General features: G+C 41.8%; 3 protein-coding genes across 3 annotated transcripts; 2 read left to right on the top strand and 1 right to left on the bottom strand.

The window, feature by feature from the left end:
• Positions 1 to 1,312: 1,312 nt before the first annotated feature.
• Positions 1,313 to 12,360, top strand: slc39a13 (solute carrier family 39 member 13). Its single transcript, NM_001173795.1, is given in 10 exon segments — positions 1,313 to 1,343; positions 2,448 to 2,792; positions 3,722 to 3,835; positions 5,856 to 5,989; positions 8,955 to 9,077; positions 9,319 to 9,408; positions 10,266 to 10,316; positions 10,548 to 10,680; positions 11,062 to 11,161; positions 11,316 to 12,360. Coding segments are annotated over 9 exon segments (1,143 nt in total). The 5' UTR covers positions 1,313 to 1,343; positions 2,448 to 2,470; the 3' UTR covers positions 11,392 to 12,360.
• Positions 12,361 to 17,710: 5,350 nt separating this feature from the next.
• Positions 17,711 to 24,132, top strand: LOC106587479 (transmembrane protein 178B). The gene is made up of 4 exons (XM_014175896.2): positions 17,711 to 18,401; positions 22,302 to 22,415; positions 23,035 to 23,172; positions 23,504 to 24,132. The coding sequence occupies exons 1-4, from the start codon at positions 17,999 to 18,001 to the stop codon at positions 23,749 to 23,751; spliced, it is 903 nt and encodes a 300-aa protein (XP_014031371.1). The 5' UTR covers positions 17,711 to 17,998; the 3' UTR covers positions 23,752 to 24,132.
• Positions 24,133 to 26,618: 2,486 nt separating this feature from the next.
• Positions 26,619 to 49,375, bottom strand: LOC106587478 (growth arrest-specific protein 2). The gene is made up of 8 exons (XM_014175895.2): positions 49,212 to 49,375; positions 42,611 to 42,839; positions 41,548 to 41,657; positions 37,686 to 37,827; positions 33,749 to 33,812; positions 33,115 to 33,622; positions 32,741 to 32,848; positions 26,619 to 28,372 (listed from the first exon to the last, which is right to left on the bottom strand). The coding sequence occupies exons 2-8, from the start codon at positions 42,819 to 42,821 to the stop codon at positions 28,160 to 28,162; spliced, it is 1,356 nt and encodes a 451-aa protein (XP_014031370.2). The 5' UTR covers positions 42,822 to 42,839; positions 49,212 to 49,375; the 3' UTR covers positions 26,619 to 28,159.
• Between the last annotated feature and the right edge of the window lie 1,098 nt (positions 49,376 to 50,473).

Genomic DNA, 50,473 nt, shown 5'->3' with positions numbered 1-50,473 from the left:
GAGTGCCGGCTGGTGGACGAGATTACTGAGTGCCATACCTTAGAATATCTAGAACTTTCTGTACTGTATCTGTCAAATGCACCATCTGGTGGTCGAACTAGAAAGGCATGATGATACAGTGTAGGCCGCCTGACAAATTCGTCGGGAGTGAATTTGTATTCCATTGATCATGGCGTTAACTGCATCATGAATCATAATGCCTGGGTTCCCAATATTTCTTTCACCATTCATCACCTTCCAGTGAATACAACAAGACAAGCCTTGAACATTTTTTGATGCCTTGATGCCCTGAAGGCACCGTTTCTGTTCCATTTAGGCTGCATTTAAATATGCTCTCCTATTTTGAAAGCACAATATGGATTTATAATCATATTCGCTATGATTTCTTTATCAACATTGTTTCATTGCCCTGGTGGAATTATCTACCCCCACCAAATAATAGAATAAAAGAGTACTGTAGCGGTCGAAGGCACTGCATCTCAGTGCTTGAGGTGTCACTACAGACACCCTGGTTGAATCCAGGCTGTATCACATCCGGCCATGATTGGGAGTCCCATATGGCGGCGCCCAACATCGTCTGAGTTTGGCCCGGGGTAGGCTGTCATTATAAATCATAATTTGTTCTTAACTGACTTGCCTAGTTAAATAAAAAAATAAAATATTTTGAGATGACCATATAGGCTACTACTTAAAGCAGAGGTGTAAAGTAACTAATTACAAATATACTCTCGTTACTGTACTTGTACTTTTTTGAGTATTTTTCAAAGTCATTAATTGTACTTCTACTATAGTGAACTTTCATTTAAGTACTCTTTCCACAAACATTCACATGAAACAGAAGCATTACATTGCAGGCAAATGCCAAATCTGGGGTGTGATCATTACAGCGTGGGGTGGCAGGTAGTCTAGTGGTTAGCGCGTTGTTCCAGTAACTGAAAGGTTGCTGGATCAAATCCCCGAGCTGACAAGGTAAGAATCTGTCGTTCTTCCCCTGACTTGCCTTGCTCAATTACAAAAAAGTAACGTTTCGTCTGTTGCAAACGTCAGTTTCTATTGCGTAGGTCCGTCCCGTTTAAACGGTTTCCGTGATGAACAGACCCCAGAAACCTAAACTACATTTCATCCCTCCCTCGCATCCAAATCCAATCCATGCTGTTAGGAATAAAAATACACTTCCGGTGACGTGGCTGCTCTGGAAAAGTGGAAGCCGTGGCAGGAATGTTGGCTGTAGCTAACAAGTTATCTGCTGCATCAGCTGGAGAGTGGAACAGCAGCGCTAGCCTGCCTCACGGAGCTGGATGGCAGGGACACACTGGTGCAAGAACTTCAGGAATCACAACAGGGTAAAATATATTATCGTTTTTTAAATGTCACATTACTTATGTAGTTTTTCTTCTAATATGACGTGATTTTAGCAATCCAAACTAGCTGACTTCAACTTTTAAGGCTTGAAATGCTAGGCTTGGCTAGTTAAGCGTGCTAGCTGAGTTTGTTTATAGACAGCCATTTGTGCGTCACGACCAGAACTTTCCAAGTAGCAGGGCGAATTAGATATAACTGATTGCCAAAAAACAGTAGCCTAAGTAAAAACAAAATTCACCTAATTAGCTAAATGCATGCGTTGCCTGTCTAACGTAGCAGATTCAGCTGTTGCTACAGTGAGTACGTTGTAACTAACGTTAGCTGGCCTACAAATTGTTCCAATTCATCAAAATGTTAATGTTTGGGCCTTTCCGGAACGTGTGCAACATTCGCTTGTGCTATGTCGTAACTTTTACTGCGCGAGCTGTCTGGCATCATACAACAAGATATCAGCATCCTATTTCTATCGTTGAAGTATACATGCATTTAACTTGTTACTGCAAGCCATGTTTGCGAAGTCTTCACGACAGCTTCCAACTTTTTAGGATTGTCTTTCTCCCTTAAATGTGTGATTTTCGTCGACGGTGAACAGCGCTCTGATGGACACATTCAAAATGCGACGCTGGCGTGTAGACAGGGTATCGCAGGCCAAGGGGCTCGCGAGCATTATCACACACTGCCATATAAAGTTAATATAATAATATTTTTCTGAATTAAACGTCAACCATAGATATTTGGTTTAGTTCAAGTCAAGATGCTGTGGAATAGGGCCCCTTAAACACGTTTTCTTACACATTAGCAGACCTAAGCAGTTCCTCATGGAGCACTTTCTCCATCTGTTTTGGTGGAATGACTACCCTACCAAGGGATTTATTTTGTCCTGTCCATTTTTATCTATCGTCACCCATTACTGGTCACACACTATCACAACCTTAGCCAAAAATGAATATACAAACTGCTTGGCAGTGAATGTGCATACAGTTTGTTTGAGAAAGCATCTATGTTGAGTTAAGACAACATGCATTCTTATCTACATTCTATGATGACCTCTCCTTTCCATGCAACATTGTCCTTGTTGGTTGTAGGTGCTCTCTGGAACGAGGGACGGATGAAATCAGGAGGTGGTAGGCCCAGCTGGGCGTTGGCCGCACTGTTCACTGGTGTCGCCCTGCTGGTCGTCTCCTCCAGAGTGGAGTCCAGTGGTAAGATGTCCCAGGCAGCCATGGCTCATGCCACAGCCACAGCTGCTGGATCAGGCCCAGGGCTTCCAGATGAGCTCCTAGGCTTCCAGGCCATAGCCGACTTCTTTGCAAGTGAACGTGCCGATGTCTGGCTCTGCTCTCTGCTTGGGTCTGTTGCTGTAGGCCTCACTGGAATCTTCCCCCTGCTTGTTATTCCTATTGAGGCAGGAGAGGCCCTCAAGACAGCGGGTAAGTTGTGACCTAAACTGATACGTAAGCCTTGCTGTTAGCCAGACTAATGTAGGCCTTCTCTCTCTTCTGAAAATGAGCCACACTGGATAGGCCTCGATCACCACACACCCGTAATTAGACAGTCACTGTAGGCTACCTCAGGGTGACTTACGATTAGGCAGAAGAGGCAAATGCCTCAGCTGGGCATAAATTTATCATAAAATATATTTAAAATAGTTCTGTACCATTTTTTTTTTCCTAAAGAGCCATTTAAATGTAGAGCAATAGCCCCTCTATTTTTCTCTGGTGAGGAAACTGCTGCTAATGAGATGAACCATGTGGTTTTGAACTCTGCCTGACCACACCCTTTTAAACACCGCCTTCAAGTAGTTTCTTTCTTGTTGCCTTGAGTATTTAACCATGTGAGATACCGGTACTATTTATGTGCATATAGTGTTACAAACTGTTAAATTGGGGTCAAATGTCTCATTTGCACTGTTGGATTATGCTTTTGGCTCATCCAAATCCTGCTGTGTTTGTTTTAGGACAAGTTTGTTTTAAATCAGTATTATTATTTTTTTGTTACCAGAGAAAGTAATTCTAAAGGTATCACTGAAATAAGCCTAAATGGATAAAGGTGTCAATGTAAATGGTGCTGAATTGGGTGTGTCCTCATTGCCATGCTGTATTCTAAACTCTCAAAGAAGAGAAACCAGACCTCTGTATTGCATTTCAACACATCTCAGAAAACACAACACTGAAGGGCACTGGCTTTTGCCTGTCCTGGTCCTTTGTGCTTATTAGTATTGGTAATGAGAGAGAAGTCAAATAACTAATGCCATCTTGTAATATCATAGCAATGGCAATTGCATTCTCTGAGACTGTTCGTTCAGATGATACAGCCTACCTAAACTATCTCTTTCTTGTTACTCTCCGTGTGTCTCCAGCTGGCTGTCGGAAGCTAAAGCAGCTTCTGAGCTTTGCCATTGGTGGTCTCTTGGGTGACGTGTTCCTCCACCTGCTCCCGGAGGCTTGGGCACATTCCCACTCCTGCAGCCCAGGTGGGTCAACCTTCTCTCTCAGGCACCCTCCTGTTCTTTCTATCCTTATCCCTCCTGGAGACATTTTAAATTGCCTGTGCTTATTTCTCCCCACCATTATACCTCTTCTGACCCTTCACACAGACCAGTGGAATTCTCGTGTGTCCATAGGCTTGCATATCACTTTTCTGACATGTCAGCAATATTGTGAAGATAGGCTGTTTGCGAAAACAGTTGATTTCGACACTTTTCAAGCTGACAGCGCCAGACAGGGAATGACAGCTAACATTCCCAGGGTACCACATTTATTTTTTGAATAAGTGAACATTGGAAGTGCAGATATTCTCGTCAGTTTTAAAGGTTGTCAAATATAGCATTTTACAATGACTCTTCAAAGCAGTTTTAGTGCAACCATATACACTAAACAAAAATATAGATGCAACACTTTCAAAGATTTTACTGAGTTACAGTTCATTAAAAATTTTTTTTTATAATAATCTATAGATTTCACATGACTAGGAATACAGATATGCAGTTATTGGTCACAGCTACTTTAAAAAAAATGTTAAGGGAATGAGTCAGAAAACCAGTTAGTATCTAGTGTGAACAACATTTACCTCATGCAGCGCGACACATCTCCTTCGCATAGAGTTGATCAGGCTGTTGATTGTGGCCTATGGAATGTAGTCCTACTCCTCTTCAATGGCTGTGCGAAGTTGCTGGATATTGGCGGGAACTGGAACATGCTGTCGTAAACATTGATCCAGAGCATCCCAAACATGCTCAAAGGGTGACATGTCTGGTGGGTATGCAGGCCATGGAAGAATTGGGACATTTTCAGCTTCCAGGGATTGTGTACAGGTCTTTGCAACATGGGGCTGTGCCTTTTCATGCTGAAACATGAGGTGATGGCACCTGATGAATGGCATGATAATGGGCCTCAGGATCTCATCACGGTATCTCTGTGCATTTAAATTGCCATCGATAAAATGCAATTGGGTTAGTTGTTCGTAGCTTATGCCTGCCCATACCATAACCCCACCGCCACCAGGGGCACTGAAGGTGAGCATTTGCCCATTGAAGTCGGTTACGACGGCAAACTTCACTCGGGTCAAGACCTTTTGTGAGGACAACACGCATGCAGATGAGCTTCCCTGAGATGGATTGTGCAGAAATTCTACAGTTGTGCAAAACCACAGTTTCATCCGGTGGCTGGTCTCAGACGATCTCGCAGATGAAGAAGCCGGATGTGGAGGTCCTGGGCTGCCGTGCTTCCACATATTCTGCAGTTGAGATCATTTGGACATACTGCCAAATTCTCTAAAATGATGTTGGGAGTGTTGGCTTATGGTAGTGAAATTATGAAATTCTCTGGCAACAGCTCTGGTGGACTTTCCTGCTGTCAGCATGTCAATTGCACGCTCCCTGAACTTAAACTGTGGCATTGTTATGACAAACTGATGATTTTAGTGGCCTTTTATTGTCCCAGCACAAGGTGCACCTGTGTAATGATATGTAAACAGACATGCCTCTCTGTCATGTAGAGAAGTGTTTCCAAACTCCAGTACCCCAACAATATTTGTTTTATTGTAACCCTGGAAAACTACACCTGATTTAACTTGTTAACTAATCATCAACCCCTCGATGATATGAATGTGGTGTGCTTGTCTGGGGCTACAACAAAAATGTGTACTGTTGGGGGTACTGGAGTTGAGAAACACTGATGTATAGTAAGAAATCATGTCAGCTCTATTCATGGCATTTCTATCTACAACGTTCAGCAAGTGGATGTGGCCCAGGATTAAGTTTCCCTAACCTGAGGTCCTCTGGTTGTCATGTAGAAATACACTTTAAAATGCTTTGCCGACTTGTGATGTCCTCAGTGGTGATGAGCAACCCTAATCCATGCCTGCATTCCACTGATCCATGTGGAAAGGGGTCACCATGCAATCCTAGAGAAAGTTTTCCAATTAGTTTGTCATCCCTGTTACAGTGTGAGAGAGGCTCCATTTTCTGTCTCTTCCATCCTCCCTGTATTCAGACGAGAGCCAGCTCCACTACAGGACCCAGGGCCTGTGGGTTATCATGGGCATGCTGTCCTTCCTTCTCCTGGAGAATATGTTCCCAGATGAGAACAGCCAGGAGGACTCCATTGGTAGCAGCCAGCATGTCCCTGTGAGTAGTTCAATGCTGTTGTTTTATCCATGTTGTCTACATGAAATGAAGCGCAACAGAGTCAAGTCAACTCTTTAATAGCCCAGAATTATGTAAAGATAGTGGGCATGTCTTTCCAAAGAAGGTGAATGTCAGGCATGTAATTACACACCTCATCCCATATGCTGGAACCCTCATATATTTGTTTAGGTGTGTCCAGTGCACCAATGCTCTTTAATCCCTTCACTGGTACCACAGTGGCACTGCTCTTCCATGCGGTGGGGTGGCTAGTGGATCTAAACTTAAACAAGTCCCAGATTAGATCATCTTGATTGTGCTTTCTTCAGCCACAACATTATCAATCAGTTTTTATTCTACTCTTCAGTGATGAATCATTAGCATTTTAACTTCAACAATCTGAATTTAAGGCTTCTTAAGGTAATGAATAAACAGTGCTGTAATGACACATTCTGGCTTTATGGGAATCTCCCAGAATGGTCTTGTTTAACTTTTTATAAGTGGAGTTGGGAGTCCAAATGGAAAATAAGTCTGAGTCAAACAAATGTCATAAGCTAGGTTTCCATCCAATTTGTGACAGATGTTCATGTGAATATTATAAAATATGCATTTAAAATAGTTTATTTTCCCACCAGAGATTTGTTTCTATCAAATGGGTGTGTTGTAGATAAAACGCTGTGATGCAGTGTACATAGAAACCACTTTGGTGCTAAAGTTGGTCAAGTACCGACTAAAAAAACACAAATTCAATGTGTTTCCATTGGTTTTCCCTGTGGCTCAGTTGGTAGAGCATGGTGTTTGCAACGCCAGCATGGTGTGTGCAACACCAGGGTTGTGGGTTCGATTCCCATGGGGGGCCAGTACAAAAAAATGCATGAAATGTATGAATTCACTACTGTAAGTCGCTCTGGATAAGAGCGTCTGCTAAAATGACAAAAAAAAAAAGTTTTTCACACAAACTGTTGCGATTAAATGGCAAATATGCCCAATCTAGTTTTGGCACATTCTCTCTAGACAAGAGCTTGCTGATGAAGTGAAGTGGACAGGTTAGGTTATCTGATGAGATGGATAAGAGCAAGATACTTTTTATTTGTTAATTTATTTAAAACTATATATATTTAACCTTTAACTAGGAATGTCAGTTAAGAACAAATTCTTATTTACAGTGACGGCCTACCCCGGCCAAACCCGTAGGACGCTGGGCCAATTGTGCGCCGCCCTATGGGACTCCCAATCAATTGGCAGCTAAGCACAGATAATCTCACTATCATACAAAATAAGATCCTCAATATTTATTGGAAAGGAGCATTAAGCTCATGACTGTGCACCATCCTGTGAAGTTCATCATAACTTCTTTCATCTGAAGCCTAATAAACTGGCCAAGTTTTTTCAAGTTGTAGTAGGAGGACCATACAACATAGCATTGCGTGACTTCAAATTTACCTCAACATGATGGTAATTCTATCAACAATTGCGCAAGAAATTGTTTCCACCGCAATTTGTTGCATAATTCATTTTACCGACAAACAACGATCCCACTTTGTTGAACAAGCAATAATGAAATTGTACCGACACTTCCTGTTTCCATCCCAGCTCTCGTGATTTCTTTTTTTGTACAAGGTATAACTTTAATCTGGATGGAAACGTGGTTACTGATGCAGGGACCCATTGTGCCGTAGCCCTTAAGTGTCTATCTGCTAGACACGCTTGGGATCAAAGCTGTATTCTCTCTCCCCTCCATTTCTCTAATACCAGTGAGACCCTTTTTCATATGGGATTTGGAGTGGGTATTAGTGCAGAGTATTAGCTTCAGGATTCTTTTGATGTTTTGGTATGGAGTGGTTTTGGGTGGTGCATTTTCCCTGTCTGACAGTGTGGATTTAGATGAGTTGAGATGTTCTCTGCTCTGTAGATATGGGAGAGCTTCTTGTGGAGTATGTAAAACAGAGGTACACATCTACAGTATTTTTGAAGGCCTTAATGTCTGTAGGCCTCCTTTTTATCAATTTTATTTCACTGACTTAGTCAACTCTAAGTTGCTGATGAAAACCAGCATTTTTAATCATACTGCATTTGTGGTCCCATATGCTAAAATGTTGTTATACAAGAGTTCTTCATTTAATTTCAGGTATTTCTGTTTCTTATCCTTGTGCCCCATACATCTCGCAAAAGGTGTATGTGCACCACTTTCCTCTTCCTTCTCTTTTGCTCAGGAGGAGGAAGATTGGCATCCATGTCTGGGCTCATTCATTGTAGCTATTTATAGAGATGGGGAGGAAGCAGCTGCTACATCTACTTCAGAGAGGCCAGAGGAGAGTGTTCAGGGGTGGATAGTGAGACTCTGGCTAAATCAGGGCTCATTCCACAAATGGAGTCTTATCAAGCATGTTTCGATGTCGGTATCAAGGTGCCGCTACTATTCAGAGACATGGGTCATGAATCACGATCTCACCTGGTGTTAAACTCTCCCCCTCCGATAATTAACCAGCCCACTCACACATTAGGGGACAGATTGATATTTGAGATGATATGTACAGTTTGACTTCTTCCTTGTGGTTCGGTTACAAAAATGGAGAACATTTCCCAGCCACATTTAGAATACAGCAGGCTATTTCCCTCATTTAATTTGACTATTAAATGCCGCTGTACTGTAAATGGCTCTAAACGAGGAAGGAACAGGGAAGTCAGCCCTGCTCTGGAAAGGAGAATGGCCTGAGGTAGAATGAGTTTGTTTTTTGTTCAAAGCACGCAAATTCAGTGGAAGATGTGATGACTGTGACAGGAATTTTAGTCAGTGGTTGGAGGAGAGAAGCTATAGGTGACATAAAAGAAACACACTACTGTAGGTTGATTCAATGGAATTTATATGTGTACTGTACTATGTACACCTTTGAATACTATGGAATTTCCTGCTGATTGGGCTAATACCTGTTTTTTGTTTTGTTTTTTTGTCACCCCTTCTCCTCAGACCTCCCATAGCTCAGACTCCAGTAGTGAGGCGTTGTCCCACATCAATGGGCACCATTCTGATACTTGGAGCTCGTCCTCCAAGACAAAAAGCAGCTTGCAGCAAGTGCCAAAGAAAATAAAGGTAAGTTGGATCAAGTGGGTAAAGTTTGTCTGATGGGATATTGTTCATTTTAACAAGCCATATGTAAATGACAGAAGGGAGAAGAATCTGGAAGTCTCCATTGCTTAAGAGCCACCAAAATGAAATCCTCTGTACTAAGTAACCCCCTTTACCTTTAAGTATATGACTTCAGTGTGAGTCAGCTGTGGGATCCTTTGAATGTTAACCTGTACAGACTTGGTTCTGTGTCTCTATCTGGCAGACGAGTGGGTACCTGAACCTGCTGGCCAACTGCATTGACAACTTCACCCATGGCCTGGCTGTGGCAGGGAGCTTCCTGGTCAGCAGGAAGGTGAGTTAGTCTGCAGAACAGTCTGTCCAGGTGCTCTATATTAAATAGTTACCATGTGTGGATTTTTAATACATGTGAATGAAACCTAATAGCAGTTACTAATTTCAATGCAAACATTTCAACAAAATGCAGCTTGGTCATAAACAATGCATACAATACTTCAACATAGAGCCGACTTAGTACAGACTACATACAGTATGTTATGGAAGGTGGTTGTTTTGGCATTTGAGAGGCTCATGCCCATCTCGTGACCATGATTGGCAGAGGACCCAAACCCCTTGGCAGACTTGTAGATAACTGTATCAGCTCTCACTTAGCCAAAACATTCACTATTCTCAGCTCAGTCCACTATGGGCATGATACTGCACCCCTGCATAAGAGACTAGTTTCAACAACACAATTCTATGATTTTAATTCTAAGTACAGTATTGTTATTATTACAGTACAGAACATTGAGTCAGGACATGGAATTCTACCTTGCTATTTTACGATGTAGAATAATGATTACGTTACCCTCGGTTGTGGGGAGAAAGTCCAGCTGGAGAGGCATAAGGCTAACAGCATGAGCCAAAGGGAGAGTTTGCCAGAGAGGAAGTAAACTAGCTAGATGTCTCTACATCGCTCACACACATGGGCATCCCACTTATTTTGGTTTCCATCTGCACTCATATTTCTATATGCAGGCATGATGGTGTTTATCAAAGTAGAAGCTCAGTTGGATGCATGAAACAAACATTGTCATGTACACACACTGTAATGTAGTACAGGAGAGGAGTTGCGTAGTATAGGATCGGAAACACGTCTTGTACAGTATATATTTTGCAGATCAGAGACATGTTCTATGTATTTCCTGACAGGTTGGGTGTCTCACCACCTTTGCCATCCTGCTCCATGAAATCCCCCATGAGGTAAGTTCAAACTCACTATTTTTATGGAATGTGACCTATTTATTTTAAATATTTTTTTTGTAACATACTTCATGCCATTGAAAGCTAATTATGACTGTTTTTTGAGTCATGAATTGATTCAGTTCTAGTTGATATCCCCGTCTTTTTTTGCTTACATAAATGGGCTCTGTGACGCAATGCTTATATGTGAATCTGTGACACATTGCTTACATGATGTTTGCTCATCTCTAGGTGGGCGACTTTGCCATCCTGCTGCGTGCAGGGTTTGACCGCTGGAGTGCCGCCCGCATGCAGCTATCCACAGCCCTGGGAGGGGTGCTGGGGGCCTGTTTCGCCCTGTGTGCCCAGTCTCCCAGAGGGACAGGTGAGCCACCTAGCATCCTCCATATACAAAACAGCAGCAGAGCACTGAAACTACAGCTCCACACCAGGTGCTTGACTTGGACTGAAATAAGGAACGGTACTTATTTTGGGTGCCGGTACTGTTTTATATCTAGGTGCAAGAGATCCACAATACTTTTGATTTCATTTTCTATAAGAAGTGCAGGAGCTAAAGCAGTAGACCATTAAGTGCTGGTTCTCTGCTCCGGTGAGCTCCTGCCAGTGTCGAACTGTCCACACCCTTGGTATAGGCTATCAAGGAACCATATAGCCTTCAGTGCTTTGGCCTCCAAGCAGCATGACATCTTTTTTTAATTATTAAGCCAAACCAAATGTCTCATTCATTCCACTTTATCCTGTGTAGAAAATGCAACAGCGTGGATCTTACCATTCTCCTCGGGAGGCTTCCTGTACATAGCCCTGGTCAACGTGGTGCCTGACCTTCTGGAGGAGACCAGCCTCGGGTATGTACACTGGTCAGTCTGGACAGCCACTGACCACCATGCAAATACCCACTAAGAGACTAAATATGCAGAGGGGGGAAAAAGTGTTACGCTAATATGAAAATGAATGGGTAGACACTGAAACAAAAAAAAAAACAATATTCTGTTTTTCCAGACACTCCCTGTTACAGATCCTGCTCCTGTGCTGTGGCATTGCCGTCATGGCTGTCTTGTCTGCCGTAGTGGATTGAGCTCAAAAGACAGGCCTGCTTTACCAAAATATAATTGAAAACATCACAGCAACATTCACTGGACTGGGAAACAATCCCCCTTTCTATAAAGTTAAGTCCTCAGATTGCACTCAATCACCCTTTTTTTTTTTTATATGGAACTATTTTTAATACTCCACCTAGTGCCAAAACATCCTATCATCAGCATGGCCATCAACATGGAAGTGATCCGGCAATCAGAACGGCACCTTGAATCATGATACCTGCTTTTTTTTTTCTTCTATCAGGACTCTAGACCAACTGTGTCCACCTTGTTTGCTGATCTCTGACTACTGTCTGTGTGGACACTAATGTGCCAAACCCAGAGACAGACGTTTTGAAATGGCAAGAGAGCTTAAGAAAGCTTAATGAAGCTTTCATGGAAGTAACTGGACTATCTGAGAGCGTCAGACCATAATGGGCAGACACTCAGTCTCATTCTGTTTTATTGCACGTATGCACATACTCAAACAGGTCTTATCAGACACATATGAGCAGCTCATGCATACTGTATAAACTTAATCTCACATGGCTTTACCATACTAAAATGCATACACATTTCCTTACATTCTTCAAATTGTATGCTCATGTGTTGCTTTTTATTTGTCTCCTTCAGGCAATTTTATATTTATTGTATCTTATTGGTTTCTGTATCTGCTTATACTGCCTAGTATTTATTGAAGTATTTCAGAAAGTAACATGGTGCAATGTTTTTGTCAAATTCTGTTACGATTTCCATCACACACACACCATTTGTTTTTTGTGTAGGGTTAATCTGTTACATTGATGTATATTCAAGCAAAAAGATGGTGTATTTTTCAATTGTATAGAATGCTAATTTTGATGATAAGAGAGACACTCAGACAGATTATTTTGGAACTCTTTAATTATGAGAGATTAATTGTTAAGGAAAATATGATTTAGAAATGTAATAAAATATTATGCAAAATATTTTTGTGTGGTCTTGATTTTACTATATACAGTGCTTTCAGAAAGTATTCACACCCCTTTTTTTCACGTTTGTTACAAAGTGGGATTGAAACTATTGAAACCTTTTATTTTTATCAGCGATCTACAATACTCATGTCAAAGTAAAAAAAAAAAAAAGATTGGAAAATTAAATCACTGTCTTGATTATATAAGTATCCAATCCCTTGAGTCTAACACCTTTGGCAGCGATTTACAGCTCTCTCGATAAGTCTAAGAGCTTTGCACACCTAGATTGTACTATATTTGCCCATTTTTATTTTCTTCAATCTCTGTCATGTTGATCATCGCTAGACAGCCATTTCCAAGTCTTGCCATAGATTTTCAATTAGATTTAAGTCAACTGTAACTAGGCCTCTCGGGAATATTCAATGATGTCTTGGTAAGCAACTTGTGTAAACTCAGCAAAAAAAGAAACGTCAACTGCGTTTATTTTCAGCAAACTTAACGTGTAAGTATTTGTATGACCATAAGATTCAACAGCTGAGACAAACTGAACAAGTTCCACAGACATCGCTAACAGAAATGGAATAATGTGTCACCTGAACAAAGGGGGGGTCAAAATAAAGTAACAGTCTGTATCTGGTGTGGCCACCAGCTGCATTAAGTACTGCAGTGCATCTCATGGACTGCACCAGATTTGCCAGTTCTTGCTGTGAGATGTTACCCCACTCTTCCACCAAGGCACCTGCAAGTTCCCGGACATTTCTGTGGTGAATGGCCCTAGCCCTCACCCTCCGATCCAACAGGTCCCAGACGTGCTCAATGGGATTGCGATCCGAGCTATTTGCTGGCCATGGCAGAACACTGACATTCCTGTCTTGCAGGAAATCACGCACAGAACGAGCAGTATGGCTGGTGGCATTGTCATGCTGGAGGGTCATGTCAGGATGAGCCTGCAGGAAGGGTACCACATGAGGGATGAAGATGTCTTCCCTGTAACGCACAGCGTTGAGATTGCCTTCAATGACAAGCTCAGTCCAATGTTGCTGTGACACACCGCCCCAGACCGTGACAGACCCTCCACCTCCAAATCGATCCCGCTCCAGAGTACAGGCCTCGGTGTAACGCTCATTCCTTTGACGATAAACGCAAAATCTGACCATCACCCCTGGTGAGACAAAGCCGCGACTCGTCAGTGAAGAGCACTTTTTGCCAGTCCTGTCTGGTCCAGCGACGGTGGGTTTGTGCCTGTAGGTGACGTTGTTGCCGGTGATGTCTGGTGAGGACCTGCCTTACAACAGGCCCGACAAGCCCTCAGTCCAGCCTCTCTCAGCCTATTGCGGATGGTCTGAGCACTGATGGAGGGATTGTGCATTCCTGGTGTAACTCAGGCAGTTGTTGTTGCCATCCTGTACCTGTCCCGCAGGTGTGATGTTCGGATGTACCGATCCTGTGCAGGTGTTGTTACATGTGGTCTGCCACTGCGAGGATGATCAGCTGTCCATCCTGTCCCCCTGTAGTGCTGTCTTAGGCGTCTCACAGTACGGACATTGCAATTTATTGCCCTGGCCACATCTGCAGTCCGCATGCCTCCTTGCAGCGTGCCTAAGGCACATTCACGCAGATGAGCAGGGACCCTGGGCATCTTTCTTTGGTGTTTTTCAGAGTCAGTAGAAAGGCCTCCTTAGTGTCCTAAGTTTTCATAACTGTGACCTTAATTGCCTGCTGTCTGTAAGCTGTTAGTGTCTTAACGACCGTTCCACAGGTGCATGTTCATTAATTGTTTATGGTTCATTGAACAAGCATGTGAAACAGTGTTTAACCCCTTTACAATGAAGATCTGTGAAGTCATTTGGATTTTTACGAATTATCTTTGAAAGACAGGGTCCTGAAAAAGGGACGTTTCTTTTTTTGCTGAGTTTATATTTGGCCTTGTTTAAGGTAGTTGTCCTGCTGAAATGTGAATTTGTCTCCCAGTGTTTGTTGGAAAGCAGACGGAACCATGTTTTCTGTGCCTGTGCTTAGCTTTATTCGGGTTCTTTTTACCCTAAAAACTCCCTATTCCTTGCCGTTGACAAGCATACAACATGATGCAATCACCAACATGCTTGAGAATATTAAGTGGTACACTGTGTTGTGTTGGATTTGCCCCAAGCGTAATGCTTTGTATTCAGGACAAAAAGTAAATTTCTTTGCCATGTTATTTTTGTCGCAAACAGGATGCATGTTTTGGAATATTTTTATTCTGTGTAGGCTTCCTTTTCACTGTCATTTATGTCAGTATTGTGGAGTAACTAAAGTACAATCTTGTTGATCCATCCTCCATTATCTCCTGTCACAGTCATTCAACTTTTTTTAAATCACCATTAGCCCCATGGTGAAATCCCTGAATGGTTTCCTTCCTCTCCGGCAACTGAGTTGGGAACGGTGCCTGTATCTTTGTAGTGACTGGATGTAATGATACACCATTCCAAGTTAATAACTGCATCATGCTCAAAGGGATATGTAATGTCTGCCCCCCCCCCCCAATTGCACAGAGTCCATGCAGTTTATTTGACTTGTTAAGCACATGTTTACTCCTGAACTTATTTAGGCTTGCCATAAAAGGGTTGAATACTTATTGACCCAAGACATTTCAGCTTTTCATTTTTAAATCATTTGTAAAGATGTTTTTCTTTTTTTTATTCCACTTTCACATTATGGGGTATTGTGTGTACATCAGTGACACAAAACCTCAATTTAATAAGTGTTTAATTCAGTCTGTAACACAACAAAATGTGGAAAAAGTCAAAGGGTGTGAATGCTTTCTAATGGCACTGTATTCACCCTTGGTGTTTGCATGCTCACAAGTTACGGTAAGTGAAAGCTTTGGCGATATGGAGATTATGCATCAATATGTTATGTAATCAAAACAAATTTCCACACTAAACATAAACATTTTCTGTAAGCGCATGTTCTGCAGCAAAGAGTCCGGGCTTAAAATGTAATGGGAGCCAGAGGAGGGGGGTGTTGATTGTTTGTTCACTCTTGATAAGAGCCCGTTGCCATAACGACTCCCCTGCAGATTACCTTCCTTAGTCCTGTGAGAAGTCTACTGTCTGTGGGAGCCTTCCTGTGAGTTAAGACACTGAAGCTCCGTTCATACCTGGTTCGAACATGCACCATTTATCCTGATCTTGTCCACATTCTGATTGTACCCACACCTTCAGACAGGTGTAGACGATTACAAGACGCACTGTGATCTGGTTGTGATCAGATCTTCCTGACCACCTCCGGAGGTAGTCAGGCACACATTGGGAGAATCTCAATAGAGGATGCAATTGAGATTCTCCCATACTATCTGGATATCTTACAAGTGTAGATGGATCTGGACAGTGAAACCATTTTTAAATCATCAGTATCAGACCTTCTAAAATCATTGACTTGTGGCACTATTGACTTACGGCATGTATTTGTGTCTTAAAAGAAACAAACACTATTTTGAAAGAAAGTCTGTCAAATAATTTACATTTGGGGAGGGACCAAGACATCTAGTCACAATGCGGACACAGTGGACAGATATGAGAGACATTTTAATTCCATGTGTAGAATGCAGACAAGACCAGGACAAAGGACGCATGTTAGTGCCAGGTATAAACGAGACCTGATTGACAACCTATACCGCAAAGCGAGAAAATCCATAAACTTAACACCGTTGACCTCGAACATAAATCGCCTCTCTGATCGTCTATCGAAACATTGCACAACATTTCTAACAGGAGATAGATCTTGATCCCACTAAGTCCTAGGAAAGACAAGTCCAGTTCATGATCAGCGGACCTCCAAACTCAAGTCTATCACACTTCAAACAAGGCTTATGTATAATTTGTTCAATGTAAATGTTTGATATCTTGTTGTATTTAAAGGGATCACGTATTGCACATAGTATACCCAGAGAAAATGAATGCATGAGCAATGCATGTCAAGTCTTTCAAGGACATCTATTGTTGCGCTATTGGCACTATTGAACAAAGTGGCGATTTCCATTGCTGTCTTTACCTCCCTTTACCTCAGATAAAAAAATTGAGACCCATATGTACAATTTTGAATAGGAATATGTCCCCAAAACTTAATTGGTGACACTTTACACTAAATTGCTCTTATACTTACATTTACGTCATTTAGCAGACGCTCTTATCCAGAGCGACTTACAGTAGTGAATGCATACATTTCATTTCATGCATTTTTTTTTGTACTGCCCCCCCGTGGGAATCGAACCCACAACCCTGGCGTTGCACACACCAATGAAATGTATGCATTCACTACTGCAAACACCATGCTCTACCAACTGAGCCACAGGGAAGGCCACTTCCCTTGTGTAATAACAATGTAATTACTCTATTAACAATGTCATTATTCAAGTAATAACATTTAATTAATATGTACACCATATTGCTTTGTATTGTAAATGATAAAACCTATCCCTAAGTGGATATAGCATAACAGTGCTAAAGTACTGATTGAATGTCTCTCCAAAGTTGTGTAAAACTTTTATTTGATATACGTTAGCAGTGTTTTTGGATCAGCCGAGCCTGAGTGAAGGAGGAATACAGTTGGATTCATCTTAAATATTGATGTTGTTATCATGTAGCCCAGGGGTCTCCAACCTTGTTCCTGGAGAGCTACCCTGCTGTTGGTTTTCCCTCCAATCCCAGTTGTAACTAACCTGGTTCAGTTTATCAAGCAGCTAATTATTAGAATCAGGTGTGCTAGATTAGGGTTGGAGTGGAAACCTACAGCTCTCCAGGAACAGGGTTGGAGAGCACTAATGTAGGCCTTGGGGATCCCTTGGTCAGTGTGTCTCCATGTTGTTTTATACATTGAAACGTTCACTATATTGAAAGGCTGTGGGCTCAATTCAATCAAACCTGGATTGTGGTAGTTTGTAAACAAAGACACCAACCATTGCTGTGGTGGGTCCAGTTGAATTTCAGCTCACACCTGTCTCAGTGCGTTTGTCAACTGTGCACAGAAAAGGCTTGTAATGAAATATGTTGGGTTACAAATAGGTTTTAATCCAGCATGTGGTCCATGTGCATGTGTGTGTTTCTTCATGATACATAAAACATGGCCCAATATGTATACTTAATATGATAGTAAAACAACTGTCAGGTCCTTACAGTTGTAGCAGATCCCAATGTCCCAAATAATAACAATAATACTACTAATAATACATATGATATAATTCGTATGTTAACACAATGTATTCATATTTAATCAATCATACATGTTTACCCCTAGTATTATTATTATGATTATTATTATTATTGAACAACCTGCTGGAGATCTATTGCCAGTGCTTAGTTTCTTCCCATCCTACTGAAACCCGAGAGGAGAGAGAGTGCATTGCATCACTACCCACTCCTCGCAGCATTGGTCGCCATCCATCCACCTCTCCTCTTTCCAGTACCAAAACAGATGGTGGAAAAATCATCACATCTGCCGGGACGCAGGACAACAATAGACAGCATCTAGCCCAAGAGAACCGGGGCGTCCATCATGTTTGCTGTCAAGAGTTCCATGAGGCTGTGAGCGCCGTCGGGATTTTTGACACGGGGTACCATCACGGCAGCCGAGGATTCTTCTCGCGACTGTCTGGGCTCTCCATCGAGTGGGGAAGATGGCCGCCATGAAAATTTTAACCAGCAGTGGGCTGTTCTTAGCGTTCTGTGCGTTGGGGTTGCTAGCCATGGCAATCTGCACCGACTATTGGTATGAGACAGATGCGCGGAGACACCGAGAAAGGTGTAAAAACTACGCCAACAAGAGAAACGACCCGGGGTACATCTATATCTCAAATAGCAATCTCCCCCTCCAGATGCCCCCAAAGGGCATTGAAAGGAAAGGTAACAGTCCAAGTGCCGGAGCTCAGCCTCTTATTAGGGAAAAACGGCACTTTCTGGCTGCAGCATCAGCTATGGAGTCCCACTGCAGTCGCCAGTTCAATTCAACCATCTCTGGGCTCTGGAGAAAGTGTCATCGAGATGGATTTGACCTGGAGACAGAGGATCTCATATATAAAGGTAAGGATGCTACAGCTAATAGCCTACATCAGGCCCTGGTGTGATGTGGTACTGATGCTGCTCATTGAGTGTAAGCATGATGCTCAGATCCAAGCTTAACATGATCATATTGATACACTGGGCATGGGATTAACTGATGCTCGTAACTGTCACTGTAGGGCCGTTGCCATAATAATATTTTACAAGAGGGGCTTTTGTTCATCATTGTAAACTTCAGTAGCAAATAAATCATCAGTAAATAATCTAGATGGGAATGCCAGTTGTACACGTGACGCCGAAGTCGTGAAAGCTGCGTATTTTTTACGCTTTGTGTGTACAATGCTGTCCATGGTGCTGAATTTCTTTTCAGGCTTTGCGCCCAGTCCGTTCGCCTAGCAGCAGCACGCTATGGCGGAGGAAGGGGGGTCTTCCCTTGTAGAAGCGAAACGGTTTTTGTCTCAGGTGCTATTTGGACTGCTCGATTTTGCTGAGTGCATTTGGCATCTGTTACATTAAAATACTAGATAATGTGTTATGGGTGATGCGTCGACTGCCACGGGGGAGATCGAGAGAAGACCAACGACTGAATTATTGATAAACATCCTGGTTCGTGGGAATTTTGAGCTGCAGGAGAGAAAATCACAGATCATGGAACTCTCGCAGAACTGCCTCGTCCGATACATAACAGCAGGGCTTTCTGTGCAATGCCATGAGGCGTTCATGACTGACTACTCTGAATAATGAGAGAACAACAGCATCAATGTCAGCATAAACACAGTACCTTCGTTCAAGGAAATTCAGGACACTGAATATTTTGGAGAATTTCCCACAAATTATAGCATGTTTGTTTACCAGGATTTTTTCCTTATGTATTCAATCAGATTCAAACTGTCCAGAGTAGGCCTAGAGGACAGTGAAAACATACATGTTCATGGGTTGTTCCAAGAAAATAAAGTTCCTTTTGCATCCCTTTGATATTTTAAGTTGAAATTGTGCCCCAATGTTTAATTTTAAAAGCCTGTTATATTAAATGAAATGGAGAATTCAATAAATCTTTACATTTGTAACAATAATAAAGACTGTGGTGCCAATATTAAGCGTTTTCACATGTCACTCTGTGCACCCTCAGTGACTTCTAGGAAGATTTTAACCCACTTAACCCCAAAACGTATCCAAGTTTTCAGCATCATTGTAAAGCCCTAATTATTTTGTTGCTTTGAAAAAGTCATTTCTGAACACTATTATTTATTTAATGTGAATTGTGTATCATTTACGTCCGTCCCTCTTTTAAGGTCAACCCTGTTACGTGAACTGAGCTCTTGTTTTTATATGGTGAAACGATTCATTTTTCTAAAGAAGCTCTGAACACCTAATAGATGGGTTAGCTGACAACGTCACGAAAACGATGCTCGCGATTCAGTGGGGAAGAAGTCTGTGTTGTTATTCTGGAAGGCCAACTAAGAACAATGACAAGCTGCCTGCCATGTGGGGAATCGTATGTGGCTCGTTTCAGCTAGTTGTATCTTGTTCTTGATACCATGTCTTGTTTTGACTGATGTCATGTCTATGCTATTATGGCTCAAATTTGCTAGCTAGCTAACCAACAACTGTAACGACGTATTTGAGAGACAACAAGTAATTGCTCATTGTGCAAATGTATTTGTTTTCAATAAACATGGGAGAGGAAATACAGTTTACATGTTGTCACCAATCTAAGCCAACCCTGTCTGTTTATGCCCCATAGTTGCGCATGCATCGGTTTTGTTAATCAACCAACACATCTATAGTAAAATCATAGTGTAAAAGCAGGTGAGCTGGTTCTCTTTTTTTGCCTGTTTTGTGGTGGAAAACTGAGCGGGACGAGCATAACACGTCAACCCTAGAAATGTTTTAACAATGTAATTTTTGGGGGTGAAGCTTGCATTTAATTGTTATTCTGTTTCAAACAACAATCTTCCATTCCCCATGTCATAAGTGGATTTATGGCTGACTTCAACCCTGTTAAGGTCAACCCTGTTAAGGTCAACCCTGTTACTTTATTTGGCACTTAATATAGTCATTTTTTTATTTAACTTTAGATTTTTTATTTTTTTTCTACATGTGGTCTTTATGACAGAATGTTACAATTAGGTAAAATCAAAAAAAATATATCATAAATTTACACTTCTCAAAAGGCCCCGAATTGGTGGAATGACCCTCATGCTGAGGTAAACAGTTACTGTTGTCAGAATTGTGGGAAAGTGAGCTGCTTTCTTTGATAGAATAAGGTAATCTGTAGCATATCATAAATCGACAACAAAATCCACTACACCCTCAGGTTGAATTGCATTGAGACACATAGGCCCACTGGACAACATGATATTCTCTCTAGGTGCTCCCTTGTTTATCAGAATGATGAGTTGGTCTGCATCTGCAGACACCTCACAACTCAAACCTCAAAGTGTCTCTATAGTGAAGTTAGTAGGTCTGTATACCACCACCACCACCACCACAGTAATACTGATATAAGTAACCTGGTGGGACCAGGGGGTAGCCACTAGCCAGATATGTTTGTGATTCAAAGCTACATCTATGGCATGAAAACAAACAACAGATGAGTTGGCTTAAGCACAAACAGATCTGGCTACCACCACACTATGAGACCAGAGCACATTGAAAGTGATTCATTTGGCCAATACTATAGATTCTCCTCAGTAACTGGGACATGGAACCCAATCCAGAAATGTCTATTTCCTCTCTCAGGCTGCTATAGTTCCATATGAGGCTGTGAACTGTTGGCTCCATGTTCTAGCCTGCATACAGTACTTTTTACTTCCGTAGCTTCACATAGCTGAATGTTTGCAGCTGAAGTTCAGGTGTTCTAAGAGTGGAGCTTCACACTGTGACTTTTGACAACTCTATCACATTTGGTAGGTCAATAACAATGTGTTGGTGATATCCCTGCCTCAACATTGGGTTCTCACATTTGATTACTTGTTTTTGCTGCCTTTGACCTAAAATGTATCAAATAATATTAGCGAGTAGGTAGTCAGATCTGCTACTGAGCAAGTGCTTAGCAAATTGGTCTCCATCCATTGTTCTTGGTCTTGAGACTCACACAATGTTAGATTTTGCAGAAGTAGTCATGGGACATAAATGTCTCACCGCTCATCTGAATGTATTGTGCTTCCCCAACGAACATGAGAACAATGAATTATGTATTCGGTACTCTGAACTGAGTGAACTCAATGGTAAATCCTTGTAAACCCTTTTTTGAACATTCACACTAGTTCATCTTTTCTTTTTTGATTCTTCCTCTTGTTTATGCCAGAACCATACAGCCTTTTCCATTCATGGTGACTGACTAGGCTTCATGACAGGGGTCTTCTTCCACACTTACAAAGCCACTTCATAAACATATTCCAGCATAAATCTCCCTTCTCCCTGATCTAACAAGTAACTGATGGTAAATCAACCACAATGATTACAGTACACAACATCCAGGAATATGTGAAGATATTTGCAATAATCATATGTCATTTGAGCATACATAGGTGGTCTATCTCATCGCAGTGATATGATGAAACAGTAATGCAAGACTCGTCTCTTCCTGTTGTTATAATTGGTCTGGATACCCACCTCGCACTGAGAGAGCCTAATTAGAGGCTGATCTACATGAATGATGCCGGATGCTGTTTCTGCTCTGAATCACAGCTAGCTGTCTCTCACTTTGAGGCACACTGAGGATATTGCATGATGACATCATTCACAGTGACACAAAGGACAAAAAAAAATATATCTTTTAGAACTACTGTAGTGTCTACGTGCTTAACTGAGTCACTATATTCAGTGTGGTTGAGTTTATTGTCTGCAAAGCAGCCTGTTTTATCAAGATCTTATCAAGACTGTGTTTCTATCATAATCATAAACTCTTTTCTTCAGGATTGATTCAGCGGTGCATCCCAGTCAAGTATCACTACTCTTCCTCCATCCTTCCGCGCAATTTACCCATCAACATCACCAAGACCATCCGTCAGGATGAGTGGCATGCACTCCGTAAGTCTAAGCCTGTCTGTCTGTCTGTCTGTCTGTCTGTCTGTCTGTCTGTCTGTCTGTCTGTCTGTCTGTCTGTCTGTCTGTCTGTCTGTCTGTCTGTCTGTCTGTCTGTCTGTCTGTCTGTCTGTCTGTCTGGCTGGCTGGCTGGCTGGCTGGCTGGCTGGCTGGCTGTCTAATGGCTGTCTAATGGCTGTCTTACTGGCTGTACAGTATGTCTGGACTCTCCCTGGGTTCAATCATTTTCTCTCTGTCTCTCTCTAGTTCTCTTTCTCTCTAACTGTTATCTCAGGATCAAATACATTTAAAGTGTCGGCCATTGAGAGCAATTTCATCTTCTTCTTATCGCTGTTCACCCCTCCCTGTCGCCCTCTCTAGTTCTGATATCCTTCAAAAAGATAAGGAAGATTACATGGTTCCATGAAGGAAGTGACAGGGATTTGTAAGGGTGTATGGCTCTATTTGTGTCAGGAATATTTTGGTGTATCATATGCCGTGAATATGATTGTGCAGACATTGCATTTCTGTGCTGGGCATGCTGTAGATCTCACTGGGCCTCCTGCTCTGATCTCCACTGTTCTTTGTCCACTAAAATGATGGAGGTGTGTGTCTGTTGGTGCAGATCTACGCAGGATGACGGCTGGCTTTGTGGGCATGGCCGTGTCCATCATCCTGTTTGGCTGGATTATCGGAGTGTTGGGCTGCTGTCAGCAGCATGACCTAATGCAGTATGTAGCTGGACTACTCTTTCTCATGGGAGGTAAGAGCTGGCTCCCCTCTCTGTTGTGTGTGTGTGCGTGCGTGCGTGTGTGCGTGCGTGCGTGCGTGTCTTTGTTTGATACATTGTGTAGACTACAGTAGTTGTAGGTATATCCGCTTGTGTGTGAGAGAGAGCTATATGTGTGAACACATATAGGTTTATATAATAAGATGTACAAGAAACTCATGACATGGAGTGTGAAGATGTTACCATTTATTGTCTGGCTGACCCACTAGGCCTACCAACATAGGAATGACACAATACTGTATATAGTTCATTGAAGTTGCTGTGAATCCCATACGTTTCTGTTTGTCTCCTTGTCCTCCCTCAGGAACGTGTTGTATCATTTCCCTGTGTACGTGTGTGGCGGGCATCAACTTTGAGCTGTCGCGTTACCCACGCTACATGTATGGCCTCCCAGAGGATATTAGCCATGGCTACGGCTGGTCCATGTTCTGTGCCTGGGGGGGCTTAGGCCTCACTCTGCTGGCTGGTTTCCTGTGCACCCTGGCCCCATCCCTAAGCACCCCCTCCCGTACAACCGTCCACAAGCCCAGGCAGGAGAACGGAACCGTGTGATGGGACTGTGTGACGGGCCCACGGAGTGCACAAATAAGCAACACCCATCCAACTTCGTCCAACGTTTTTGTCCAACCACCATTTCACCTCATCCCCCTTCCCTGTCCATACCACCCCGGTCATCCATCTGAATCATGAGTGTACCAGAGAAATTGTACATGGGAGAACAGAGCAAAGACAAACCGAACTAAACTGTACTATTTACTGTACATCTAAGACACACAGAGCAATGGCCCCCAGAGTATTTTGGGACATGGCAAGACCTTTTTGTTGTTAAACGTTTGACTACTAACTCTATGGCAGCCTAAAGGCGACTGTTTGTCAGTTTTTTTTTCAAGAGGAATTGTCTTAAAATGGTGCTCTCTTTTAACACACACAACACAGAACACAGTCCAAGAGCTTAAAAAGAAACAACAAGCATCTCTAAATGGAACAAACTAACAAACAAGAAAAGGTGGCAGAGCGTCCTGTCATCGTTCCTCTTTTAGTCGGGTGGTCTGTACTGTGTTTGTTATTGTTCGCAACTAAAAATTATGCTGGCATAAACTGTCCGTTGTTTTGAATCAGCTGACTGATGTCAAGCATTATCCCTAGGAAGGACTTTACAGTTTAAGCCTAAAACCTGCTTCTTGCAGCAGAGGACCAAGAGCACAACATGGAAATAGCAGGGGTGGAACAGCAAGATACAATTTTGAAGAGCAAATCTTTCAGCGCTCCTATGATTCAGTATATACAAATGCATCTCTACGTAGATTCAGGTCATTGTTTGTATACAGTAACTCTTGAATAAGAAAAAATGTTTCTGTTTGTTTCGAGGTAACAATGGAAATTTGGGTCTTCAGAGATGTTGTTTGCTGGAATAAATTGTATGCTTAATGATTAGAAGAATAAGATTGATCGCGAGGCGCATTAAGTATTGTTTGAGAGTAGCAGAGGCAGTTAAAGGTCCAGTGCAGTCAAAAATGTGATTTGTCTGTGTTTTATATATATTTCCACACTATGAGGTTGGAATAATACTGTGAAATGCTGATAATGCCATTTTAGTGTAAGAGCTGTTTGATCAGTTTTCCCCGCCCCACTCAGACCATTCCCAGACAGTCCTAGCAAAATTCTTGCTTGAGAAATTGCTCTTTGCTAAGAAGCTATTTTAATTGAAAACAATCACAGTAAGGTACTTGATTATTACCCAGAAATGATTTGATATTGAAATAAGAACATCTGCATTGGACCTTTAAGGAACAGTAAATATTGTATGTTGAAGGACGGGGTTCAATGAAAAAAATGTAACCTTCTGGTAACACATTCAAACTTAGAATTAATGACAGACGGTAATTTACAGTTATAAGTGAAATACCTGCCGTCTTGGATTTGGCAGGAATTGAACGGCAGACACCAGTGTTGGACTTGCATTTAATGTATTCTGTCACAAAAACCTTCACATAGCACAACACATTGTAGCAAGTATCAATGCATTGAGTGATTTGGTTTGTGTGAATTGCTGCAAAATGCAGGTATTTGCACAGCATAGATTCCCAAAGCTTCTGTTAAAGTTTATCATTGAATCCATGTCTTATTCACCACAACATTTCTGTTAATATTCTTCTGTAAGTGAAAATGGGTAATGTTGAGATTTACATTGAGAGAACAGTAGGGCTGTGAAAAGTCATACTCAATGTCATGTTTACATCAGTAACACCACTGGTATGTTGTTTTTTCCTGTCTACCAATCCTTCTCTCCTCACGTTTGAGGCAGGGGTGTCTGCTCTTGCCCATAGCTGTTCTCTGTATTCTTCCTCAGTAGGGGGAAACTAGGAATCAGCTTCGTTCTCTTGGAGACAAGACCAATAATGTGGCAGCTTGTAAGCAGACAACATGATGTCCTGTTAAAGCATCAACTGCATCATTTCAGTATGAAGGATCCCTATTGAGTCGACCACTTTCCTGCCAGTGGGTTGAATGAATTGAGGGAGCTCACCATTTCTTAATTTCAGTGCCACTTTTGCCCCAGGCAACAGGCAGTCTTACTGGCCCTTTGCAGTTTTCTGAGTCCCCTTCGCAATTCATTGAGATCAGGAGAGGTCAAAAGGCCCTCATTTGGGTAACATTTGATTAATGTACTCTGTAGGTGCACAGTTCTTGCAGGACTTGAGAGGTGTAATAATGATACAAGCACACTTGTGTATTACATAAAGGGTCTGGGATGAAACTCAGGCCATGTTGGGAGTTTGTTTGTGGCAGGTCTGGGTCCAGACAGGCTTTGGAGGCTAGCACTACACATGAATTAAGATGGAATTACAGGTAAGATGGCATTTATGTATTTTGTGAGTACAGAGTACTCAAGGAACACTGTTTTGTTACCTATATTAAAAAAAGCACACTCATTGTGACACTTTTTCAGCAGTGTTATGAGGTAGTGGTGATGAGCTATAACCTTTCCAGTGAATTAGTGTTTGACTGTAGATAAAAACATAGCCTCAAAGGGACTACAAAGTGAAACATCCAAACATTGTTACTACATGTAGCACCACCTCAGACGTGTAAAAGAGTTGTGGATATTGGTGGTGTTCTGCTGCCATTCTGAACTCATCCAAAGTCTTCTCCTGTAGTTTATATCAACACACATGTACAGGTTTTGTCCCTTAGATCTCTAAATTGGCCAATGGTATTGAATGCATGGATAATTGCTACAATAAACAATACATGTATTGCAATTGTGTTGTTTGAATAATGATAAAGATTTTGTTGCTAATCTGGTTGATAGAGAAAAATCTGGGTAGCATAACAAGATTTCTGAAAAAGTTGTAAAATGGCCACGTAAAAAAGAATGAGAAGCACAATATACCACTTGTATGCAAAAGTGACAGCAAAGTACTTCTCTTATTGGGACTTCTAGTGTTTCATGAGGAACTGGAAAGTGTTCAGTGTGAGCAATGTGGGACACTGTGTACAAATGCCACAATTTCAAGTGGCACCTCTTTAAGTAGCACTGCTATGATTTTCTACAAGTCATTTATACTGGTTCAATCCACGAGGATGGAGAAAGACGATTAAAAGACATTATAGTCTCGCATGAGATCATTATGGTTCATTTCTTTTAATGTATTCAAACTTGTGTCCATTTTTTAATCTAATTTATTTTACTGAAATAAAATGTAATTAATATACTATTCTGAAGTCAACTGTGTCTGTATTATTCATGTATTTTAGATGTCTATGTCATCTTATGTCACGACAGAAAAACACTGAGCTTAGGTAAACCTCTTCCTGTGAACTGCCCATCTGGGCTTACAGGTACACTATTTCCCACTCATGTAGAGTTTAGTCACATAGGCGATTATGGTTCTTGCAACCACTGCAGTAAAGTTTTGGTTGGACATGTGGCACATTTTTCAGAGGAGTTACACGAATGCCATGATTTCACAATAAAAGTAACAACCATCATCCATCTCAGTTTGTCTTTCATCAATATGTAGCACATATTCATTCTCCAAACTAATACAGAACTGATGAGGTTTTAAAAACAATCACATGGATGTTGCTGACATCTGTCAGTTAGTGAGCTGACACTGATTTACTCCAAATGCTAGGCTTACTTTTAGTGGACCTCAGTGGATGAATTCCCTGTAATAATATTAGGCTGCATTTAGACAGGCAGCCCAATTATGATATTTTTTTCCACCAATAGGTCTTTTGACCAATCACAGGTCTTTTCACATTAGATCATCTTAGGGCTGATCTGGTTGGTCAAAAAAATATCATAATTGTGCTGCATGTCTAAATTCAGCCATAGAGGCTAAGAAACCCTGGTCTAAGTGTTGCTTGTATCATCTATTGCTTATGACACAGTGCCACCTAGAGGAGAGTTGGGTATTTTCTGTCTGTGTCCTCAGTCATGATAATTCCAGCAAATGAGGAAGAGTCAAGGCTGCAGGGTAGTAGCTAACCATCAAACAACTGACTACAGATAAATTGATAGTTCACATTTTTGCCAGGACAGGACAGTCTTCAGATGAGCCCTCATCCAATGTAGTAAAATACAATTCTAAACGCCATTACCTCTCAGCTATACTAGCCTTTCTGAATCAACTCTTTTAACGACTACAGGATAGATTTTTACTGGTAAGATCACTTTTTCAAACTAATCTTAAATTGTTTTATTTATTTAACCTTTATTTAACTAGGCAAGTCAGTTAAGAACAAATTCTTATTTACAATGACGGCCTTGGAACAGTGGGTTAACTGCCTTTTAGCTTGTCAGATTTTTAGCTTGTCAGCTCGGGGATTCGATCTAGCAACTTTTCGGTTACTGTCCGAATGCTCTAACCACTAGGCTACCTACCGCCCCAAAATAACACCATGCCAGGTATTTTGTTGACAGTTATCTGTTATGGTTGAACAGATTCATGTTTTATTTCTTGGCACGATAGTGTGCCCCCACCACCATGTAGCTGTCTGGTGACAGTGGTAAGAGGTCCTTCATGTTGGGGGACTTTCCTTTGGCCCAACAGGTCCTGAGCGGGGTGACCGGTGGACTCCGGCAGGGGTCATGCTTCAGCAGGTAACATCCCAAGGTCTCCCAGCCTCCCCCGATGCGCACCATCACATGACGCTCATTCAGCATCTGCAGGAGGAACAAGATGGAGGGGATAGTCAGAAACAGCAGGTACAATAAAACCCATAACTGCTATTCCATTTGAGCAACTTAGCCAGTTCAACCATATCACAACAAATGTACTTGTTTGTTGCTCAGTACCTAGCTTGGTTTTGAATCCCCCTTCACCTATGTCTGATTTCAAGTAGGCCAAGGCATAGTAACCTTGGAAAATGTTATGATTCACTCCCCAGACGGAAACTGCTCTTTGTATGACCCCCGAGCCAAGAGAAGATACCCTTCTAATCAAATATTGACCAGTTCCTTCTGCCTGTGTAACAGCTCTCATGAAAGTCAAATGATCTCTGATCCATAGAAAGAGACAGCTTTGTCAAAATCTCATTAAGCCAAATGAAACACTGCCTCATGACGCCAGCTGAGCACATGCAGTGGACTAATCCACAGACATGCACGCACGGGCACGCACGGGCACACACGGGCACACACGGGCACGCAGGCACATACACAGAGGACACAGCATTCATAAATAGTACATTGTTGTGAAGTCACCATGTACATAGTTACACTTAGAACACCTGTGATAGCAGGCAAACACTCTGAGATATTAGCACTCTTTAAATTAAGCCCTCTGACATCTACTGCATAGACACCTTCCTCTACACATCACCCTCTGGTCTGGTGCAAACCTGACGCTACCATGGCAACAGCTCTCAAATAATACAGTCGGATTGTAAGAAAATGAAAGCAGCGAAATAGAGATCGCTGTCTCTTTACAAATCTGTAGCTCCACACAGACATCTAGATTCCCAAGAGGCCTTGCCTGGCCAGCCGTCCTTCTGTCAACACCGGCCCACCCCCTCCTTCCTTATCGCCCATAACCCCTTCATTATGGAACCATTAAGAATGTGATAATACAAGCAGATTTACACGCCTGCTATACACCTCCTGTCCTCCACTATGCATACTAATGGCGAGATGGACGGTGGAGGGGTGTAAGTGAATACACACACGCACATACACAAGCACCCACATGCACACAGGCAATGCCTGGTAGTCCCATTTACCAACCAAAGAAGCCCCTGAGACGTGATCTGCCTCAGCTGTCCACCGGCAGATTAAAATGTTATTGCTGACAGTGGGGTCAAGTTTGACATAACACACGAACACAAGGGTAAGAAGGAGGGAGGTGGAGCAGGAGCAGTGGAGGAAAACACCTATATGTTTTTTCCACTCATCAACCTTAGGTTAGAGCTATCCATACAAATGTGGGCTAAAATACTGTAGGCTATAAGGATTTGTCTGATAGCCTACAGCACTACATTTCAAGAGCTCTATGAGGAAAATATATTTGGGTTACTGTTTTTATTTAATTGCTTATGTAACAGAACACTAGTCAACTCAGAATACGTTATGACTGTTATGGCTCTCAAAACTCAATATTCACATAGTGGAATTATGCAAGTAGACTTTCTCAGGAATTGTGCACAAAACCCCCTGCGGCTGACATCTTCTTCTATATAATCAGATTCATTCTAACAACCCCTGCCCCCCACACGTGTGCCTTTACTCCAGCCCATAAGCTGACTGCTGGATTCCCCTGTGTCCTCCTTCCCTGGCAGCTCTATTGATTCTCTCTCCTCCCGTTTGTTGTTGAAAGATTCATGAGAATGCTAATGGTGGAAGAGGCCTTCAGCCATCATCCACTAGGGGCCATGCTTTAACCATTCCCTTCTGAGGAAAGGTTATTGTGATTGCACTGGTCATTACATGAGAGATGGAGTAATTGTATTGTAGAAATTCACATATATCTCACTCTATGGGAGGATCTTGTCACATGCAAAAAGGGCTTGGACTTTAATATATCCTAACCACCGTCTCCTACTTATTCTTAAATGAAACTGCTTTTTCCTTTTAGGTAATCCCATAGAACTTTAATGATTGCTTAAATAGAGATATGTCTTCTATTATAGCTATCAGACCACTGCTAAAATATAAAGTGAACCAAACAAAGCTCCTATGTGTTCTGATGGAAATAGGAAGTAATGGAAGTGAGATGATATTGTGAAAGGTTTTAATGTCTCCCTTCTTTTCAGTGCCAGACACAGTTACCATCCCTGCTATAAAGCCTGGTGCTTAATTGGGCTTGGAGAAGAAGAGCCTTCCTTTCTTCAACAGCTGAGAATGCTGCATGGAGCCCTCCAGGGCTAGCATGATTGAAAAATCTCCAGTGGAGAGAGGGGGTGTCATACCAGGCCAGGCTTCAATGAGCTGTCTGATTAAATCACACCACTAATGACTTGGTCTTAGTAATCAATAGATTCTGCTCTTTAAAAAGCCAAGCAAACATCACAGGACTCATACAGACAGACAGCCAGCCAGACATACAGGGGTTATCAGGGCCTGGTTAATGAGCATTAATGGGCATCACTTCACACAGGTAAAATCTTTACAGTGGAGTGGAGTGGAGTGGACTGTAGTGCTCTATTCATACAGAGAAGAGAAGTGTGTTTTTTAGTGATTGAGTGAAAGGACTGTGTATCCTGCAGGTAGTGCTGTACAGCAGGGGTCTTCAACCTTTTCTTGCCCAGGAACCTCCTCCTAGGCAACCGACAACCCAGGGACCCCCGTCAACCCAGGGACCCCCGTCAACCCAGGGACCCCCGTCATACCTTAGGCGACATTAGAAAGACAATATACCCTCTTTTCTGGTGTGGATGACAATAATAATATTTTCTGTTATTCACAATGTATTCATTCTGTTGTTGCTAGCAATATTCTTAAAACATTGAAATAATAAAATGAAATCACTTTAAAAAAAATATCCCCCTGCGGTACATGGGCTGCAGACCCACGGTTGAATACCTCAGCTGTACAGTAATAACAGTTAGGATGGAGATGTTGGGCACACAGACAATCTAAAGTAAAAAAGGTAACGTAGCCTGGCACAAGTCCATGTTGCTGGAATTAAATCTGTAAATAGCCGTTATTCTCAGGAAACCACAGAAGACTAAAATATGCCAAAGTGTGTTTAGGGGAGGGCATCTGGAATATCAGGAAAATTACAGAGCTTCAACAGACAAGCGTGCAACCAAACCCCAGTCATATGACCTTGGTTGCCGAGAAACACTGAAGCATGAAAGAAAGGAAAAATACAATACCCTGAGCATGAAACCTTCAGGGTACGCATATTTCTCCATTTTGTAAATGTTCGTCCTAAACATACAGCCTGACTGAACTTGGCCATAAACCAACAACATCCCTTGGCTATCCGTTTTTATGACCTCCATTTTGTTTGATGTGGCGTAAGGGCATGTTTTCCCATGTCAGACATTTGACTATTACTGAGAAACAGGTGTTCCGTGAGTCTAAGGCAGCCATTATATCTAAATGGGCAGTAAAAATAAGGTGCCTGTTTCTCAGGGAAGAAAAATAGGAATGCAGTTGTAACTCAGCATGTCAGCTTACTGACAAAGACAGTTAAATCACATACTGTTATTGAGTAACACATTCTAACCCACTGGATTTCAATTACATTAACTGAGCATTAAAACAGTCTTCTGTTGGTGACCAATTGTCCCCAAAAGATGAGAAACCACATATGGTTTGGTCTGTCAGCTCAGTGTGGACAGAAGACAGACGATGCTAGTGTCAGTCAAGGCCATATAGAGAAAGCTTCCAGTGAGGAAGCAATTGATGCATTTCTGGTTCATTGAACCCATAGAGTGCAACCCCATCCAATTGTTGATAAATTAACTATGGAATTGAATAGTCCATTTCAGAATATATTTGACATGGAGCAACTAAAGGCAAAATACACATTTTACTCAATCAAGTTTTACATTATAGCTAAGATTTCACTTTTTTTTAACAAAATAATATACAATAACTTATTTGTAAGACATTCAATACATATTAGGACAAATCAAGTAATACAAACCTGGGCATGTTTTAATAATACTTTTTCCCATTAGAACCAGTCTACTGTTGCCAAGCAACCCTGTGTCCCATGGTGCTTTGCCTGGAACAAGTCCTTCTCTACAGATTCCCACTTATTGCAGCTTAGTGCAGCAAACATGCCCTCATTGCTCAATATTCTGAATATATGTCAATCAACATTCTTAAATATCACTTGATTAAAAAACAACCACATAAGGAAATGCAAAGAATGTAATATGTTGGTATCAAGTCAACACCAACAAATTAAATTCCTTATATTTCCTCATGTGGTTGTTGGTTTAAATGAATGTTTTATGTCCATACAGTATGTGTCCTATAAATGATGTCACTCACTGCTGTATAGAACAATATAAATATAATCTACTTCCATGGTTTCACGCAACTCCGACAATTAGGGTGAAGGAAGGGGTGTTGACATACTCGTACGTAGAGGACCTTCTCCCCGACACGATAGCGTCCTTTAGGATGCTTCTCCACAGGGAACTTAGTGGGGCAGCTGCATGGCGGGTCCTCGATAATGTTTCTCACCTGAAACACAAAACATCTCTCAGATAAAGCAAGCAAAGACATAACCTCCTCCTACCCGTAGGCTATACCTACCAGCATTACCACCGCTAAGAATGTTTGCTAAACAATTGGAGAGGAAGTCTGGTGTGCTAGACTAGGTCAATACTTAAGATCTTTCCTATGATACAGTCAGTGGGGCAAGATGACACTGATTAGCTACTGTATTTCTCATTATATTGATGGGTAATTCATGGTTACTTTAGGCCTATTTGAGAGGAGGTACTTACAATGTCATCCAACAAGTCGCATGTGCTTGGCGTCTTCTTAGCAGATGATTTGCTTGGACGACGCGCCATGGGCTTAGGTGAGGGAGAGGGTGAGGGTTGGGATGGAGGTGACGGCAGTGGCGGAGAATGTGTAGATGGGGAGACAGGGGTCTCTGTAAGGCTCAGGGCTGAGATAGTATCTGTGGTTGGTGTTGTTGGAGGGGTCTGCGTGGAGGTTGTGACAGTGGTAACAGGTGAGGTTTGAGTGGAAGTTGTGCTGGTGGTGGTTGACGAGGATGAGATGGAAGTTGGAGGTGTAGGGTCTATTGGGGCTGAGGAAGGGGGTGGGCTTGGACTGGGAGGTGGGGTTACAGAAGCAGGGGGTGTAGGAGCATGGAGCAGCGGTAAGATTAAGGGAAGAGTTGTGGGTGAGGGGAAGGCCAGAGGTGACGATGGGGTGAGAGACCCTGCCTCCTCCCTCTCTATCTCTCTCTCCAGCTTCACCAACCCTGGGGGCTCCACACCATACCTGAGAGCGAGTCAGTGAGACACCACGACTGTTAGACGGTTGGTAAAGAAAGATTCCATGAACTGGGAAAAGCGCAGTTGTGCAAGTCTCTGAGTGAATGATGTACACAGAGTCATGACAACTCACCTGACTGCAATCCTTCCCAGCTCCATAAGACAGAGACACACCTCCCGAGGTTGTTTGTGGAGCACTGCCCATAAAGCACACACACAACTTATGTCATGGCTAAACAAATACTGTCATATTAATGTATTATCTTTATGCATAAAGCCTGATGACATGAACAGCAGCTAAATGTGTATTTACATGAACGTCCATGACAAACCACACAGATTGTCAGGATGTCAGGACACACAAAAACAACCTTCATCCTGCACCAAGCTATTTGAATATGAGGATTCACACAGACAAAATTGAATAAAGATCAAACCAATGTGTTTACATTTCAAGAACCACAAACACCACACACACACACACACACACACACACACACACACACACACACACACACACACACACACACACACACACACACACACACACACACACACACACACACACACACACACACACACACACACACACACACACACATTTGCTACCCATTAACAATGAGTATAATTCAGCTGCCAAAGGAGATGCTTTCAAAGATAAAACAGAACATTATCTGTGAGGAAAATGAAAACAAAAGCAGCATTTTGAATATGGGTGAATGTCAGTGAGGATTCAGGAGGGGTTATGCCTTTCTCCAGCGCCCAGCTATCTTTGAAGCTGAACTCAAATCCCTGCAGGCACCAGACACGTGTGTAAAGAAAACGTGGGCATGCAGGCTGAACACAGCACGCTCAATGCCTGTAATTATCAGTAGTCTTCAAAGTTAGGCTCTCCAAAGTGATTAAAATACTTATCAAAACATATCTTGTTCTAAACATGTAATTTCATTTCACAGGGACAGAAGGTGTGGTTTTGTTTTGGAGGGAAAGGAATCATGGATATACTGTGTAGTGAAATTAACTTCTCTCTGTAGCCTAACATGAAAATGAAGCACCACCAAAACACAAACAATTGGGAAAAGTTATGGTATTATAGTTCAAATGTGAGACACATTGGACACACCTCCCGAATGTGTCCATATGTAACCTTTGATCTTTGAAATTGGCAATGAAGTTCCTTGTCATTGCTCTATTCTGTAAATCCATCATTACACCAGGGATGCAGCAGGGAAGAGGGAGGAGAGAAAGCAGGAAGAGAGTGGAGCAGACATAATGCCACAAATACACAGTATACACTTACATGTAGTTGTACATTGAAGTACAACAATTTAAGCAATTATGTACGTATGAAAATACACAGCATGAGTGACTTTAAAATTCCTGTGTCAAACATAAATATTGAAAAATACAGTAGTCATCATGTACATGTCCTATCATTCTGAGAGAAAATTCACCAACAAGCCAGTTTAGTCAGACTAGGGGGAAAACTGACGTATATGGTAGTTAAACCTACACATTAACTCTCTCAGCGTCGCGCATGCCCATGCAGGAACATGCCCAGGTGGAATAGGTATACCGCACACACAGTTAATATCACTAAATGTGGTCAACATGCTATAACTAGCCTCCCATGTCCCTCAGTACTGAAGGCATCAAACAGAAACAGAGATGAATGAGTGATACATGATCCTAAGACAAGACAATCCAAGTCACAGAAGAAAATATATCATTCCTCTATTCAAGGTACAGAGTCAGCTAGCACTGTGAGCTGACCTGCCTTCCAGCTCCACCTGGACATCTCTCTTTCATTCCCTTTAAACCATCTCATCCACTCGCTAAATCCTCTACAGCTAGTGAGGAAGCATGGCTGGCGTTCTCATAGTGACAGTCACAGATAAAAGCTAGGGAGTCAGTGGAGGACAAAGACAGGTGACACTGGAGTGTTTTCCCAGTGGGGCCATGCTTCTACAGAACAGAGGACTGAACGGGAAACAGCACAGTCTTTCAACAGGGGACAGGCTACTAATCCAGAACAGGCACAAGAAAGAAACCAGAGACTACTGCCAGAGGCCTTCCATGGTCTGATGAGAGGGTATGATAGAGTATATATACAGTTGAAGTCAGAAGTTCACATACATTTAGGTTGGAGTCATTAAAACTCGTTTATCAACCACTCCACAAATTTCTTGTTAACAAACTATAGTTTTGGTAAGTCGGTTAAGACATCTACTTTGTGCTTGACACAAGTAATGTTTCCAACAATTGTTTACAGACAGATTATTTCACTTATAATTCACTGTATCACAATTCCAGTGGGTTGACTGTGCCTTTAAAGAGCTTGGAAAATCCCAGAAAAAGATGTCATGGCTTTAGAAGCTTCTGATAGGCTAATTGATATGATTTGAGTCAATTGGAGGTGTACCTGTGGATGTATTTCAAGGCCTACCTTCAAACTCAGTGCCTCTTTGCTTGGCATCATGGGAAAATCAAAGAAATCAGCCAAGACCTAAGAAAAATAATAGTATAACTCCACAAGTCTGGTTAATCCTTGGGAGCAATTTCCAAATGCCTGAAGGTACCACGTTCATCTGTACAAACAATAGTATGCAAGTATAAACACCATGGGATCACACAGCCATCATACCGCTCAGGAAGGAGATGCGTTCTGTCTCCTAGAGATGAACGTATTTTGATGCGAAAAGTGCAAATCAATCCCAGAACAACCGCAAAGGACCTTGTGAAGATGCTGGAGGAAACAGGTACAAAAGTATCTATATCCACAGTAAAACGAGTCCTATATCGACATAACCTGAAAGGCCGCTCAGCAAGGAAGAAGCCACTGCTCCAAAACCGACATAAAAAAGCCAGACTACGGTTTGCAACTGCACATGGGGACAAAGATCGCACTTTTTGGAGAAATGTCCTCTGGTCTGATGAAACAAAAATAGAACTGTTTGGCCATAATGACCATCATTATGTTTGGAGGAAAAAGGGGGAGGCTTACAAGCCCGAAGAACACCATCCCAACCGTGAAGCACGGGGGTGGCAGCATCATGTTGTGGGGGTGCTTTGCTGCAGGAGGGACTGGTGCACTTCACAAAATAGATGGCATCATGAGGCAGGAAAATGATGTGGGTATATTGAAGCAACATCTCAAGACATCAGTCAGGAAGTTAAAGCTTGGTCACAAATGGACCCAAGCATACTTCCAAAGTTGTGGCAAAATGGCTTAAGGACAACAAAGTCAAGATATTGGAGTGGCCATCACAAGCCCTGACCTCATCCTATACAAACTTTGTGGGCAGAACTGAAAAAGCTTGTGTGAGCAAGGAGGCCTACAAACCTGACTCAGTGACACCAGCACTGTCAGGAGGAATGGGTCAAAATTCACTCAACTTATTGTGGGAAGCTTATGGAAGGATACCCGAAACATTTGACCCAAGTTAAACATTTTAAAGGCAATGCTACCAAATACTAATTGAATGCATGTAAACTTCTGACCCACTGGGAATGTAATGAGGGAAATAAATGCTGAAATAAATAATTCTCTCTACTATTATTCTGACATTTCACATTCTTAAAATAAAGTGGTGATCCTAACTGACCTAAAACAGGGAATTTTTACTAGGATTAATTGTCAGGAATTGTGAAAAACTGAGTTTAAATGTATTTGGCTAAGGTGTATGTAAACTTCCAACTTCAACTGTATATATATATGGATGAGAGTAGAGATGGGATGGGGGTCGGGAACGTTTTAAAAGCAGACATCTTGTGACGTGTATGAGAACTGTTTCTCAATAAGATTATCTCTGCTAAGTCTCTGGACGTTGCACATCCTGAGCACAGATTTACAACAGATTAGAATCGGCAGAAGTGTGTTAATAAACTAACTGTAGGGTCTGTTGCCAATTAGCCACACCATTTCAGTGTTCATGAGTTAATCTGGTTGACTCTGACAGAGATTTACAGATTCTCTCTTAGACAGACAACTTGATGGACATTGGCTGTTTAAGAACAGATTTGTGTCCTGTCAGTGCCAGACGGAAATTGACAAACAAGTAGGCACTCACCCAAACCTTCAGACTCAAACAGGTAAGTCTCATCCACACCAATCTTCCGACACCAGTAGAGGAAGTTGGCAGCGTTGTCCCGGGCAAAGAAAGAGCCAGAAGTAGCATCAGCTCGCCAATGAATCACCCTGCGGACGAAGGGCTGGGGAAAATACACAGGGACAATCACCAAGTCAGTGTCAATACTCTAATTCAGCTCAATACACTGAGTATACCAAACATTAAGAACACCTTCCTAATTTTGAGTTGCATCCCCCACTTTTGCACTCAGAACAGCCTCAATTTGTCAGGACATGAACTCTACAATGTGTCGAAAGCGTTCCACAGGGATGCTGGCCCATGTTCACTCCAATGTTTCCCACAGTTGTGTCAAGTTGTCTGGATGTCCTTAGGCTGGTGTACCATTCTTGACACACACATGAAACTGTTGAGCATGAAAAACCCAGCAGCGTTGCAGTTATTGACACAAACCGGTGCGCCTGGCACCTACTACCATACCCCGTTCAAAGGCACTTACATTTTTTGTCTTTCCCATTCACTCTCTGAATGGCACATATACACAATCCATGTCTCAGTTGTTTCAAGGCTTAAAAATCCTTATTTAACCTGTCTCCTGCTCTTCATCTACACTGATTGAAGTGGATTTAACAAGTGACATTAATAATGGATCATATCTTTCACCTGGATTCACCTGGTCAGTCTATGTCATGGAAAGAGCAACTGTTCTTAATGTTTTTTATACTCAGTGTATAACATGGTATAACTAGTGCATTATAATTATTAATAACAGCTCATTTGGGGTCAATACCACTACATTATCCTCTTGGCATAAATTATTTTCTTAAAGGCCCAATGCAACCATTTTTATAACAATATCAAATCATTTCTGGATGACAATTAAGTTCCTTACTGTAAGAGTTTCCATAAACAGTTTCCAAAAGAAACAGAAATAGCTTTTTAGCAAAAAAAACATTTCTCAAGCAAGAATTTTGCTAGGACTGTCTGGGAGTGGTCTGAATGTGGAGGGGCAAACTGAAAACTAACTGTTAATGCCAGAGAGGTTTGGAACTCTCTTTGTTATTGCTCTATTAACTAATTTACCGCCTGGTGATGATACCAGGCAGGCCAAAACTCCATCCCACCAAAACAGGCTGTAATTTCAGGTGGTCTTTTCAAACAGCTCTTACACTAAAATGCCATTATCATCATTTTCACAATTTCACAGTATTATTCCAATCTTATAGTGTGGAAATATATATATATAAACACAAGAAAATCACGTTTTTGACTGCATTAGGCCTTTAACTAATTAACCGCCTGGTGATGTCACCAGGCAAGCCTTGTCTTGTTGCCTTTTGTTCTATGTTGCTCTGTCTGTATGCTACAGTGAGGGAAAAAAGTATTTGATCCCCTGCTGATTTTGTACATTTGCCCACTGACAAAGAAATGATCAGTCTATAATTTTAATGGTAGGTTTATTTGAACAGTGAGAGACAGAATAACATTTAAAAAAATCCAGGAAAACGCATGTCAAAAATGTTATAAATTGATTTGCATTTTAATGAGGGAAATAAGTATTTGACCCTTCTGCAAAACATTACTTAGTAGTTGGTGGCAAAACCCTTGTTGACAATCACAGAGGTCAGATGTTTCTTGTAGTTGGCCACCAGGTTTGCACACATCTCAGGAGGGATTTTGTCCCACTCCTCTTTGCAGATCTTCTCCAAGTCATTAAGGTTTCGAGGCTGACGTTTGGCAACTCGAACCTTCAGCTCCTTCCACAGATTTTCTCTGGGATTAAGGTCTGGAGACTGGCTAGGCCACTCCAGGACCTTAATGTGCTTCTTCTTGAGCCACACCTTTGTTGCCTTGGCCGTGTGTTTTGGGTCATTGTCATACTGGAATACCCATCCACGACCCATTTTCAATGCCCTGGCTGAGGGAAGGAGGTTCTCACCCAAGATTTGACGGTACATGGCCACGTCCATCGTCCCTTTGATGCGGTGAAGTTGTCCTGTCCCCTTAGCAGAAAAACACCCCCAAAGCATAATGTTTCCACCTCCATCTTTGACGGTGGGGATGGTGTTCTTTGGCTCATAGGCAGCATTCCTCCTCCTCCAAACCCGGCGAGTTGAGTTGATGCCAAAGAGCTCCATTTTGATCTCATCTGACCACAACACTTTCACCCAGTTGTCCTCTGAATCATTCAGATGTTCATTGGCAAACTTCAGACGGGCATGTATATGTGCTTTCTTGAACAGGGGGACCTTGCGGGCGCTGCAGGATTTCAGTCCTTCACGGCGTAGTGTGTTACCAATTGTTTTCTTGGTGACTATGGTCCCAGCTGCCTTGAGATCATTGACAAGATCCTCCCGTGTAGTTCTGGGCTGATTCATCACCGTTCTCATGATCATTGCAACTCCACAAGGTGAGATCTTGCATGGAGCCCCAGGCCGAGGGATATTGACAGTTCTTTTGTGTTTCTTCCATTTGCGAATAATCACACCAACTGTTGTCATCTTCTCACCAAGCTGTTTGGCGATGGTCTTGTAGCCCATTCCAGCCTTGTGTAGGTCTACAATGTTGTCCCTGACATCCTTGGAGAGCTCTTTGGTCTTGGCCATGGTGGAGAGTTTGGAATCTGATTGATTTATTGCTTCTGTGGACAGGTGTCTTTTATACAGGTAACAAACTGAGATTAGGAGCACTCCCTTTAAGTGTGTGATCCTAATCTCAGCTCGTTACCTGTATAAAAGACACCTGGGAGCCAGAAATCTTTCTGATTGAGAGGGGGTCAAATACTTATTTCCCTCATTAAAATGCAAATCAATTTATAACATTTTTAACATGCGTTTTTCTGGATTTTTTTGTTGTTATTCTGTCTCTCACTGTTCAAATAAACCTACCATTAAAATTATAGACTGATCATTGCTTTGTCAGTGGGCAAACGTACAAAATCAGCAGGGGATCAAATACTTTTTTCCCTCACCATATGTCTTGCTTGTCCTATGTTGCTCTGCGTGTGCTCACTGCTCAATGATTGTCTATATTGTAATTGTTTTTAATAACCTGCCCAGGAACTGCGGTTAAAAATTAGCCGGCTGGCTAAAACCGGCACTTTTACTGAAACATTGATTAATGTGCACTGTCCCTGTAAAAATGTAATAAACTCAAACTCAAACTCAAGCCAAAACTCCACCCATGCAAAACCTACTGATTACAAGGTCCTGTGTAGATTGTATTTTCAACCAGCGACTATTAGGAAATAACACTGATCAAATGTTTTCACTTTTTTACAGTGCTAGTTTTATCAGCTGTTGAACAATATTTTAAAAACAAAAAACAGTTAAACATAATTTTGACAGCACTGGGCCTTTAATTAAATTCCCTCCAAATGTCTAGTCAAGATGTGAACCATAGAAAGTAACTCCAACAACCAGCACTTGGGCAGATTCTGTGTAAGATTATAAACAATATTGAGTTATTTTTGTTTAAATTTAGGAAACAGTTACTAGTAAACGCAATTCAAGAATGACAATGAAGCGTTGCATTATGCAGATCTCAGTCAGTATTAGCAGCAGCAGCACTCTGAGAAGGGGTGAGGAGAACCACAGATGGTGACTTCAAAACCAGAGACTCTCAGTGAAACATTCTGTCCTTTATTGTCTACTTTCAAGTGATGGCTTGGTTTCAACATAATAAAAAAATATTCCAAAGACGGCTCAATTGCAGATCGTATCTTTAGACTGAGCCACTGAAATATAGACATCTGTATGGCATAAGTAAGTTGATGAAAGATCGATATTCTTAATTGTGATCATGTAATGTATGATGTCTATGGTCATGTATGTTTGTATGTTACCTTGCCATTGCTGCCTTGGATCATCCTCTCCTGTAGCTCCTCGGCCAGCTGGCACAGCAGAACCCCATTATCCAGCCTGTCCATCAGGCTGTCAGCCGTGACCCCAGAGTCTGTGGTGAGAAGTGTCAGTCACCAACACCATGCTAAACAGGCCACAGAAAGGGGAGCCCATTTCACATCAAATAGTTGTCTTATATCACTGTGTGCTTTACATCTAATAATAATGTTTTATCTACTTATATCCTGTTTAAAAAAAAATCAGCTGTACATGATAAGTGACTATATAGTAGCTACATACTTATCATGTAGGGCGTTATATGTCATTACACAGGTGTTTTTGTCCTGAGGTTACTACTCACTGCGATGACACAGATGTACTATACTGCTCTGGCATTATTTGTGAGGGTGTTGATCTGGAGTAATGCATTTTTATTATGCCATATTAAACTGAAGCATTTGCCTTGTTAATGGGACCGTATTATTAACAACATCATTCTCATGCAAACTTCCTGGTTGTAGACCTAGAGAATTCTTATGCGTGGCTTTGCATTGTTGCAAGTCGATCCTTATGTGTGAGTGATGGATATTATCTAGTCATCTCCCCGACCCAGACACACACAGGCTGTGACATGTTCAGACCCTTCCTGACTTCCTTCCAACAATATTGTTCCCCTGGAATCTTAACAGGGTTCCTGTCAGTGACCAGACATGCAGGGCTATTTCAAGGGGTATTTCAAGGATTTAGGTTAATGTGTGCCTTTCCAGTTCAGAACACCAACCAATAGCAAGGTCCCCATTATCCAATATAAAAAGTATGATCCAATTTCATGTCCTCGCATAACCTGCATGTCATTGGGTGACATTTGTATTGATGTTCAGAAACTACAAAAAATAGGCCTATGTTGCACAAGAATCTAGCGAAACCAATGCATCACATTATCTTAGTCATAGTTTAGACACATTCCTTGTTAAAAGTGTTTTAAAAGCCCCAAACCCCAAGATGGTTACAGGTTTGTTGCAGGTGCTTTGTAACAACATAAAAACCATGTGAAGGTCACCCTACCTAGAAATATGTTGAGCCAGAGAGCCAGGTCCTCTCTCATGGGCAGCAGGCTGGCCTCGTGGCGGCTGGGGAGCCATTTGGTGTACTGCTGTGGGCTCTCCAGACCAGGCCCATTGTGGTGCTGTTTGGGACTGAGGGGGCAACATATTCCGAGCCCAGTGAGATGTATTGGACTGTATTGGTCGTCCTCTGTTTCCACCAGACTGTTCATGGTTCCCTCCTCTTTTACCTGCAGGACAGGAGGAAAAGAAGCTGTTAATGTTGTATTTCATTCATATTTAAAATATTTTGTATTGTCACTTTTCTAGATTTGCAACATTTGAATATGTCACATCAAAGGAGGGTTGGAGAGCTTATTTGTGGTGCAGCATTTCTATCTGTAAATCAGCTCTTTGTCAGAGGGGCGTCGACCTGTCTGTCAGCCTCTGGTGTTTCAATATTTTCTGTACATTTCTAGTTGTATACGTCAGGACAGCCATTCTGTTTAAAGTTTTAATAGCCTACTACAGCAAGCTCTAGCCTCTAGTTCATTTGACTGTAAATCAAATGGTGTGGAACACTCTCATTGACCCTAACCAGGCCTAGGAGCACTCCACACCTTCCTCCTAGAGCAGGGGCCAGGAAAGGGGCATACAGTTGAGACAGGAGCCAAGAGTGGGCCAGGACGGGGGGCCTATGAGAGTCATCAATAGAGCACAGTAGGAGGACTGTCCACCAGACTCCCACATGAGCGGAAAGGTTTGCGGAAAGGTTTGGAGTTGGAGTTTGGAGTTGGTGGAGGTCCGGACAGGAGAAGGTTTTGGCACAGGTACAACTTGTAATAGTCTTCAGTGTGGAAACCAAAAGCATGGATGATACACATACAGACAACATACTAACCCACACACAAACACTATGGACCATGTATTCACAAACATACAAAATACATGTAATGACACAATAGATCACACACAGAGCCCACATACACACAAATCTTCACACAAACATGAACACACATGCACCAGCCTTTTGTCATAACTGTTAGTGTAACTGATGTCAGGGAAGGATTTAATAGACAAACATCTAAAGCCAAGAGCGAATCCCCTGGCACTATTCTATGCCTCATTTCTCCTCTTTCCAGACAAGTATTCATCATAAAGGCCAACCCCATGCAGAGACATGCTTCGGCTTCCCGTAATCCCCACAGTTAATCTGCAGGGGTAACAAAACAACACATGCACCGGGGTTGTAGTGAAAGACCGAAGAAAATATACTGGTCAACTTCAATAAACACTAGAGTGTTACCATAAGATGCCTAGATTCTATGGTATGAACATCTTAACATCAGATGTGCCGTTCATTTCAATTGCCAAGAAAATGTGAGTTCTGTTTAAAGTCACAGACTATTGGAAGGTTAAACAAACTGACTGCTGACAGGGACGTAACCCCCACAGAAGCCATCACTCTAACTGTACTGAAAATAGCATTTGTTGATAGGATACACATGTACAAACAGTATCATTTGAAGGTAATGTCCTATTGTCTTCAAATATTGACTAAGGAGCTGTCATGTTGTCACAGGCACCCACATGAAAAAATACTAGTTTACTATAGAATTCTATAATTAACTGTAGTATACTGTGGAATACTATACTACACACTGTAGTATCCTGTCACGCATGTCGAGGACCAAGACGAAACAGGGAAGTGTATACTCATCTTCTCTTTTTAATATATAAGAAGGAGAAACAAAATAAACACATAATATACAATTAACAGAAACGACACTAACCGTTCTGTCACATGACAAGCACAAAACAGAATACAACTACCCACAAACCACAATACAAACACACCCCTAATTATAGGACCTTCAATCAGAGGCAACGATAGACAGCTGCCTCCAACTGAAGGCCCCAACACCAATTAACTAAACATAGAAATACAAATGACTAGACAGAACATAGAAATAAACTAACATAGAACAATAACCAAAACCCTGGACTAATAAATCAAATACCCCTCTCTACATGGACACATACACACAACCACCCTGAACCACAAAACAAATACCCCCTGCCATGTCCTGACCAAACAAAACACTAACAAATAACACCTTTACAGGTCAGAACGTGACATATCCCTCAATCATGTGTAGTTCTTACTATAGAATTTTGTAGTATACTATAGAATACTACAGTAAATACTACCGTATTTAATTTGCATATACCCTGCCCATTCCCTTCCCAATGTCACAATTTGTGTCCCCCATAATTGAGAAACATACATGAAATGTATAGACCATATACTGTATTCCCTACAAGTTATAGAAAAGAGCAGAAGCGCTGAACTATCCGTTCAGTATTTCTCCAGTAGGTTTCCTAAAAGGAGAAAGCCTCCACTTCGATGTCAAAGATAATAAAACAAACACACTATAGTAAATACTATGGTAATGTCCGCAAAAACATAACAGTAAATACTACAGTATACTACAGTCCACAAAAATACTACAGTAAATACTACAGTATACCGTACTACAGTCCCCAAAAAGACTACAGTAAATACTACAGTACACTTCAATCCGCAAAAACACTACAGTAATTACTATAGTATATATTACAGTTCTCTTTTACTGCAGTATTTATGCAGTGCATTCGGAAATTATTCAGACCCCTTGACTTTTTCCACATTTTGTTAAGTTACAGCCTTATTATAAAATTGATTAAATCATTTTTTCCCCACATCAATCTACACACAATACTCCGTAATGACAAAGCAAAAACTGTTTTTTATACATTTTTATAAAAAACAGAAATACCTTATTTACGTAAGTATTCAGACCCTTTGCTATGAGACTCGAAATTGAGCTCAGGTGCATCCTGTTTCAATTGATCATCCTTCAAATGTTTCTACAACTTGATTGGAGTCCACCTGTGGTAAATTCAATTGATTGGACAGGATTTGTAAAGGCATACAACTGTCTACATAAGGTGTCAAAGTTGACAGTACAAGTCAGAGCAAAAACCAAGCCATGAGTTCGAAGGAATTGTCCGTAGAGCTCCGAGACAGGATTGTGTTGACTCACAGATCTGGGGAAGGGTACCAAAAAATGTCTGCAGCATTGAAGGTCTGAAGGAACACTGTGGCCTCCATCCTTCTTAAATGGAAGAAGTTTGGAACCACCAAGACTCTTTCTAGAGCTGGCCACCCAGCCAAACTGAGCAATCGGGGGAGAAGGGCCTTGGTCAGGGAGGTGATTAAGAACTCGATGGTCACTCTGAAAGAGCTCCAGAGTTCCTCTGTGGAGAAGGGAGAACCTTCCAGAACGACAACCATCTCTGCAGCACTCCAACAATCAAGCCTTTATTGGTAGAGTGGCCAGACGGAAGCCACTCCTCAGTAAAAGGCACATGACAGCCCACATGGAGTTTGCCAAAAGGCACCTAAAGGACTTTCAGACCATGGGAAACAAAATTCTCTGGTCTGATGAAACCAAGACACTTTGGCCTGAATGCCAAGTGTCACATCTGGAGAAAACCTGGCACCATCCCTACGGTGAAGCATGGTGGTGGCGGCATAATGCTCTGCGGATGTTTTTCAGTGGCAGGGACTGGAAGACTAGTCAGGATCGAGGGAAAGATAATTGGAGCAAAGTACAGAGAGATCGATGAAATCCTGCTCCAGAGCGCTCAGAACATCAGACTGGGGTGAAGGTTCACCATCCAACAGGACAATGACCGCTAACAGCCAAGGCAACGCAGGGATGGCTTCAGGACAAGTCTCTGAATGTCCTTGAGTGGCCCAGCCAGAGCTCGGACTTGAACCCGATCAAACATCTCTGGAGAGACCTGAAAATAGCTGTGCAGCGTGGCTCCCCATACAACCTGATAGAACTTGAGAGGATCTGCAGAGAAGAATGGGAGAAACTCTCTAAATAAAGGTGTGCCATAGCTTGGAGCATCATACCCAACAAGACTCGAGGCTGTAATCGCTGCCAAAGGTGCTTCAACAAAGTACTGAGTAAAGGGTCTGAATACTTACGCAAATGTGATATTATTTGCAAAAATTTCTAAAAAACTATTTTTGGTTTGCCATTATTCGGTATTGTGTGTAGATTAATGAGGGGAAAAAACTATTTAATCAATTTTAGGCTGTAACGTAACAAAAAAAAAGTCAAGGGGTCTGAATACTTTCAGAATGTACTGTACTATAGTTAACTGTAAATACCACAGCATACACTACAACGAATACTACAGTAAAGTCTGCCAAAACACTACAGTAAATACTACAGTATGTATACCATAGTGTGCTGTAGTATTTTTTCAGGTGGGCAGGAAGGCCTACATAGTTTGCGCAACACAAGCCCCAGGTTAAGGGAGACACCTAGGAGACCTGGGAGCTGTGTGGTATCCAGACAGGTAGGAAGGGGGAGGAATGGCTGCTACTACCTATGTTGTCCATTTGCTAGTGAAAGCAGATAGATGGCGCAGCAAGCACACAACCTATAGCATTAGTAGTAGGTCAATGTACCAACAAAGCCCTCAACCATGGACAGATCAGATTGATGATCTTGTAGACTCACGGTCCCTCTATGTTCGACGTAGTGACTTTAGTAGGGTGGCTTTGTAAATGCACCATGCAGGCGTAGGTGAGTAGATGGAGGCCTGTCTGCCATGTATGTGGCTGTTTGCAGGCTGACCGGCCCGGGCCTGGGAGCCTCACGCTCTAACAGAACACACAGGTGCCACATTCACACCTCTACTACAGGACAATCCAGGGCTGCGGAAAGAGGGCAAAGGTCCCTGACCTACCTTTTAGACACAAGGGGTCTTTATACTCAAGGCCGAAAATACATGTACACCCACACACACCTGCACACGTACACAGACACCAAAATATGCAACCATACAGTACACAAGTATACACAGACGCACACAAGCCCATACCTGCATTGATATTATGTAGGTCTCCACTACCTCATTTATTTAGCCCTACCTAAAATTCTATTAGCTAGCACAAGATTTCCTTCAGTGACATTTTGGAGCCTGTTACTGTGCTGCTTATTCATTGACTGTGTCTTAATGGGAGGGAACAACCTCACAGGACAGGAAACTACCCATTAAGGGGAAAAAAGTTTAGAATTCTTCTGGTAATATCAAACTTAAGAATGTGTGTAGTATGTTCCTGTAATGCAAAAGCGGGCCATTCAAATTGAAATTGACAAGACTGATTGATGGTCTGGTTCCCTTTGCCCTAGCTGGCCCTAACCTGGGCTCTCTCATGGGGATGAGTCTGACGGCTCTGATGTTGTCTCACATCTGGCACCGGTAAACAAGTGTCCTTTCAACAGGCTGAGAGAATGTTTTCATCTTGAAATTATAGTACCTCCTTTCAAGCTTCAAGAGTTTGAGCAGAAAAGACCTCAAACTGACAACGTCTTGTCCTGACACAAAGTCAATTACCAACAGCAGTGTGTCACTGTGTAGTGGTACATACTTAGGCCCTTTACTAAACCCCAATGACTGTCAAGTGGAACTAATTGACCACCAAACAGCCAGCAGGCTTTTTGTGGCAACTATGAACACATATCTATAGATGCTTTCAGACTTCCCCTGATCTAAATATCAGTTTTCCAAACAGTTTGACTGAACAATTCAGAGAAGAAAAAGATGGGCAATTTCAATTTGATGTCTAACAGCATTGCTGGAAGCTACACCATTCTGGAACAGCATTTGAACAGAGATCTGGTGTCCCCAAGTATCGAGTCTCAGATCGAAACAGCTTAACTGGGGTAATGCGACCCTACTGAACACAGATATTCAAAGGGTTGGTTGGAGGGTAGGTAGGCTACATCTTGCTTGCCTCCAGGCCTGGAACATGGCTCTGTCTCAGCTGGTTCCAGACTAAATAAACCCCCAGACCGGCAGATAGGATTGTAAGGTCAATTGCCCATTGCTGTTTATACACCTTGAACAATGGGGCTTTACTCTAAAATTCCACTGGACATTCTTTTTTTTACTATGCCACTAAAATCAAACAGAAAAAAAAGGAATTTTAGCATGGAGGGTTCTAAGGAGACATTTAGAAAAGAAACAGTGACCACAGCACAAGCTGTTCATTGACTACAATATTAAGCACATGCATACTTATTTCGTTCAAAAAATGTATTATATTTTTTTATATAGAAAAATGTATTATATATTTTTTATATATATTCAGGTTCAAAATGAATATTAAGGTTTGGCAATGCAGCTGTCGTTTACCATCTATTACTTAGGACTTATCACATAAAATGAATGCTACAGCTTGAAATCGTCATTATTTCACTGATATTTCAATGATAAACTAGTGCATTTTGTAAAATACATACATTTTATTTATAGCTTCACTTTTTAGATCACAAGTCACAAAGTCAACAACTGTTTTTTCTAGTAGGCCTAGTGGTGAGTAGTAGAAAATACAATTAGTGGAGATACTGGTCAAACTAAACAAAAAAACACAGGGTATTTATTAATCATGTACAGCCATCACCATCCTCATCAATGACCTTCATTATTAAATATTCATAATATCTTAATCAACTTTCTGCATAGGAATAATACTTTATAAAGGAAATACTTACAGTGTCAATGAGTAAGTAAAACTGTTCAATAAATTCCTCCAGTAATAATCTACAAAGAGACTTTATGTCGGCACAGCAGGACCAAACATCAGTTACAGGTTATCTTCTCAGGTCCGCTAAATGGAAAATGTACAATAAGAACGCAGGCTACCTCCACTTCTCAATGAAACACCCCTGTGCGCCTTGTGAAAGCTGCAGGTGTCATCTTACAAGTTGTAGGTGTTACCGCTGTCAACGACGTTGTGACAAGAGAAAAGGCAGACTTGTATTAGTCACAGCGCAAGTTCCTATTATTTTGTATCTGGATTCCACTATAAATAATGTAGAACTATTACATTAGTCATCGCTAATGTTACCTTGTCTCATGGTGAGTACTGAACATTCTTGCTTTGAGCACTCAGCACCACTGTTTTGTCAGTCCTCCACCAGCAAGTTTCCCGCGGAGACTTTAATAATCTCCATCTGCTATTAACACGTGCAGGGGTTACTTGTGTGGGTGGTCTTTATGACTACTATGTGCAGGCAGTATCTTGAAATTCAGACCTGTCACCTCGTGTCTTTTGATATTTGGCGCGTCATCCATTCCATGTAGGCTAGCAATAAGGTGGAGTCATCAAACAAAACAGTTGTGAAAAGTTTTGAAATTGGACCTCGACAAAATGAACAACTTATTTTCTCTAAGGTCTATGTCAATATGGCTGGCAGCTCAGCTACCTAAGTGAAGAGGTAATTCAACAACTTTTGGACAGTGGAAATGTATAAAAAAATATATATATTTCGTAAAAAAGAAACCAACGCATTTAGTCCCTATCCAGTTTACCTATGTGTTTTACAGATGAATTGTGCTTTTTAAATATTTGTAAATGGCCTCATAGGATTCAGGGACATAGCAGCGGATAGTAAGGGTGCTGAGGGTGCTGCAGCACCCCTGATAAATAAAAAAAACTATTAATATAAACAAATATAATATTAATAAATATTTACAAATAATTAAACAAAATATATTACTCCTGTATGAGAGGAGCCCAAACCATGAAAAACAGCCCCAGACCATTATTCCTCCCCCACCAAACTTTATAGTCGGCACTATGCATTTGGGCAAGTAGCATTCTCCTGGCATCCGCCAAACCCAGATTCGTCCGTCGGATTGCCAGATGGTGAAGCGTGGGCAGCTCTAGCAGGGCAGAAATTTGACGAACTGACTTGTTGGAAAGTGGCATCCTATGACGGTTCCACCTTGAAAGTCATTGAGCTCTTCAGTA

The sequence above is a fragment of the Salmo salar genome, chromosome ssa26 (assembly GCF_905237065.1).
Source record: "Salmo salar chromosome ssa26, Ssal_v3.1, whole genome shotgun sequence".
Lineage (NCBI taxonomy): Eukaryota > Metazoa > Chordata > Actinopteri > Salmoniformes > Salmonidae > Salmo > Salmo salar.
The sequence above is the reverse complement of the archived record's forward strand: the minus strand, read 5'-3'. Positions and strand labels throughout refer to the sequence as shown.

Coding starts and splice junctions, on each gene's coding strand:
- LOC106587479 (XM_014175896.2), top strand. CDS start 17,999: ATGGCCGCCATGAAAATTTTAACCAGCAGTGGGCTGTTCTTAGCGTTC. Junction 18,402..22,301: donor AGAGGATCTCATATATAAAG/GTAAGGATGCTA, acceptor TCTTTTCTTCAG/GATTGATTCAGCGGTGCATC. Junction 22,416..23,034: donor GGATGAGTGGCATGCACTCC/GTAAGTCTAAGC, acceptor CTGTTGGTGCAG/ATCTACGCAGGATGACGGCT.
- LOC106587478 (XM_014175895.2), bottom strand. CDS start 42,821: ATGAACAGTCTGGTGGAAACAGAGGACGACCAATACAGTCCAATACAT. Junction 33,813..37,685: donor GTTTGAGTCTGAAGGTTTGG/GTGAGTGCCTAC, acceptor CTTTATGGGCAG/TGCTCCACAAACAACCTCGG. Junction 28,373..32,740: donor AGAAGGTCCTCTACGTACGA/GTATGTCAACAC, acceptor TTCCTCCTGCAG/ATGCTGAATGAGCGTCATGT.